This window comes from Melanotaenia boesemani, chromosome 21 (genome assembly GCF_017639745.1).
Source record: "Melanotaenia boesemani isolate fMelBoe1 chromosome 21, fMelBoe1.pri, whole genome shotgun sequence".
In the NCBI taxonomy this organism is placed as follows: Eukaryota; Metazoa; Chordata; class Actinopteri; order Atheriniformes; family Melanotaeniidae; genus Melanotaenia; species Melanotaenia boesemani.
Genome location: NC_055702.1, coordinates 26,953,187 through 27,025,275, shown reverse-complemented (window position 1 = coordinate 27,025,275; position 72,089 = coordinate 26,953,187). Strand labels below are relative to the sequence as shown.

At 41.6% G+C, this 72,089-nt stretch overlaps 1 long non-coding RNA gene and 1 other non-coding gene across 2 annotated transcripts; one reads left to right on the top strand and one right to left on the bottom strand.

The window, feature by feature from the left end:
- Positions 1-4,639: 4,639 nt before the first annotated feature.
- Positions 4,640-4,712, bottom strand: trnak-uuu. Its single transcript has one exon. It is a non-coding gene; the product is annotated as a tRNA-Lys (tRNA).
- Positions 4,713-21,471: 16,759 nt separating this feature from the next.
- On the top strand, positions 21,472-41,795 carry LOC121632668. Its single transcript, XR_006008948.1, has 3 exons — positions 21,472-21,481; positions 37,208-37,211; positions 41,710-41,795. It is a non-coding gene; the product is annotated as an uncharacterized LOC121632668 (long non-coding RNA).
- The last annotated feature ends 30,294 nt before the right edge of the window (positions 41,796-72,089 follow it).

Here is a 72,089-nt window from a genome sequence, read left to right as displayed (position 1 = left end):
GAAGGTGGTTCAAAAGGGAGTGTTGATTAAGGTATTAATTAAGAATTAAGACAATTCTGAAGGAAAAAGGGGTCCAATGTGGTATTAGCAAGAAGTAAGCAGTTTTAGGTTAACGTCATTGTGCATATTTAACCATGTTTTTGTCAATATTTAAGTCCATTATTTACATTAATTCAATAAAGGCTGATCAGTTATGTTACAAAGACCCTGAGCTACATAAAGCTGCCAATATGAAGATATCATAAGAAACCTTGTTTTATTTCTTACTTTGGTGGAGTGAAAATAAAAAAAAATAACTTCAACAGTACTGAGCAATTACTGCCCACAAGAACTGCGATTTTCAGGGCCTTACTGCTGTATTTGGCCCCTGCAGCCCACACAGCAAATTGTTCATGTATAAGTCAGTGGAGGCAGTGACAATCATGGCCATAGCTGCAGACGTCCTTGGCTGGGGGTTGTGCTTGATCTGTTGTCTTGTCAGGGGGAAACTTCTTTCTGTTCAATTGTTTTTTTGAAAAATGAGTCAATTACTGCATTTCTTTGAAAAAATTCTCATTTTTAGGTGCGTGGATGTTCATTTATCATCAAAGGGTTGGACGTGTGAGCTTGCTGACCCTGCAGAAAATAAGAAACATGAACGATTTAAAGTTTCAGCCCTTACTTTTCAAGCATTACTATGTGTCTCTGTCCATAAGTGTGTGTGTGTGTGTGTGTGTTTCTGGGAGAAAGATATATAGTTTCCAGGTAACATAGGGTCCAAAGGCAATTTGCCATGAGCTGAACCCTTCCTCTATCAACATATGAATACGTCCTGATAACTTACCAGTTTCATCAGTCAGACTGCCACTCTGCACTCCTGCTGTCCCCCCGCCTTAAAATATGCACTGTATTCATTTAAGAGAAAATATAGCAAAGTGCATTTAGTGTGTGATTTCACACTATTCATGTTGCAGCCTTATGTTAAAATTGTTGAAAAATTAATGCTTTGTTCATCAGTTTAAACTCAGAAACCCAACGTGACCTTAAAAGCTATTTTTTAAATATCTTTATCTTTATTTTTTCAAACTTCTTTAAAATGAAAACTGTAAATATGACACTGACATAACAAGCCAGATCCTGTACTTAGACTTAGTATTTAGCTTTGCTGCCCTCCAATTTCTCCTAATCCCTTTTCATCCATTTTCTGCCACTTATCCAGAGTCAGGTTGCAGGGTCAGCTGCTAAGCAGGGAAACCCAGACTTCCCTCTCACCAGCTCATCCAGGGGGATCCTGAAGCGTTTCCAGGCCAGCCAAGAGATGTAGTCCATCCAGCGTGTCCTGGGTCTTCCCCGGGGCCTCCTTCCGGTGGGACGTGCCCAGAACACCTCATGTCTATGTTTTGTGTAAATCATAATTTGTGTTATTTCTGTGAAGACAACAAGGGTTTTGGCATTTTCTGCTCTGGTCACGGTTACATAATAATTTTTGCATTCGGAATTAATTATTCAGAATTAAATAATTTGGAATTAAAGTATTCTCCTTCATGTTTACATGGAAATAGTAAGTCTGAAGTGAGGTTTAGATAGAAAACACATTTAATTCCTTTATTTAATTCCGCTTTAGATCTGGGGGTTGGAAGGGTTCTGATTGGACGGGAGGCGGACTAGTTACATCTACAGGAAGAAAACAAACTCCAGTTCCTGCTTCTTTTCATCTACATCATGGAAGACCACATAATAAGAACAATTTCCTCTGATGGTGATTCTAGTTTTGAAGCAGCAGCTCGACACCAGCATCCTGCTTCACTGGGGTCAGCTGAGGAGGAGGAGGGAGGTAGAGGACCGTATCGTCATGGCGACAGCACAGGGAACAGCATGCTCAGAACGACCCAAATTTATTTAAAGCGGAATGAACGTTTACATGATCGAGGAATTATTCAATTTGGATTTTAAATTAGAATAAACCAGCCAATGACTTTGGATTTAATTCAGAATGGCCATTTTTATTCAGAATTAGATGTTCACAAGGTCATTTTTTGTCATTTTAAAGAATATTTAATTTTTATTAAAAGGAATTAAAATTAAAGGGAAATTAAAACTGATGTAAACATGGCCTCTGTGAGGAATGTGAGTAGGGGTTCAAATTCAGGAGGTATATCTGTTTTTGTAATCTGCAGCTAACAGATCCAGGGAAGCCAGAACCAGTTAAAACCAGTGTTGGGTTCAGGCAGTATGTGAAGATGGGTATTTTCCACTCCGAAATCAGGGTGTATACAGTATATGGGGGTTGTTTTAAGTTAGTTCAACATGAAAAAAGATGGTGCGCTGCTCAGTGGCTGCTGCCTCAGTCTGCGTGATCCTGTTTATGTTTATATGTTGTTGTTGTCTACTCTTGGACTGGTTTTTACTGGAAAAAAGTTTGTTGCACCTGTTGCAATGACAATAAAGTTTCATTCATTCAGTTGTTATATGACTGTGTTTGAGCTTCTTGGAAGTAAAGCAACTGTGGCTTTAGTGTCTTTAGTTTCCATTCAGGTTGGTTTTTTCCCTATATAAAACAGGTTTCTAGAACCGTCTTCTTCCACCTACAAAATATTGCTAAAACTAGGAGTGATGCAGCTAAACTAATCCATGATTTTGTGACATCCCAAATTTGTCCTAAAAAGTCTCCAGCTGATCCAAAATGCTGCAGAGAGGGTTCTGATGAGAACTAGCAGGAGAGATCATAGTTCTCCAGTTTTAGCTTCTCTTCATTGGCTGTTAAATCTAGAACAGAATTTAAAAATCTCCTCACATATAAAGCTCTCCATGACCAGGCTCTATTGTTGTCAAAGATGTCATATATTCCAAACTGAGCTCCTCACTCTCAGACTCCAGATTGTCTTGTGGTCCCAGAGTCTCTAAGAGTCCAATAGGAGGTAGAGCCTTCGGCTATCAGGCCCCCTCTTACAGAACAAACTCCCAGTTTGGGTTCAGGAAGGAAACACCCTCTCTATCTTTAAGATTAGGCTTGAAACTTTTTTTTTCAATAAATCTTATAATAAGGATGGTCTATCCATCCCTTAGTTATGCAACTACTACGAGATCACTGGAATACATGAAGCTAGCAAGGCCTTTGTGCTGTTCAATCTTTTTGACTTTGAGAAAAATTGTAAAGACATCATTTAAACACTGCTCCCACTTTGCAAAATGAACATAACTTATATGATGATGAACGATAGACATTAGTTGTATGTGTGAAAACACTTCAGTAAAGTCCACTGCAGTGTCACGACCGTGCCAGGTGCGCTTGTGCCAAAACCTGGGATTGAACCACAGACCTTCAGTCTAACGCTCTCTCAGCTGAGCTATTTCAACTTTCACCAGCATTTCCAAAGTGAAAAATTATAATTGGCCAGAGGTTGTATTTATGTAAAGGTCGAACAGAGTGTTTGAAGCACAAATGAACTCTCATAAGCGTTTTACAGCTTTTAGTTGCACCTGTGAAATGAAGACTGCAAAGCCTATGTTGAAAACTGAAGAAAGAGACCAACAATCTACAACAGGAAGCACAAGAGTGCTCTGACTGTCCAGATCAGGGAAAATGGTCTTGTGTCATATTTCCATTGTATGACGGTAGGAAAAACTTTGTACACCTTGTACAAAAAGTCTTCCTACAAATGGACGAGGCTTTGTTGACTTAGAAGTGTTTGGACTGTGGATAGCATTTGCTTTAAAGGTCCCATATTATGCAAAATTCACTTTTTAATGGTTTTGGAACAGTCATACTGGTCCCCCCGCATGTGTAGGAGACCCGTAAGTGTGAAACTCTTTCAGGCGCTCTCTCTCCCCCCTGCTCCACCTCTAGGGAAGTAAGCGCTGAAATGAGCTTGTTTGAAAGCGTGTACGTTATGACGTCATAAGGGACAATAACCACTCCCCACAGAGCGATGGACCTGTCTACCGGCTCTCAAAGCCCGCCCTCTAAAAATCACCTAGCGCCCAGTGTTTTTCCCTCTTCGGCAACCCTCGTTAGCGGACATGGCTAAGCAACAGAAGCACTGTTCTATTTGTGGCTGCATAAATGAACACGAAAATGTTTTTTTACTTCCATCCACTGAACCCACGAGGACTGAGTGGATTAATTTTATTTTTGGAGGAAATGTACCCGGAAAACTTCCAAAGGTTTTGCATGTCTGTGGCCAGCATTTCAAAGAGGACTGTTTCCACAACATGGGGGCATGGAAAGCAGGCTTCGCCAACCGTTTGAAGCTGAAGCCAGGTTCAATACCAACTGTCCGTGACACAGCTGGAGAGGTAAGAGCTGGCAGTTATTTTATCGTTTCGGCCTTATTAGTCTGATAGCTTGAAAATATATTAACCTGTCAATCACCTCATGACGGGCGATGCGATGGGCGGAGCCAACAGCTGAGCTGCTCCACCAGGGTTCCGCCCACCATAAACGGCACATTTCTGAAGCTGCTAAAAAGAGGGAGGTGAAGAGAAGCCGCTGCACTCAAACTGAGGGTCGATTTGTCCATACCATGGCGGAAATATTTCATTTAGATATTAATGAATGGTCTCAGATTGGGAATAAAGTGTATAATATGGGACCTTTAAGAGCCAAGGACAGAGGGAATGTAGGAAAAGGTGATGCTGAGAAGCAAAGATCATTTCTGGACACCTGAGCAGGGACTTGAACCCTGGACCCTCAGATTAAAAGTCTGATGCTCTGCCAGCTGAGCTACCCAGGCCCTTGTGACAGTTTCAGCAAGGAACATTTTCTGCTCACCTCTACTTTTTATACCTTCATGTTTTTCTTTGTGGTCGAGCTGGAAAAGAGGGGTCCTTAACTTCTTTTACAAAGTTACACTTAATGTTCGAAAGATTCAGCTTTTCAGAAAAACCAATGTCGCAAAAGTTGTGATGGGGCTTGAACTAAGGTCGCACTGAAGTTGATCTAGACCCAAGAAAACGAGGAAGACACCAAGAGATGCTTTTCTATTGACCGTTGGCTCCAGTTTGCTGTCACTGCATCACTACGGTCATATTGTTAATAAACATATGACAGTAGTGCTATCATTAACGCATTCCTCCTCTCTCAGCAGGTCTTCCTGGCTAAACGTTGCAGTGTCTGTTGGTCTCTCTTTCCTGTCCTTTCCATCCCAACCGGTCAAGGCAGATGACCTGTTAAAATGGAGTTTTTTCTTTCCTCTGTCATCCTGTGCAGCTCAGGATGGGGGACTGAATCAAAGTCAACATTTGATGCAATCTGTTGGTTTTCCTTAACTATGCTATATTTTATTATAATCTGTCTGTAAAAGGCACTGAGATGACATTGTAGTGAATTAGCACTATGTAAATAGACCTGAACTGAACTGAATTGGATGGTCGTGCTTCAGCAGTAACAAGCTTTTTAGCTCTGACGGGTGCAGGAAGCAGCTTCTCCTTCCTTAAACAGTAATGTGGGAAGACATAGAAAATATGTTAATCTGTTTCAGAATGATGACATTATTGGCATGAAGCAGAGAAAACATCAAACAAGATGCTAAAACGTTTTAAACTGGGTTAAGAAATGTCCAAATCATCATTAGGCCATTGTTCCTGTGCTTGGTATAAGACAAATATGTAGTTTACTTAGCTTCCCTTGCAAGTACCTACACATGTTATACACCATTGAAACATTTGGATTCTTAAGATGTGAAAGGTGTACACCATTCCATGTTACAATCATAACTGTAGATTCAGTAACCACTTATTTCTGACCAGTCGCAATTCCAATTTTCTCTGAAGCCATTCTGTACCCTCCTGTTACATCAGCAAGGGTCCACAAAGTCTTTTATCCATAAAAACCTGTTGTAAGGGAAAATTGCAGGATGTTAAGGGGACGGATAGAGTATAAATATATATATATAGTATAGAGAGAGAGAGAGAGAGAGAGTATCAGGCCAAATAGCAGCCTGTTTTAATCTGAGTAATTTACTGCATTTAGAAAATTTTTGATTGCATAACAGGAGGATGTGTTCCTGCCAAAGACCCCAATCCTAATTGGGCATACCAAAGATAATTATAGTAACTGAACATGATTAGAAAGTGTGTAATATTCTTATCATGTTCATTTACCATAATCATCACCGGTGTGTGGGATTATGAGGTGCTAGAGCAGGATGACATGATGAGAGAGCTGTCTTTTATTCCTTCACTTTCCTGGCTTTTATGGCCTAATTAGAACAGTCCCAGAGGAAATTCCTTCCACACTGACACTCAGGAAAGAAAGGGAGGAGAGAGGTAAGGCATGCAGGTCAGAAGCAGCATTGAGGCGGGAGCTGCCACAGAGGAATAGAAAAACTGTTTGAATGCCAGAACATAAAGGTAATGAGAGAAATACTGGAGAAAATAGAGAAGAGACCAAAGATGATGATTTAGCCCCGCCTCTGAAGATCATAAACTGTTTTTCTCACTTCCACTTACAAACCAGTTGTTCAGCAACAACCAGTCATCACACAGACTATTAAAACCTGTTGTAATAGAGCTGAAGATGCTCTGAGAGGTGCCTTGAGGCCACAGACTGGAATGTCCTCTGTTAGATACTTTGGAAATCACTCATTTCTCCACTTGAAGAAGGAAAGAGCTGACTCCCGTCCAGGAGTGCCGAGTCTCTAGCCTCTCCCACGCAGATGGGGATGGGACTTCATATTGGCACCACATGCAGCAAATCCCATTTTATGAGAACAGTGACTGAAAACCAGTTTACCAACACACAAACATTATGAGTGCGAAACTATGCTCAAATAGAAGCTGTGAGGGAGCCGAATCTTTGGAAAGAGCCGGACCTCCGTCAATGGGATGAATTGGTAAATCACTACATTTCCCATGAACACTATTACATGACCTATCATCCACCCATTGGCTTTGTGCTTATCTTAGCATCGGTGGTGTTTTTACCAGCTGCTGCCTGAATGCAGCAGAAGAACAAGGCTGGTTTCTAACTTTCTTCCGGGCAAAAGAGAACATAGAGACAAAATTGTTGTGATTGTTGCTCAGTATTTTGTGTGTGATGCATTCACTTGCATTTTTAAACTGAATTATTTTTCCTGAAAAAGAATTTGGCTTGTGGGAATATTGATTGGCTGCTACTTTAAGGATTCTCTGTCTTGGAGATATAAAGGCCCATCACATTATTATCACCTTAACCCTCTCATGCCAGGTGTATCTGTAACAAACTGGGACAGGCTGTTCACACTTCATGACTGAAAGAGATTTTCATTCCTGCTTCTGGTTCTGATGGAGGTTTTTCTTTCCACTGTCTCTTCATGCATCTCAGGATGGAGGATTGAATCAAATAGAAGATCTGATCCAATCCGGTGGTTCTAGGTCATTATTTCATGAGCTGGTGAACAGTTATTATAGAGTGGACAAATGTGGATCATATAATAAATGTATACATATATATATATATATATATATATATATGTATGTATATATATATATATATATATATAATTGAATTATAATTGGACTACAATGAATAGGATTTAATTTAACTGTATCTGTAGAAGTGACATCTTGAGATGATTTTGTTGTGAACTGGTATACTTTATCTCTCAACCAATAGCAGCTGGGATAAGTTCCAGCCCCCCGTATTGGAAAAAGATGGTTTACAGCAGTAGTCACCAACTCAGGTCTTGCAGGCTTTAGTGTTCTCCTAGTCTAATGACCACACCTGATTCAAATGAAAGATTGTCCAACAGCTTGTGCACCAGCCTGTTAATGGAGCATTGATCAGACACTGACTCTCATGGATCCTCTCCACCAAAAGAAAAAAAATCTCACTTTGAATAAAAAAATAAAAAAAAAAAGATATTTTTATTTTCTTATTTGATGAAAACTAGTCATGCATGCTTTTCCTGATTATTGGTGGATCACCAGCCTCTCCATTCATTAAATATGGCCTCCTTTTAGGGCCTTCAGAGCCAAACCCCTCAGGGGTCTACATTGAGGATAGAAAAATTCTGATAGGATGCTATGCATAATGAACCAAAAACAAGTTCAAGAAAAAAGAACACATCCACTAATTTGCCATGTCTTCCCTCTTTACTACTCAGGCTGTTTAATTATTCATTGCACTCTGTTTAGCTGGTCCTCCCTTGATACCCATCATGTCAATCTTTAGTGAAAGCCTGCCGGTTGGATTTTGTTTCTGGAGCCAAATATCAGGAGAAAGGTTTATACTCCTTGTCTGTGTGGTTTTAGTGATCATGGGGAACCACTAGATTTGTGAGGTCCAGCAGGTTTTATACAGCCTAAATAGGAAGCTCTAAATAGGTGAAGAAAACTCCATTTTGGTTTGAAAGAGTATTAAGTACTTATTCCCTGACTTTCCTGTAAGAAATAAAAACCTGACTGTGTGTTTGTGTGCATGTGCTCAATGTATATTTAATGCAACGAACAGAGAAATGCAGGCTTACAGGATCAATACGTTTTATTATGTTCTGGGAAAACATTGATTCTTTCATTCCAAATTCTTGGACAACAAGTCTTTGCAGGCAATTAGGGTTCAAGAGGGATTTGAAAAGGTGAGATCAACAAAGGAGGTACCCCAAGGCTCTGGACGCTCTCTGAAAACATGTTGTGCAAAAGAAATCCAGTAAGCCAAGAGAAATATAATTATTTAATGAATGCAAAATATGATTTCCATATTCTCCACGTAAACAACATGAAATTTGTTTTCTCATTCAGTGTATTATGCAGTACAAAACAATTACAACAATTCATTTCGCTTTCTCAAGCATAGCAGGATTAGGTGGAAATATAAAATGCATGGATGGATTTTTACCTCATCATTAACTCTGCATCTCTAATGGAATATACTAGCATCACACTGTTTGCAAGTCCAGCCTTTCTTTATTTAGGTTTGTAGATCTCAAACAAATTGTAAAGTTTTAAGTTCACTACCAGTCAGAAGTTTGGACACACTTTTCCCATTAAATCTATAGGGTTAGGGTCCAAACTTGACTGGTTGTGTATCTGCAATAAAAATTAGATTAACTATGTTTTGTGTGGTTAAACAGCTAACAGAGTTCTTATAAATGTTCCTGTTGATGCTCCACAGCCAGTCACTGCAGGAGCAGATGGAAGCAGGCCACAGAATCACACAGGTGGCACAGCTTCCTGGTACACCAGGGTCTGTTTGACATATGTACTCTGACAAGCGTTTTTATAAGATGTCTTTATAAAAGGGAATAATTACTGTACTAAGTCCAAAACAGACCCTGATTACTGCAAAGCTCGTTCCTGTATAGACGTTTAAAGACTTGGAAATAACGCTGTTTATGCTTTAACATATCAGCAGCTTTTCTTCCTGCACTGGCTGAAGTGGCTTGTGTTGGTTTAGCTACAGATACTGTGATGGACTGCTCAAGGTTTCCTAATGAAGCCAGATGTTTTTTACTTTTAGTATTTTATACATACATTCCGAGACAGTTCAGAGACAGAAATTAGGGACTTATGTTTATGTGAATATGCAGGTGTGTGCGTGTGACTGTGTGTGTAAGAGTGTTTTTTTTAATTGCTGTCATCTAATTTGGTGTGTGAAGGCTTGTTTTATTTTAATATGTGTGAATTACTTCTTTTTATCATGTTAAGCTCTTTGTGTTGCCTTTGGCATGACAAGCACTTTATAAATAAAATTTGATTTAATACACATACAAGTTATCTTTGGACAAATACATTTAATACTGCATCTCTCCATACTTTCCACATGTTACATTTTCCAGTGTTTATTAAAGTAATATGTTTTAGGTCATTACTACTACTTTTGTTCTAAAATAAAGTTAACTGAATAAAACTGGGATTGACCCCGCTCACACAAGGAGGCAGATTCTGAACATCATACTGCAGCGTAGGTAGAGCAACACAGTGGATGTACAACCAGACAACCACTGCTTTGTCATACTTCATGGTGTCTGTCATGGTTCTTGTGTTTGGCTTCTGTCTGTTTTGGTTTGTTATATTTTGATCTTGGTTTATAGTTTGTGGTTTTCAGGTTTTAGTTCTGTGTAGATTTTAGTTCCGTTTTCCCTCATGTGCGGTGTTTTCTGTCCCTGGCTCATTAGCTCACCTGGGTTGATTTTGATTTGCTTCACTTGTTCTCAATTTGTTCCCCTGTGTACACATACCCCATGGTTTCAGTTCTTCCCTGTCAGATCCTTTTGGTTAACTCTGTGTCGTGTGTGGATTCCTCTTCCTGAGTTTTGGAAAATAAACTTTTCACCAGCACCGTTCTGCCTCATCTGCCTGCGTTTGGGTCCTCACCTCCACTGCCATTCATGACCTATATATATGTGTGTGTGTGTGTTCTTTTAAAAAACAAGATGAGTTTAATCAATTTCTGTACCTGCTTTATTCATTTAGGGATCATATGAATACTGGAACATACCAAAGGTAGTAGTCTGTTTCATGGTTATTAAAGGAAAGAACAAGACAATCACATTTACTCACACACACAAAATATCAGGGGGAGGCCAGTATACCAGTAGAAAACCCTCACAGGAAGAACATTCTCTGGAGGGGTCGAAAGCAGGAAACATCTCGCTGTGAAGCAACAGTGAAACCAACACAACCCTGTGCAGCCTTATCAGACAAGTTTTCACCTCCAGCCGGTTCAGGCACTGGTGAGAGGCACTGGTGAGAGGCACTGAGTTGTTGTAGGTATAGTCATTCAACCATGTCCCAGGTGAGGTGGGGGACACTAAGGGTTTGGTCCCACTTTTTATCAAGACTGTGCCTTTTTTCACACCTGTTACTGCACACTTTGGTTATGCTACATTTGGTTCCTGTCTTGTTCGTGTTAAATCTGATCCAAGAAGCTGCAGCCAGGATTCTGATGAGATTTATCAGAGACCATATTTCTCCAGTTTTATCTTTTCTTCACCGGGTCCCTGTTAATAGAATTTAAAATTCTTCTCACATATAAAGCTCTTTGTGATCAAGATCCATATCTCAGCTCCAGATTTTCCCATCAGACTTCGCTCTCAGACTGCAGGTTTACTGGTTCCTGGAGGTTCTAGAAGCAGAACGGGATGCAGAACCTTCAGTTATCAGAGCCTCTCTGTGGAACCAGCTCCCGTTTTAGCTTCAGGAAGCAGACGCCGTCTCTACATTTAATATTAGGCTGAAAACCTTCCTTTTTGATAAATTTTATAGTTAGGAACAAACATTCAAAATTGATTGTACTTACTTACATGAATGAGTACTATTACAGTCAGTTATGTACAATATACTTTTCTAGTCATGGTGACCACTCAAAGCGCTTTACACCACATCACATTTACCCACACACTCATACAGCCCTTCTACTGTTGCATACCAAGAGCTTTGCTCTATCATCCACATTCATATCCTGAGAGAAACATCAGGAGGCAACGTGGGGTTCAGTGTCTTGCCCAAAGACACTTCCCCATAGTCAGGGGAAGCCTGGAATCTATCCGACTTTCAGGTTGGCAGACTGCTCTTCCTCCTGAGCTACAGCCAACAGTGATAATATATAGTTTATAAATAATGATATTTATAAATCTTTAGTTATGGTTATTCAGCTCTTAGTCATGCCACCATAAGCTTAACTGCTTAAGGATGTCCCATGATGCACTGAGCACTTCCCTCCTTTCTCTCTGCTCTGCAGGTCTCCCTGGCTTAAAGTTGTGGAGCTTGTTGATGTCAGGACTGAGGGGTGGATGACAGGTGTGGACCCAAATGCAGGCTCACAAGGCAGGAGGCAAACGGAGGCAGAAAAATAGGTTTTAATAATAATAAAAAAAAAAAAACTAGACTATACAGACAAAACATGGCATGAGGACTACAAGGACTGAAGATTACATGGGCAGAATGAGACATGAACACTGCAATGGACTGGCAGGAAATAAATTAAACCAAGGAGTATTTACACGCCGGAGAACTAAATGGAAACAGGTGAAGTTAGCCAAGTCAAACCAGGTGCATGACACGACAAGACCGTAAAAACCAAAAGCTCAGATCATGATAGCTGATCTTAATTTCCTGATCTCTCACCCCCACCTGTTCCAGGTAGGTGACCGCCCTACCTGCTTCTGGTGGAGATTTTACTTCCTGTTAGAGGGAGATTTTTTCTTTTCCACTGCAGCCCGCCATCTCATGCATGTTCAGGTTCAGGATGGGAAGTTTTCATTGAGAGACAGTTCAATGCAAGTTGTTGGTTTTCTTTAGCCAGGCTGGTTTGTTTGTTTGTTTGTTTTTTAATTAAATGGCCAGCATGAAATGCATACTATAAATTGGACTAATATGAATTTGTTTTAATGGGATCACAATGAATTTGCTTGAATTATGTGACAGCCTGGCCAGTGTGAGTGGCTGGAAACAGAGACATGATGACCGCAGTATTAATACAAAAATATTTATTTACCAGACATAGATTTAGACAGGAACTCACTCCCTCCTGTTTCAGAGCAGTCAAGCCTCCACCAGCAGCCACCCCAAATGTGCAAACAAGCCCCATTTATCTCTCCTGCTGCTGATTGGACTAAACCACTCTCCCAACAGGTGTTTCTCCAATTATAAAAACAAACCTTTCCTGCTAAAATTATCCCATACAAAATACTAAAAAATACACCCAAAGTATTTATCTAACACCCCAAAAATAAAGTAAACCTCAAACCAATATACAAATAAAATCCTTCTACCTCCTCTGTCTCATGGTCTCTCCCAAACCATGAAAGAGTGCCCAGGCCACCTGAAGCATATTTGTCTGAATGCCGTGGAGAGAACATGAGGCAGGTGAGTCAACACCATTACACTAATAATTTACTTTTACACTTCACATATACACACAATGCTCCTGTTTGTCACCCTCAAAGACTACTAGTGACTCTTTCACACAGGTATCTGCCAGACAAAATCAGATATTCGTATTCTATTCTTCAATAAACAAACATTCTGTGTGGGACTGTGCTTCTTCTTAAGAGCCAAGCTGTGAATTAAAGTGCAAAAATGGCACAAACTAATTACAACAATTTAAACTACACAGTCCACGTAACGAACCTGTGCTTCATTACAAGTTAATTATGCCTGACTTTCTTGTGAGTTGCTACAAATAAAGCTGAACTGAATTTAACAGCAGTGTTTTGTTTCATATAATTTATTCTCATCCAGGGAAAATCAAGTCTGATAAATTACTGTTTAAAACATCCTAACAAAAGTGTGTTATCACACTTGCAGTAGGTGGAGTCTGTTGTGCGTTGGCCCCCCAACTACTGATTAATATAACTTATAATTAGGCTAACTACACTTCGTAGAGAGCTTGAGACTTCAAAGTGATGGTGGTTTGGTTAATCTGATGTGCACCAATGAACCACACCACTGAGGCCTTGCCCAAACATGGCATTATATCTCAAAACAAAGATTTGTTCTGTCATCCTCATGAAAGCGCATATTTCTGACATTAAAAAGGATTCTTTGCAGATATTCTGTTTACATATCTGCATGGGGACATAAATAACCAGCTTTAGGTTTCAAAACATCACAGTCTGCCACGAAAAATGTCGTTTAATGTGCGAACTGTGTTTACACTCAGAAACAACATGGATGCCCTCAGAGCTGTGTTGGAGATTTTGATTATCCAGGCACTTTTTGCTTAATTGTTTTCACAATGTGGTGGGATGCTAAGGCCATCAGAGGTTTTTATATATAAAATTGGTGACAACGCCAACTGGGGGAGTTAAACCCCCAGTAAACCTAAATCTAAAAGGTAGGTTCAAATTAATGCACCTTGACAGATTCCCATAAAAAAAGTAACTATTTTAGGAGAACACAGTTAAAAATATAAAACCTGACAATTCCCAAAAATAAACCTATGCAGGGGTTTAGATCATATAGGGGTTAATACATGCAAAACAAAACACTTCAAATAATCAGAATTAAAAATGGTAAAACCAAAAAAAAAAAAAAACATTCTCATCAAAAGTCTGGGCTGCATCCACCGTGAGATCAATCTGTAATTCATCGCTTGTGCTGGATGTAGTAAATTGTCAGTAACCAGTTTATTTGTCTACCAGCTGATGGACTGGAGGAGCAGACGGGAATCCAAGCCGAGACAAAACGGCAGCCTATCCACTCGCACGGTAGCGTAGGGCGCGCTAATTCCTGTCAGTACGTCCATTTCCATGGGGAGGCGGACAGAAGAAGGGGCCAGGAAGCAGTACACAGCAGAGGTTTCCACACGCCTGCGACAACCAGCAGACCGCGACGGATTACAGGGAGGAAAACGTTGACACTCGGGCATGCCACCCACACAAACGCTCAGCATACAGCGCATACTAAACACCTTCCCAGAAATGAAGGTGCTCCACTCCACCCAGCAATCAGTACCATATGCGCCACACCTTGCGGGTGCAATGTGGGAGCGAGGAGTAAGAAAAGACCACAGACACAAAACGACATTAAGAACGATTATTTCGTCAAAATGTCAACGCTGGTTTTGGGTCAGAGCAGGATGCACCAGCTAGTGGGGAACTTTGAGCAGGAAATGGTGTGATAATCTCTGCATGTCATGGTCCTCACTCCTGTCGTTCTTCCTCACAAAGGACAGTCTGCTGTCAGGCAATCACTGGTCAGTGTCATCTATTTAGCTGACGAGGGTAGATAACGAAAAAAGGCAAATGCATTTGATTATCAGGTTGTCTCAAAATTTGTTTGTCAGGCGTGTAAAGCTATAATGGTACACTTGGGTCCCCAATACATACAGCTGCAAACAACTGAAAGTGCGGTGCTTTCACTTGTGGAGACATTTGAACAGATGCATGGTTCACCCAGTGTCTAGGAGCTGTTGATGGCTCACATGTGGGGATAAAGCAACCATTGGCCAGTTCCACTGATCAACTGAACCCAAAGGGGAATTTTATCTTAAATATTCAGCCCACTTGTGACTAGAAATACTGCTTCATGGACATGGTGGTAAAATGGTGCCAGGAAGCAAACAAAACGCTTGTACTTTTGCCAGCTCAGTTACCAAGGACTTTTTTAAAAGTATAAATTACTGATAAACTGTTAACAAGGTAGCACCCATCCCAGTTTACATTTTGGAGGACCCCGCCTACCTCTTTCTACTGTATCTAGTTAAAGGGGTAGTGCACCCAGAAATGTGTTTTTTGAGCTGTGAACAGTTTTACTTAATTGTGATGAAAATCACATATACTGATGATAAAATTTGTATTTTCTTTATTTTTTGGGTAAAAAAAATGGCTCATAACGCCCTCTACAGAGTAAAACCAGGTTATGTTTTTTGTGACAGAAAGGTTATCTACATCAGAGAAAATTTTAAAACCTCCCAGCCCCGCTCTCCAGATGCAGGTAGGCAGGTCCTTTCTCTGCAGGCATAGAAAACTACGCCCACCAACTTATCTGTTGTAGATCTGCTAGTTTCAGACTTCTATTCTTTTACAGAGTTTCTGACACAATATTCCTGCAATGGGACGGATTTGTGCTTCTGAGGGGTGTAAAAGTAACAACAGACTTTGTTCTTTACCTGCTGATCTTCATCTGGCGACAGGCAGCTAACGGTGCTAACAGCTCAGACTGATGCGTTCAGGACCACCTGGTTCATGTGTAGCTGAGGAGATTCAGGAGGGGAAAGTCTTCCACCTCAAAGACGCTCTGTGGCGTAGCTGCTTTGTGAATCTCAATTTGCATCTTGCCAGTGAGCTGTTGTCTGTCAATCATTTCTGCCTGTGCAACCCGCCCGGCCCACTCTCTGCCCCCTTATCAAACCCTTGCAGTTTCAGCCATTTTTCAAATTCGGCAGTGGGTAGAGTTATGCAGAAAATAGGGGGTGGAGTTACACTTTAAAGAATGTGCTAACGGAGGAAGCGCTCAGAGGCCTGCACTATGATTAACATACCCCGAATTTCTTTCCGTTTCCTGGGTTGACTTACCCAGACATTCAGGATCTGGATAAGTTTACTATGAAGCTGGTTATCAACTTCAACAGGGTTTTCCAATTAAGATTAGGAAGATGACTTCCTGCTTTGCTGCCGTGCGGACGCCTCCTGCTTTGCTCTCCTTTCTGCTTTGCTCTCCTTTCTGCTTGCATTTTTCTTCTTTTTTTCTTCTTTTTTCTTATCTTTACCGGCAAGAAATTTAGGAACAAGGACTCCTGGTCACTTATAAATCACTGGAACGAATATATTTTTTGATAAATTTAGTTGATTGCCATCGGAGAACTAGTGGAATGATGTCTCCTAACCCTGCAGTATCAGTGAGCTGCACTGAGTGTGAGCAACTTTCTTTGAGGATAACACAGTTGGAGAGGAGGATTGAAACACTGCAAGACATTCGTGTGAATGAAGAATTTATTGACTCTGTAGTAGCTTCTGTACATGCTACTGAGTTGTCAAATGGATTGAGTCAAATCTTCATACACGAAGGCATGTCGAATGTGGAGCCTCCCGCTACAGACCTGGCTGATACACTTCCCTGGATGTGTTCAAATGACATTGGAATAGCTGAGGAAAATCCCAAACCGGACCATCAGACTGATCTCTCCTTCTGGAACACTGTTGGTGCCAGACCAAAGTCATCAACCCCAGCAAGAACCTGGTCTGGTGTTGTTCGTCGCAGAGGTAAATCCAGCAGGAAATTTAAAGCTCCAGCACTCACTCCACCACCTGAAGTCTCACTGCATAATAAATATGATGTGTTGAGTCATATTAAAATGAATGATGATGAATGTAATGCAAGGATATATCAAAATTCAAGAAATAGCCCTAAAACTCAGCCCAGGGCTAACCAGACCAGGAGGAGAGGCCAAAATTCCACAAACAGGAGGACTAGAGAAGCTATCGGCGCTTCCACACAAAAACAAATAGACACAATTCTGATTGGAGACTCTATAACAGCATGTGAGGATGGCAAAGACGGAAAATTTAACACTTTTTGATACATCAGTCAGGGAACTGACAGAGATGTTGCCGACCATTCTGTCTTCACATCCAGATGGTATGAAGATTATTGTCCACACAGGGTCTTTTGATATTCTGAGAAGGAAAATTGGCTCTGAGATCCTGAAAAAAGACTTTTCTCTGCTGTTGGAGAGACTGTGTCAATTGGGAGCACCATGTTTACATTTCAGGACCCCTTCCTACAGCGGGTAAAGGGATTGAACTTTTCAGTAGACTTCTTGGCCTGAACACATGGTTATCAAACGCATGTATCACCCATGGGATAAAGTTCATTGATAACTTCAATATCTTTTGGAACTGTAAGGAGCGACTCAGACCTGATGGTGTGCATCCAAATCTAACTGGATGCAGATTACTTGGTGCACACTTGCGCCATGCTGTTGGGACGGCAAACCCAAACATGATGTACAGATAAGAACGAAGGACACAGCAGAGAGGAGATCAACTCCCAGCTCTCCCCCCTCACCAGACCCTCTTCTCCACATCACCCAAGGTCTTAAAAGGATGTCTCTATCCAGGTCTGAACCCCAGCGACCACCATCTACCAAGAAATACAGGGCTCCCCCCCCTCCCCCTCCTCATCCTCCTCTTAGATCATCTGTCCTGGCAGAGCAGGGCATGGGTGGAGGTTCCCAGAGCAGCAGAATTCACAACAAAGATAACATGCCATGATGCGTTCAGGGTCCTTGCTGTAGTTTTGCTACTACTGACAGCTGTTCTGAGATCAAGCCTGGACCCAGTAGGATTCCTGTGTTAGTTAGTAAAATAAGGAATCAAACACGGTCAGTTTGTGGGGTGAATCGATCTAATCTGTTAACTGTACCTTGTATAACTCAGAATACAACAGAGACTAGTGTAAACTTCATAAAACTAGCTGTACTAAATGTTAGATCTCTGTCCAACAAGTCACTGTTAGTTAATGACTTCATCATTTCTCACAGTTTAGATTTTCTTTTTCTGACAGAAACATGGTTAACAGAAGACACAAGTGCTACAGTTCTTAATGAAACAGCACCCCCTCATTTTAGTTTTATGAATAAATGTCGAAACGGGAGGAAAGGGGGAGGAGAAGCTGCCTTATTTAAAGATTCATTCCAGTGTAAAGAGATTTCATTTGCTGATTTTACTTCTTTTGAATATCTTAGTTTTATTTTAAGGGGCATTCCTAAAATCTTATTTCTAATCATCTACAGACGTCCAGGACACTGTGTAAATTTTATTGATGAATTTTCTGAATTATTGTCGGTTATCTCTACTGATTTTAACCATTTCATCTTAACTGGGGATTTTAACATTCACATAGATAACATGACGGATGGTAATGTCAAGGAATTTTGTTCCATATTGGACATGTTTGGTTTGTGTCAACATGTAAAAGAACCGACCCACATTCGAGGTCACATTCTGGACCTGGTTATTTCAAAGGGTGTGGAAATTTTTTCTGTAGCTGTCACTGACTTGGCCTTGTCTGACCATTTTTGTATTTTGTTTGATTTACTGATCACTCAGAATGTTCAACCAACCTGCTCCTCGGTTAGGAAGAGGTACATTAATGAAAGAACAAGTGCTAAGTTTGTGGAGGCCATAGCTATGTTACCAACAACCAGTGCAGAGTCAGTTGATGGACTCCTGGATCATTTCAATCTGAAAATCTTGAATGTAATGGATGCTGTTGCACCGATAAGAATCAAGAGCAACTTGAGCAGACAGAAAACACCATGGAGAAACACCACTGTGGTTACCAGCCTAAAAAGAGAATGTAGAAAAAATGCGCGGAAATGGCGGAAAAATAAACTTCAAATTCACTATGAGCTGTACAAACAAAGCCTGCGTAACTATAACAATGAGCTGTGCAAGGCCAGAGAGCTGCATTTATCTGAAATGATTAACAGGAATGTCAACAATTCTCGCACTCTGTTTGCTATGATTGAAAAACTTACTAATCCTCCTAAACAGATAAGCCCAGAGCTCCTTTCCACTAAGAAATGCAACCAATTTGCAAACTTTTTTAGCCAAAAATTAAAACAATTAGGCAAAATATTAATTCCACACAGTCAAACAAGAAAATTAGTCTGTGCCTAAAACCTGGAAACAATTCTGCTGTCATGACGCAATTTAAAATGGTGAATTTAAAAGTCCTACAAGAAACAGTTTGGCATTTGAAATCAACAACATGCACTCTGGACATGATACCATCCGACTTTTTAAAAACAGTTTTTACCTCAGTAGAAAGTGATCTCCTACTGATAGTTAACAGCTCACTGGCATCAGGCATTTTTCCCAAGTCACTAAAGATCGCTGCTATTAAGCCTCCTAAAGAAAAGGACTCTAGACGCCTCTATAATGAACAACTATAGACCTGTCTCTAACCTCTCTTTTATTTCCAAGATTATTGAAAAAGTTGTATTTCACCAGCTTCATGACTTTTTAAATGAAAGTGGAAATCTTGATAAATTTCAGTCCGGCTTCCGACCTCTGGTCAAAGTGTTAAATGACATTAGGTTGAATACCGATTCTGGTCAAGTATCAGTCCTGGTTCTGCTGGATCTCAGTGCTGCGTTTGATACTGTAGATCACAGAATCCTGTTGCATAGGCTGGAAAACTGGGTTGGACTTTCTGGAGCGGTCCTTAACTGGTTCAGGTCCTATTTAGAAGGCCGGAGTTATTTTGTTACGATCGGCAGCTATGAATCCGAGCGAGTGGCCATGACTTGTGGAGTCCCCCAGGGGTCAGTCCTTGGACCTCTTCTGTTCAACTTGTATATGCTCCCTTTGGGTCAAATATTACAGAACTATAGCATTAGTTATCAAAGTTATGCAGATGATACACAACTTTATGTGTCTCTGTCACCAGATGACTGCAGTCCAATAGACTTAATGTGTCAGTGTCTGGAGCAAATAAACACCTGGATGAGGGAGAATTTTCTACAATTAAATGAAGACAAAACTGAGATTATTCTGTTTGGTAGCAAAGAGAAGAGGGTCAGCATTGGTAAACACCTGGAGACTCGGGCTTTTAAAATCACCAACCAAGTTCGTTACCTTGGAGTGTTGATAGACTCAGATCTGACTTTCAGCAGCCACATCAAAGCTGTCACTAAGACAGCTTTTTACCAGCTCAGAAACATCAACAGAATTAAAAGTTTAGTTTCCCAGAAAGACCAAGAGAAACTCATCCATGCATTCATCTCCAGTAGACTGGATTACTGTAATGGTCTTTTAACAGGACTTCCTAAAAAGAGCATTAAACATCTGCAGCTCATCCAGAACGCTGCTGCTAGAGTTTTAACCAGGACTAAGAGATCTGAACACATCACACCAGTTTTGAAATCTTTACACTGGCTTCCAGTCAGTCACAGAATAGATTTTAAAACCCTTCTGCTTGTTTACAAATCCCAGAATGGTTTAGGCCCAGAATACATCTGTGATATGTTCAGAGAATATAAACCTAGCAGAGCTCTTAGGTCCAAAGACTCTGGTCAACTAGTCCAGGCCAGAGTCCAGACTAAACATGGAGAAGCAGCATTTAGCTGTTATGCTGCAAACAAATGGAACAAACTGCCAGTGGAGATTAAACTTTCCCCAAATGTAGACATTTTTAAATCCAGGTTAAAAACATTTCTTTTTTCATGTGCCTATGCATGAAATCTGCACGGTAACTTTTTTTTTTTTTTTTTTTTTTAATCATTTTAATGTAATTTATTATTTTATTGTGATTATGTGTTGATTATGTGTTGATGCCTTTTACTATTCTAAATATCTGTAATATCTTTGTTTTATGTAAAGCACTTTGAATTGTCCTGTACATGAAATGTGCTATACAAATAAACTGCCTTGCCTTGCCTTGCCTTGCCTAGTTCACGTTCACATAAAAGGGGTGGTGTTTGGAGGTTCTGACCAAGCACAAACATAGAAAAATGCTGCAGAGCAGTGTATTTTACCATGGAGGAGCTGACTTATTCTTCAAAAATACAAAGAATTTAAAAATATAATGCAGGCTAAAAGCAACGCTGTTGCTGCAGCACAAGCCAGGAATGAATGCTGGCAGAAAATTGCCAACTCCATTAATATTAATTAATGGCACAATATAAACTGACAGCACTCAGGTCACTGTTTTACAGCAGAAACATTTCTCGGAATGCTGTATCATATTTCCCAGTTCTTTTAAGGATCCGCTCCCATGTGAGCGCTGTTGGAGAAAACCTTAAAAATGCACAAGTAATAAAGAACACATTAAAATAGGCAGGTACTAATTTCCCACTTTCCTAATTAATCAGGTACTGTTCCACACAGTTTCTTTATACTTTTCTCTTTAGGGTCTTCTCCTGCGTGTTCTTTGATGGATCAAAATATGACAGACTACTTCTCTCAGTTAACTAATTTATTAATTACAATTGATATGAGAAATGTGCAAATACAGATTTCTGGATTCGTATTATCTGTTGCCTGGACTAATACAATACGGAGTCTGCTGCTGTTACAGTCAGAACTCCCTCTAACTGATCCTTGAATCCTTTGTATGGGTCTGGCTATACACAGTTTTTGCTGACTAATGCTGCAGTTGCAGAAGTCTGGTTGGCTGCAGTCACAGGTCGACCACATGCAGATCTCTACAGCCGTCCTTGTAACCTCCATCCGCTTGTGTCCTAAAAAACAGGAATAAGAAGACAATACACAGACCAGCAGGAGATTTCCTCTGGACTCTGGTTAACTTAGACATTTCCTTTAACATTCCACATGTTGTTTTACCAGCAGACACAATTAATCAGCCTCCACATGTTCTTCTCACTCACCCCATATGAAGAGTCTCATGGTTGCTTAAGCACACTGTTAGTAAGTATATGAGCTTAAAGATAAGAGATATTTAATATGATTAACAGAGTAAGAATATAAATGAAATAGTAGCACACTTAAGTAATTCCTTGATGAGTATCCCAATAAATTTATTTACAGCGTGTTATATGTTGGAATATCAATTCCTCCACTATGAATGCACGGATAGTTGTACGTTCCATAACTCAGTGGTTCTGTACTTATGTCATGTGTGAAAAAGAATTATCACTATTATTAACCTCCATTTCAGAAGTAACCCCCGTGGAGCTAAAAGGACTTGGGAGCAAGTAAAGAACAAATATAAAAACATAATTCAGAGCGGTCAGTGACAAGGCTTTATTACTGTATCTGTTGTTTGGATGAAAGGAGCACAGTTCATCTGATATTCAGCTGACATGTATCTCTGCCCATTTGTTGAAAATCTGTACCTTTGGTACAGTACGCCATCAGGAAAGTCCAACGGGTTGGATCTGACCCTAAACACTCTCTCTCTCCTAAGCGCTCCTCTCACTGTCCGTGCACCAACGTCAACGGGATTTTCTAAAGATGGGCAAGCCATTTTTCATGAGATCTGATTGGTCTGGAGGTGGTGCTTTTCTTATCCAGAACATAACCTGTGTAATGTGTCTCCCTGAGGACCCGGAAATTCAGCCACACACTCACAGTGATTGAGATTACAAAACAATGTAATTTATTGAGACCGGGTAATGGAGGAGATGAGCAAGGTGTGGTCCGATAGGAAGTGGTGGAGACTTCCTCAGGTAATGCAGGGTACAGGATCCTGAAAAGACTCCAGAAACAATCAGAAGGGTCCACAACCCAAAGGAGCAGAGAATTAAGAAGCCAAGAGTCATAAACAGGGGCAAGAGGCAGACTACTTAGCGGGGGCAGGTGAATATCCGTGGTCGTTCCAAAACAGGTCAAAATCCAGGAGAGCACTAGGCAGGAGCAGTCCGACAGGGGATGAAGCAAGAGAAGTCCAAGGGCTGTAACAGGGTCAAACACCGGAATCTGGGAACAAGAGTAAACGCTGGACATCAACAAGGGAAAACAATGCTGACCATCTGGCAGGGAAGCAAGGACTGGAGTGAGCGTAAGTAGGGAGGGGAGCAGGTGAAGAGAGTGAGCAATCAGGATTGCCACAGGTGGAGCAGATGAGCATGATGAGGGACTCCAGCAGCAGCAACCATGACAACCTGCTCTGGAGCAGGTTAGCCGTTCACCGTCTGTTGCTGCGGTGATACAGCTTGGTAAGGAGTGAACCAGCGTTGTAGCACAGAAAACACAGAGTTAACCCTGAAGTTACCCCGATAAGAGGAAACCCAGCTTCGTAGTACAGGCCTCAGGACCGCTGTGTTGGACTGTTCAGAGCGTACAGAGTGTGCATTTGGAAGGCTTGAGGGCTGTTTTGGAGCTTTGAGGAGAGCCATAGACATCAGTCTACAGGAGTCCTCCCCCAGTACCTGGATCCATAAAACAGTCGATGTTGTAAGGAGAGGAAGGAAGGAAAACTGATGTGGGACTTTGACAAATATACCAAAGTTACACAAAAAAGTGGCATCATTTTATAAATTACATCACATCAGTCACATGTTATCATACATTTCATAGTTACTGCACACATTTCTCACAAATACTGTGCTTGTCATTGAAAATTTGAAGGCAAACGTGCAAAAAGTTCTTCAAGTTTATATAAATAAAAAAATTACTACTATAATTATAGGCTCCAGTCCGCCTGCCTTTGTGGACAACGTACTGGAGGAAAACCAGAGACTGGAGAGGAAGTCGCTCATCTACAGCAGCAGCTGGAGCAAAGACCCTCTCACGTTTTGGGATACAGAGATTTCTTGGTTCCGACATGGACATCCGTTTTTCACCAGGTATGTGCATTTGCTTGTTATTTTATACATTTAAACCAGGTAATGTATCTAGTGAAATAAGTAGGGCTGGACAATCGCGCATTAGAGCAACGATTAATTAACGTCGTCTGATGTTATCAGGAGAGAGCGGGTTTATAAAAATGAAGAGACGTTTTCAGTCTGGAACTTAAGAAAGAAGAAGAACCGACGTTTCTCATTGTCTAAACCCACACAGATGGCAGAACATCGTGATTCTTGGGCGGGAAACTGCTCCCAAAAGACAATGAGAAACTTTTTATTTATTTAATTTTTTTTAATAAATGCGGTTTTAAATCCTGCTTTCTGTCTGTTCACCTGATGCTGATATTCATCACATATTGTTCCTTCTGTGTTTAGAAGGAAGCAGCTTCACAGCTTTAAATTCATCCTGCTGACTTTTTACCTTTTAGTTAGTAAATCCTGAATATTTAATCTTTCTTTCTCATAAATATTTGATTTTATATGAAGAAATATTTTAACTGTTGTTGTTTAAAGAGAAAACTGCTGCAAAAGCTGTTTATGTGTTTAGTGCAGGGGTCTGCAGCCTTTCCAATCCAAAGAGCCATTTTTCCCTCAGCCAGCTACATAAAACTCCTTTAGAGACGCAAATGTTACCAGACTTTTCAAAAAGGAAACTTAATATATATTTTTAATGAAGAGCCACCATAGAATATTTGTTATTTTTGAAGAACCACATTTTTATTTCCATTCTTAGGTTTTAAAATAAATAAAAACATAAACCCTTTATTTTAAAAAAAAGAGGATAGACAGACTTTCTTTTGATGGATGTTGATATTTGTGGAAAATGATGTGAAGTAAAAACAAAAAGGTCTCTGGTCTCCAACCCAATGACAAGAAAGATAGATTTAAAAAAATATTTTATCCAAGTATTTAGAGGCATTGTGGAAGGTCCAGAGAGACACTTGCAGCTCCGGAGTCGCACGTTGGAGACCCCTGATGTCGTGTTTGTAAACCAAAATTTACTGCATTTTCTTTATAAAGCCGTAAGCTTTCTTTCAAAGGAAAGAGACATTTTACGTGTAACAATGCGATTAATCACGATTAAAAAATTTTAATCGTTGCCCAGCACTAGAAATAAGATCTAAATCTAGTGAAATATATGATAATGTATATGAATTATAATATATATGAATTATAACATCCCATCCTGTTTGATATCTTGCTTGTGTTGTTCTTACTCTGAGATGTAAGTCGCTTTGGATAAAAGTGTCTGCTAAATGACTGTAGAATAGAAGGGAACTAGCAGGATGTTGATGCTAAACAACAGAAGCCTGTTTCAATTAGACAGTTTGCATGTTGTATGTATGTTGCATATTGTTTGCATTTATTTCATGATATAACTTGTCAGTATAACTGAAGTTTGCTGGAGCTTCAGCTGTAGAATCTGCTGGTCATAAAACAGCCAGATGGATCAGGTTCAGATATCTGCTGACAGTGAAACATCAAAAGGAAACAAAGGGGTGTCGTCTTATAATCTTTAGAAAGGCCGGTTCACTTTTTAGAGACCATGAATGTGGAAATTACTAACATTCTAAAGTAGAAAAATATAGGACCCCTGTCTCACAGGCAGTTGACAGGCGGCAGGAAGGTTTTATACTTCAGATATTCAGGTGCGAGTCTAGTTCATCACAAGCACCATACAAACGATAGATTTTTACAGCATGAGGAGGCATCTGTGAGAAATCGCTGAATATCTGACAATAATATAGTATGGTGAATATTTTTCCTGCTTATCTTAATTTAAAATAAAAAAAAAAAAAAAAACTTGAATTTCTCTCTGGTTAAATAAAGTATCTATTTCCAGGTTTGCATCTTATGACCACCTGATGCGGTTTTGGCGGGTCATTTAGCCGTCGCTGAAGTACATGGTCCGAGTGACCAGGTCAACTACTGATGACGCTGCACGACAGAGATATTTGCAATTATGTGATTTCCTAGATAGAGTACATTGGAGAAGTACAGCCAACCATTTAACTAATCTTTTTGTTTCACAGGGACAGGTTCTACATCCAATAGAAATGTTCCTGTTCCTTAATGACCTTGCCCTTGGACTGAAGCAGAGGGACTTGGCTGATCCTATCAGATCCACCAGTCTACTGTGAGCAGAATAATTCTCACATGGAGCAATTTTTTGCTTTCTGTCCTTGATGCACAGAGAATCTGGATGACACCAGAGCAGATAAAGAGTACCTACCTTTGGAGTTCAGAGACTATGCTGACACCGCTGTGATCCTGGACTGCACTGAGCTGAGGTTGCCAAACCCCTTCTTCTCCTCTACTACAGAGTGAGGTCTACTCAAACTACAAGTCCCACTGTTCCCTGAAAGGAATGATTGGCATAGCCCCCCATGGTCCAGTGACCTTTGTTTCCCCCCTTTATGCTGGTTCAATCAGTGACAAGCAGCTGTTTGTGGAATCAGGACTTTCCAGGCTTCTCCGTCCAGACTCTGCGATCATGGTGGACAGGCTTTCCTGATTGACAACTGTGTGCCCTGCAAGGTGTATAGACCTGCATTTCTGTCAGGAAGACTTCAAATACCTGAAAACGAGGTTAAGGAAACACAGGCAATCGCACACCTCAGAGTGCATGTGGAGCATGTAATTCGAAGACTGAAAGAACACAAGTTATTTGATTCAGTCATCCCTTTGAATATGTTTGGTAATATCAGTCAGCTGTACATTGTTGCATGTCTCCTCCTGAATTATGAAAATGGCCCCCTGGCTAAAGCTTGGGCAAAGTAGAACAATCAAATCTAATACAAGGAATACAATTATTGTAGTATAATTACAGTCATTGATGTGCTATTGTTGTTGTTGATGCAGTAAAATAAAGGTGATCTCTCAGCCTTCGTTTGGGACACAAAAACACAGAATTTTAATTGTTTTGTGTTTTTTCAAAAGCAGTACAAGTGTGATAGAATTTTCATGCCAAAAGCATCGGCAGATAAATGTAAAAATAGAAGTAATCAGCCTTTTCATTGATTGCTCATAGAACGCCATCATCCCTATAAATTCTCTGAATGAACTGGTCATCCTCAGTGTAGATTACAAAGTCGCACCATTCAAATCCACTTAATAAAAGTTGCCCCTGCACCTGCCAGTAGTAGGCATGTGATTTTTTTAACTGGAGCATGTCATCGGAGACCCGGAAGGAGGTACATGCAGTCAACATAGCCTCTGACATTAGGACACTTCACCTCCACCAGTCCTAATGCAGGTTCAGCTCTCGGGTCATAGATCAGACCATCTGGTGAAGCCCCGAGCCATGGTGCATCAGGAGGAACGATGAATCTACATGGGTAGTGGTTGAATACTCCTCTATGGCCTTGAGTTCCAGCTCAAGACCTTGTTTCATTTCAGCAGTTTGGTAGCCTGACCGAGAGATCCTGACCGCCAAGCTTTCTGCAGATGACTGTCCTCTCACATGGCAAACTTCTCCGAAGCACATCACACATGGATAAACAATATATGATTATGTACACTTTCACTTAAAGTTTGGAATCACTTTTGTTGTTGTCAATAGAAATAAAAACTAGTAGCCTCATGCTTCCTCCACTGTGCTTGACAGCATTGATCTGGCCTCTGAGATAGAATAGGAGATTTGTCAAGCATTGTGGAGGCAGTGTGACAGTCAGGCTAGCTATCTAGTTAGAAGTAGAATAAAATCACAACCAAAATGCCCCAGGTCTGTCAGGCTGCAGTTGCTGCAAAATATGTTGTCTATAAGAGCAAAGTTTAAGTACAAAGTCAGAACATTATTTCTTACTCCAACAAGATCATCATGGCCTGTTTATAACTATTCAAGCCAATCTCCACTGAAAACAGGAAAATTGAAAGTGATCCCAAACTTTTGAGTGGTAGTGTACATGACATCATGTCAGTGTATAAAAACTGCACATACCTAAATCTGGAGGATGTTACATGCGGCTTCATTAAGAGATGCCATTCCTGCACTGAGCTCTGCTGCCTTGTGCTCTCCTCAAGTTGGTGGGCCATGTCATGGGATGTTTCCAGAGACATCATGTGGAGTTGCTGATGGTGGCTCATCATTTAAACAACTAAAGACAGCCGTTCATTTGAATTCAAGCAATTGACAGCTGAAAAGACTTTATACTCCAAAACTACATTTAAGAGCAATTCTGCCTCCTTATCAGTCCACACGAACGAACCTAGGGCCATGTTTCATGTTTTGCGGAACTGACGCTGAGAGATGGAAGGCTGTTCTGATTGGATAGAATTTGGGGAACTAGTGCCACCTAAAGGTTTGGCATGCTTATGAATATGCTTAACAACACACTTATGAGGTTAGATGTGGATGGATTATAACGAGGTGGTGTGGACTCTTCTAAACGGAGGGGGAAGATATTTGATTTTACCAAAACGTGGCTATGTAAGTACATAGTCTAAGTTGATAGCCATCCTTATCTGGGATTCTAACAACAGCCTTCCTGGCTTCCTGGAGAACCACTGTTCAAAAACTGGATAAATATGACATAAAACCCAAGGCATTGGCCTGATTCCCTCATATGTCCATCACTAAAATAAGTTTAATCCACTTAGTTTTCACCCCACTACCCACAACACCCTAAAGATCCAAAACCCCTATTTCTAGACCTGACAAGATATTCCCAGAAGCTACAAGTCTATGCCACAATGGATCTGTGCTGGTTTCCCCATACAAGGAGAATGTACAACACATCAAAACAGTGATTTTAATGCTCTGGCTGTAAACACTCAGCTAAACTTGAAGAGCATAGCAAGAGTGGCCTCCAATTTATACATTCTGTCCTCATTTGGGAATGATTTAGATGTCATGGAAGTGTATTTGTACTTCCAACATGCAAAATTCAGCCCAAATGTTAGAGAACTGGGTCACCTACTTCCATAACTCCACAGAACTGTTAGAGAGCATCACATCTTTCCAAAGCAAAGCTTATTTCTCACATATGTGTCAGGTGGAGAATGAAGGTAAGTGGATGGTGGGTGGGATGCAGTAGGCTCAACACAAACCTTAAATATGACCCCTTTCCATTTATAGAAACTGAAAATTCAATCATTATTAGAAAATGTCTTTTGATAATGAGTAAATACCATGGTTAAGATTCTTTGTAAATATAAAACATGTAGATGATGTTTTAGAATACCGTCAAAAGAATCAAGAATTATTTGGTGGAATAACTAACTCGTGGATATGAGACCAAAACACCCAAAACTAATACATTTATATTAAAATAAATCTTAATTTGAAGGTTCTGGGTGGCTCAGCTGGTTGAATTTGAGGTCCTTTGTTGATGAAGTTAATCAGGGTTAGCTGCCGCCTGCCCTCTTTACCCACTTTCCTGGTAAACACATGTTAATGACTACAAAACGTAATACACTTGCTTAAGGTTTTTCAGCCTGATGCCATGCATTATGGGTCATAAAAACAACTTTGTGAGCTGTGTTGTGCCTTGTAAAGATTAAAAGATTGTTTGTCCATCTGAGACAAACAAGAAAACAGTGTCTTCCCTTATACAGTAAACTTTACAGAGGGTAAAGAAATTTACAAAAAGAGTTTGTTTGTTTTCAGTTTCCTGAGCTGATTTCCTTTTCAGTTCCGGTTGGAAAAATACTTCCTTCATGGAATTACAGCCACTAGCAGTGTAACCCATAATGACACCTTCTGGCAAAAACAGCTTGTTGGATTCAAACCAGTAAACAGGAACTCTCACATTCCTTTTTTCTGTGTGTTGCCCCACCCACTCCAAATCAGTTTAAGTATTAATCAGGCTAACTAGACTTCGTAGAGAGCTTGAGACTTCAAAGTGATGTTGGGTGAGGTAATGAGACCTGCACCAGTACACTGTTGTATCCAGGCATTTTTTATGGGGTGGCAAGGATAAGAAGTTTGTGTTTGTGGCCAATCAATAACATTTCAGTTCAATGTCAGCTTTGGTCAGAATAACTGTGTGAAATACAGGGACAGAGGAAAGAAAAGCTTTAAATATTACTCACGATGCAGTGCAAACAGAAAAAACAACGATCAACCAATCAGCATGCATCCACCCAAGTGTTAGCTCTGCTTTTTAGGTGGAAGCATATTTTTGGGCCATGAGGTGCAGGTGAGGCTAGATAAGCTAGAAAACAAGTTGTCTCCTGTTGCTGTAACAGCAGATCAGAATTTTTCCTTATCTCTGTAAAGCAGCTGCTGCATCATCACAGGTGCAACTACACGTGTCTGCATCATGTTATATGTTAACATCACATCATGTTACACTGAGACACAGTTCGGCTGTCACCACATAAAAGTTACAAATCTGGAGAATGTATTGTGATTTTTGTTCTCTCATTGGCACATTTGTAAGGATTAACCTCCGGAAACCAGGTTCCCCTCAGCTCTCTTTATCCCTCAGTTGTTTACATCTGGATGAAATCTGATAGCAGACCTGTTTTTCAATTAAACTCTCTGGTCTCTTCTGCTCACTGTGATCATTTTACCACGTTAACAATCACTAAACAAACACATTCCCACCAGACCTCTGGGATTCTGCACATCTTTTTCTCTAGTCTTTTCCACACTGGGGCTGCAGATTACTGAGGCCACCTCAGCTGCCAAACTCTTTTAGGGATTTAAATTAGATGATTATTGCAGGTCTTCACAGCCAAACACATGATCCTCCAATTGCACATGCATGACCTCACCAGAGATTAGACAGTTCCACATTTTCTTTGATTAGTTCACAACAATTAACAACACAGGTGAACTTGAACTTCTCATGCTGAAAACAGCTGGTGAGGATGGAGAATTACGGAGGCTTGCAATAATTTGATGAGATGGAAATTTGGATTTTGATGTGCAAAGTCCCAAAATTAATTATCCCCAAGCTACAGCGTGTCAATTAAAGGACTGAAACACAGGGTTTAAACACGCAGACCAATGGACACTGAAAGGTAAACAGCCTGGTACACACACGCACACGCCTGGTATTATTTGATTAAAATCATTAGCATTTTATTTAGTAGCACATCAGATTAAAATAAAAAAGGACAGTCTTGGTTCTACTAGGCAGAGAATGCAGAGAAACTTTGGTTTGCTTTCACACTTTTCTCATGCAGTCATGTAGTTAGAACAGCGGCTCACTATTGGGCGAAATCCCCCTAAACGATCCATGACCAAGAAGAAAAAAAGCAGGAAAAAGAATAAAAACCCATCTCATTGATTGGCTAGTCCCAAAAAAGATTCATTTACTGCAAGTAAATAATGGAGCAACATCACGATTCTGTAGTCTGGTTTCTGTTTTTTCCTAATGCAGTTTCACAAAAATCTGCCAGTATGAGCATCAGGAGAGGTAACCAGATATCCAGGATGTTGCTCTACAATGCGCTCTGCATTAATTCCTCTCTTTGGTTCACCAGATTGTCCATTTACTTTCACACTGAGTGCACGGCAGCAAGTGAGCTGAGACTCTGGTTTTCAGGTGGACCAGAATTTGTTTCTTTGGTCTGCACCAGGGTGAGAATGAGTGTTCAGACTGCTCCAAATGGACCAGACTATCTATGGAAGTGGACCAGAGTTTGTTTAAAGCAGACCAAACAGCCCCTCCAGTGTGTCCTGGGTCTTCCCTGTGGTCCCTGTGGTTCCCTGGTGCCTGGAGGACTTCACCAGGGAAGTATCCAGGAGGCATCCTAACAAGATGCCACCTTATCTGCAAATGATGGAAACTTCCTGATATTTTCAAAGTCTCCACCAGCAGCATTGGCAGTGGCAGCAGGTGACTTCACCATTTAATAAATAAGTGATGCAGGTGAGATTGTTGGTATGTTACAAACTGCAAACGTTCATCTGGACATACCTTGACAATCACTAGCTGATATTCTCCATGTTTGTGTGCCTGTAATATGACCTGGTACTACCTGTTGTAAAAAACTTGCTTCTGTTGCAAATATTTCTGTAGTCTGTTGCAGTTCTGTTAGCTAGTCTATCTCCCATCAGTCCAAAAAGAAAAGATACTGAATATTCCAGCCTTGGATATACAGGAGCTCTAATATGGAGTTTTCTGGTATAACCTGGATAAAATATTAATCTGGTAGACTGACAGATGGAATGCTGTATTAGTTTGTACAGATGAGCACAAGTTTTCTCATCCAACTCAGAAATAGGATCACTTTATTATCAGGTTAGATGCAGATGAGGGAACTGTTTTATTTTGTAAATGATGAGACTGCAGCTTTTTAAGTACTTGCTGGTTAAATGTTGAAGTAAATGGGCTGTACTTTATACAGCACTTTTCTAGTCATGTGTTGACCACCCAAAGCTACACTACATGCCGCATTCCCTCATCACACACAGCACTTCTGCTGTTATATACTAAATGCAGTCATACCCCAACAGACACATCGTGAGGCAATGATGGGTTTAGGGTCTTGCTCACGAACAACTGTAGTCAGGGGAAGCTTAGAGTCCAGGCTCTACCAACTTTCCGGTGGGCAGACGACGAGTTACAGCCGATGTCTGAATTTTTAACTCATAGCTCCTTATTGAGTGTGTGTTTGTCATATTTTACATAACATTTATTATTTTACTGGGAAAGTGTCATAAAAGATAACTGGAGCTTTCTGGATTTCTGGATTTCTTATCCATTGTTTAATGATCAGTCATTTCCGGTTTAGCATTTCAAAGATCCAAAAAACAGAACAAAACAATCCAATCTGATTTGGAGTCAGGGCAAAATAGAGAATCTGGGGTGCAGAGCAGTGTGTTGAGGGCAGATTATACAGTAGGGGTCAGTAGGGGACCGAGCCTGCAGCCCATCATTAGGAAGCTTTCTTGTTTTCTCTTCAACTTCTTACAAACAGAATAATATTTGAAGCAAAGGTGCAACACTCTGCTACTGAGAAACAGCCGTTGGAGTCATGTGCTCACCTGCCAGAGATGATATTTGTGTTAATGGGCAGGTTTCATTAATACCGGCACAAAGTCATCACTGGAAAAGATTAAAGACCCAAGAAAAGGATAAATAAAGCCATGATGAATAAAGGAGTGAGTGAATAATTCAGCTGTAGGAAAAGAAGGTAAATAAGAGGAAATTTATTATAGACAGCAGGTTTGCTCACCAGTAAGGTATGAAAACTGCAGCTGATGTTTTTCTCAAATATATTTACCATCCTGAAACTACAATGATGTTAAGCCATTACATTTGGTGGTGCACTGGGATGGCATTAATTACTGGGCTTTAAACAAAAGTATATAAGTGTCTGGTGGATTATTTTTTCATTGTAACGAAGCTTCCTGGTAATAAATCTGATACTGTTGGAAAGTCTGTTTATTTCCCGTTTAAATGGAACCACATTTGTAAGAAAAATGCATTTAGAGCAGCAGAGTAGAATATGTGGGGTGTAGCTATAGGGATATCACGATTACTTAATTTCGCAAGTAATCTCAGTATTAAACACCATGACTAATTAATCCTAAAAATTCCTCACTATAATCACTTTCCATAAACGAACAGAAAAAAGTTATTTCATAAATCAAATGGATGCAGCCATCCTCCAATTTTTAAATGTATTCCAGCTTCAACACACCTGACTCAACTTAAATGGATCCAACAGCCAGTCAAGTTCTGCATAGCGACTCAGTGATTTGTCAGGTGTGAGTCACGTGTGTTGGAGCAGGGAAACATGTAAAAAACCTGCTGGACTGCAGCCCTCGTAGGACAGAATCTAGTAGCCCTGCTCTAAATATAAACTGTCAAAATCTTCATGAAATGTTTTTTTGTGGATCATGTTCGTTGATGTCACAAGGCTCTAAACAGCCTAAAATCAGCTTCTCTCACAGGGACAGGCCAAATTCAGATTTTTTTTATATGGAATGAGTAAAAACTTTATTGTAATAAAAGAGAGAAAAGCAGAATGTGCTAATCCAACAGATTAATCTCTTATTATTACCGTGTTAATGTTGACAGCTCTAACACATATAGAGTGGTGTTGATGTGATTTTACACATTTGGGAAATTAATGCAGAAAAATTATGATAATTGTAAAATTGTGATTATTTCTTTGACTATAATCATACTAAGAAAATCTGTTTTTGTGACATCCCGAGTTGTGCCAATGAAAAAGTTTCCAAATCTCTGACAAAGAGCTGATTCTGGATTCCCCAGATCATGGCAATCAGGTGTCTGGTCCTGGACCTGCAGTCATGTCATGTCTGCTCCAACCATCCCATGTTTGACTGATCTGCTGCAGCATTATGTGGAGTGAGCCCTGTTCGTCTAGACAAGGCAAGGCAAGGCAAATTTATTTGTATAGCACATTTCATGTTCAAGACTATTTAAAGTGCTTTACATAAAACATAAAAACATTACAGCAAGGTGCAGGGGAAGAAAAAAAAATACAAGTGCATTAGAAAAACAAAGATTAAAAAAGATAAAATTGATTACATTAAAAAAAAAGCAAGAAAAAGCTCGGATAAAGAAATAAAGTTACGATTTCAGCGTAAAAGAACCAGATGCAGATCTGGACTCTAAATAAAAACTAGTTCCATGCAGCAGAGAACAGGTGGGTCTTTAACCTGGATCTAAATAAACTGAATGTTTCAGCTGATCTGAGGCTTTCTGGGAGTTTGTTCCAGACATGTGGAGCATAGAAGCTGAATGCAGCTTCTCCATGTCTGCTTCTGACTCTGGGGACTGATAAGAAACTGGATCCAGATGACCTGAGGGTTCTGGTAGGTTCATACTGGGTCAAGAGGTCACTGATGTATTTTGGTCCTAAACCATTCAGAGCTTTATTGACCAGCAGCAGAACTTTAAAGTCTATCCTCTGACGGACCGGCAGCCAGTGTAAAGACCTCAGAGCTGGACTGATGTGGTCACTTTCTTGGTTTTTAGAACGGGGTGGGGTCAGAGACGTGCCGCAAAGTGGCCGTCCCTAGAAGACAAACCCACAAGAAGACTGTTGCCTCGCCCTGTCAGCACTCAGGAACTAGGCAGTCCTTATTCACTCCAATTCACAACAAAAGCCATTTCAAGGTACTTTTAAACATAAAGTCTAATTCAGTTGAATTGTATTTCCATTCAGTCCAGTTCACTGTAACCAAATTATAATCCAATTAAATTAAATTTATGAATTCATATTTGTTGGTTTATATGAACATTGTAATCTGTTCATATACACCAACTAACAAAATACTGACCTAGCTAAGGAAACAGAACCAGAGCCATGGAAGGAAAACCTCCATCAGAACCAGAACCAGGAATATCTGCCTGGACTGGATGTGGATGGAGAGGACAGGAAAGAAGATTCCATAACACAGGGAAAACCGGGGGATATTTAATTAAAGTTGCTCAAGAAAGGGAGACTCATTTGAAAAAGCCAGACTCAAACCAACTCCATCTCCTTCAGGATCGCAGCTCAGCCAGACTAATGCAGACTGACAGAAGACAGACCTGCGTGGTCTGGCTTAAGGCTGGTACACTCATAAGGATTTTTTTTAAATCTGATGAGATAAAAAATAAGGTATTTAAGAATTTGATCATACTGTGTGTGGTGGCTCCGATAATCAGCACAGAACAACACACACACATTAACAATGCTGTCCCGCATGTCCCGATCTAGAATCTAGTCCTCCGAGCCAGAAATTTACATGACCAACCATGATCTAACAAAAATGAAGAAGAAGAACCATGGCAACAAACAGAAAACACAACACCCAGTATGGCAGAGGACATACTTGATAAAGTAATGATGGTGATCTTGGGACTAATATTAACAGAAAAATCCTGAATTGAAAAAACAATAAATAATAATGATAATAACAGACTGGAGACAGCATGAACACGGACTTTATACCCTTCCTTGCTCCCCAGTCAGCTCTGTTACACATAGACTCCAGGGAGACAAGGGCGCGTTAACAAGGTTTTATTTACAGACTAGTACTCGGAAGATAAACATACTGGTACCGGTACTGGAGGAAGTAGTAGGGTTGAGGAATCCGGGAATGGAGAGGGAGTGAGTCCATAAGGTGTGAGGTTTAAGGTCCGACAAGGAGTAACTGAGATGGTGGAGTATATAAGGGCTGGAGAGTCAATGGGGAACAGGTGTGACAGGTTGGGTTAATGCTGATGAGTGGATGAGGAACTGGTGTGGAAGATCAGGGAAGTGAGGAGTAAATGGAGGAGTGGTCATGGAAGGAGGATGACCCGGAGGGCGAGCAGACCAGGGCCGGGTCATGGAAGGAGGATGACCCGGAGGGCAAGCAGGGCCGGGTCATGGAAGGAGGACGACCCGAAGGGCGAGCATACCAGGGCCGGGTCATGGAAGGAGGACGACCCGGAGGACGAGCAGACCAGGGCCGGGTCATGGAAGGAGGACGACCCGGAGGTCGAGCAGACCAGGGCCGGGTCATGGAAGGAGGATGACCCGGAGGGCGAGCAGGGCCGGGTCATGGAAGGAGGACGACCCGGAGAGCGAGCAGAGCAGGGCCGGGTCATGGAAGGAGGACGACCCGGAGAGCGAGCAGACCAGGGCCGGGTCATGGAAGGAGGATGACCCGGAGGGCGAGCAGGGCCGGGTCATGGAAGGAGGACGACCCGGAGGACGAGCAGACCAGGGCCGGGTCAAGTCAATAACCAGCTCCTTAGTCTTTGAGGCGTTAAGCTGGAGATGGTTCATCTGACTCCAGGTGACAAAGTCACTGATCAGATTCCTGTACTCATCCTCTCCATCATCCCTGATACACCCCACGATGACTGTGTCATCTGCAAACTTCTGGGTGTGACACAGCTCTGAGTTGTAACAGAAGTCTGAGGTGTAGAGTGTGAAGAGGAGGGGGACCAGCACCGTCCCCTGGGGTGCTCCTGTGCTGCTAATAACAGTGTCAGATGTGGTGTCCTTTAGCCTGATGTACTGCGGTCTCTCTGTGAGGTAGTTACCAATCCAGGACACCTAGCAGGGGTCCACCTGCACCTCCCTCAGTTTGTCCAGAAGCATCAGGGGCTGGATTGTGTTGAAGGCACTTGAGAAATCCAAGAAGAGGATCCTCACTGTGCCCCTCCCCTTATCCAGATGTACTTGGACATGGTGTAGGAGGTAGAGAATAGCATCCTCCACACCCACACCTGCACGATAGGCAAACTGTAGGGGGTCCTGGGCCTGTTGCACTTGGGGCTTGAGTAGATTGAGGATGAGCTGCTCCATTGTCTTCATCAGCTAGGATGTAAGTGCCACCGGTCTGTAATCATTCAGCTCACCAGGGCGGTTTTTCTTTGGAACTGGAACAATACAGGATGTTTTCCACAGGGTAGGCACTTTCCCCAGCTGTAGACTGTGGTTGAAGACATGCTGGAGTGGTTCCCCCAGTTCAGCAGTGCAGGTCCTAAGCAGACGAGGAGGCACTCTGTCAGGGCCTGCTGCTTTCCACGGGTGAAGCTTCCTCAATTCTCCCCTCACCTGGTTTGCTGTTATGTGTGGAGGGTGTTGAGATGGGGGGAGGGGTAAAGGTTGGCAGGGGGGCTGCACAGGGGATGAAGTCAGGGAGGTTGTGTACTGCAGTGGGGGAGGGGGGACCGTGGGCTGGTCAAAGCGGTTAAAGAAGATGTTCAGCCTGTTTGCTTCTTCCACTGTCCCCCCCGCTGTTATGGCCTTTGATCTGAAGCCTGTGATGGTGTTGACACCATTCCAGACCTCCTTCATACGGCTCTCACTCAGTTTATCCTCCACCTTCCTTCTGTAGGTGTCCCTCGCCTCCTTCAGGCATTGTTTCACCTCCCACTGTGCTGATTGCATTGCCTCCCTGTCATGGTTCATGAAAGCCACCTTCTTCCTGTTGAGGGCAGCTTTGACATCTTGTGTTATCCAAGGTTTGTTATTTGGATAACAACGGACAGTCTTATTGGGAGAGACTACGTCCAGCGAGAAGTTGATGTAGTCCGTCAGACAGTGAGTCTGCTCCTCTATGTCCTCACCATGTTGTCTCAGCAGTACATCCCAGTCAGATGTCAGCGCAGTCTCTCAGAGCATCCTCTGCCTCAGGTGACCACTTCCTGATTGAGCGTGTGGTTTTAGACATCCTTTTGACCGGGGGGGTGTACTGTGGCTGTAGGTGAACCAGGTTGTGGTCAGACTTTCCTAGTGGGGGAAGGGGGGTGGCTCTGTAGGCATCCTTCACATTGGAGTACAGCAGGTCTATTGTTCTGTTGTTCCTTGTGGGACAGTCTACAGCCTGGTAGAAGGAGGCCAAGGTAGAGTCCAGGGAAGCATGATTAAAATCCCCAGATATGACCATAAACGCCTCGGGTGCTTTGTCTGCAGCCTTGCTGTTACTGTGTGTATCTTCTCACAGGCAGCTGATGCTTCCGCCCTCGGCGGGATGTAAACACAAAGCACGATCACGTGACTAAGCTCCCTCGGCAAGTAATATGGCCGCAGACTAACGGCTAACAGTTCCAAGTCCTGGCAACACAGTTCCTTTTTCACTGAGACATCCTGGGCAACACCAACGTTTGTTCACATATATGATGAGCCCCCCACCTCTGCTCTTACCGCAGGCGTTCGTGTCTCTGTCAGCTCTCACAGCAGTGAAACCCGGTAGATCCACGTTAGCATCCGGTATCACATCAGTGAGCCATGTCTCTGTGAAGATGTATAAGCTGCACTCACGATAACTCCGTTGATTGTTCAGTGCCAACAGCTCGTCCATCTTGTTAGGTAGTGAGTTGACGTTCCCCATTAGTACAGAGAGGATCACTGGCTTAAAACGTCGTCGAGCAGCCTTTAGCTTAGTTTCTGACTTACAGCCTCTGTACTTCCTCCTCAGCTCTGTCGGTACGTTGTGCTGCATTCCGACATTAGGCTTCAATGTCTTCTAGGGACGGCCACTTTGCGGCACGTCTCTGACCCCACCTCGTTCTAAAAACCAAGAAAGTGACCACATCAGTCCAGCTCTGAGGTCTTTACACTGGCTGCCGGTCCGTCAGAGGATAGACTTTAAAGTTCTGCTGCTGGTCTATAAAGCTCTGAATGGTTTAGGACCGAAATACATCAGTGACCTCTTGACCCAGTATGAACCTACCAGAACCCTCAGGTCATCTGGATCCAGTTTCTTATCAGTCCCCAGAGTCAGAAGCAGACATGGAGAAGCCACATTCAGCGTCTATGCTCCACATGTCTGGAACAAACTCCCAGAAAGCCTCAGATCAGCTGAAACATTCAGTTTATTTAGATCCAGGTTAAAGACCCACTTGTTTTCTGCTGCATGGAACTAGTTTTTATTTAGAGTCCAGAGGCCTTATTTATAAAACTGTGCGTAGCAAAGCAAACTACAGGTGGCGTCTGCTGCGAAGAAAAAGAAATGCTGTGCACTTCTACATTCAGATTTATAGAATATAGAATAGAATAGAACAGAAATACTTTATTAATCCCTTCAGAGAGCCCTCAGGAAAATCTGGGTACCAGAAGCAATACAACACCAACAGTAAAGCAGGACAAGCACAAGACACAATATATACAGGTACAAAGCAAAATAGAGGTAAATAGAATGCAATAAATATAACAATTATAACAATAAGATAAGTTAATAAAACAATATAAACAAGCATTGCACACAGTAGAGGTGGAACAGATTCCCAGTTCACTATTGCACGTATAAGTTATTGCAACTGTTTGTATGGGTTATTGTGCATGTGTTCTATCAGGCGGACTGCACAGCTCCCTCTCCCCCCTCCTTCTCCCCCTCCTGCCTAATGCAGAGTTGTACAGTTTGATGGCTCGGGGGACAAAGGAGTCTCTGAGCCGGTTGGTCCTACTCTTGGGGAGGAGCAGCCTGTTACTGGTCAGGCTTCTCTGTGCACTGATGACAGTGTGCAGAGGGTGACTGGCATCATTCACAATAGCCAGTAGTATTTTTTAGTGATCTCCTCTCTGCCACTGTCACCAGGGAGTCCAGCTTCATGCCAACCACAGAGCCCGCCCGCCTGATGAGTTTTTCCAGCCTGTTAGCACATCTTTTTGTCATGTTACCCCCCCCCCCAGCAGACAACAGCATAAAAAAGCGTACTAGCTACCACAGACTGATAGAACATCCACAGGAGTTCCCTGCAGATGTTAAAAGATCTCAGTCTTTGCAGGAAGTACAGACGGCCTTGGCCCTTCTTGTACAGGTGATTTGTACAGCATGTCCAGTCCAGTACCTACCTACACCTGTTTCCGTTTATAACTCAGAATTAACTCTAAAGCAGGCGCACGTGAAGGAATGCCTTCCCAAGCCCACATGGTGGCTATAAATGGTCGGGTGGACGCCTATGATACATATAAATATATTTGCCTTGCCTTGGTCTGGAGCAGACTCCTTCCCAGCACTGGTTACCATGGTAACTCTGCTGGGACTCATTTAAGCCTCAATGATGGAACAGAACTCTTACTTTAATGAGCCAGACTTATGGAAATAAGCAAGACTTTCCCTTAATCCAGCTACACCCCTCAGAACTGCCAAAATCTAAAATAAATACAGAAATATGAAAATTGCAAATGAATCAACCAATAAATTGTACAGAAAAATATTCAAAAACTCTATTTCCATTATGTAATTTGTAAAATGTGACAAAAATTGTGTATATAATGAGGCAGAAATGGATACAGAAATAATGTAGAAGTAATTATTAAGTGTAAATAAATTAATTAATAAAAAATTGTCATGATCATGGGCTGTGTGGGGGTTATGTTTGTCTTTTTCTGGTTGTAGTTATGAGTTGGGATTCTGGTTTTTGTCATTTGTTTCTGTTTTGAGATCATGGTTTGGGTTTTTGGTTTTTGTTAGTTTTTTCCTTGTGTGATCTGTGGTTTCTGTTTCTGCCTCGTTAGAACACCTGGTCTGATTACTCATCCATTTCACCTGTTCCCCATTACTTCTTCCGTGTATAAATGTCCCTGGTTTTCAGTCATTCCTTGTCAGATCCTCATTTGGTCATGTGTGGTTTTTGTTATCTGGATTTTCCCTGTCTTGTGTGGTTCCTTGTCTCAAGTCTTGGAAAATAAACCTTCATCTGCACCGATTCTGCCTCCTGCTCTGACTGCCTGCACTTGGGTCCTCACCCCCACCGCAAACCGTGACAGTTAGGGATGGTGAAAGCGAGGCCTCATGAATCATCGAGCCAACTTTGACCCAAATGCTTGAAAATGGCTTGGTGTTCTGAATCATTTGACCAAACCAAAGAGCTCCATCTGCTGGCTGTGGGAGTCTGATGTATCAGAAGGACAGCATTGACACCTCACATCTTTTATTTAAAAACGTATTTTCTGTTAGGTTTCAGTCTGCTCCTCTTCTGGCACACTACCTCTCCAGCTTTGGAGAGGTTGCACCTGAAAGAAACACAAGAACAAAATTGTAATTAACCAAGTTTAAAATCATTAAATTCTCTGCTGATGGTGATCAGAAACCAGCTCGGTTGTCTAAGGTCCTGCAGGTGGTGGTTTTTCCTCTGCAGATGTAGACTGAGATGTTTCCTCTGATGCTTCTGGTTGAAGTTTATGATTAACTTTAGAGTCTGCTCTTTGCAAGGCTATTTAAAAAAAACATCTATATAAAGAAAGGGGAATTAGGCTTACCTGTGATGTTGAAGGCACCGCCTGCTCCGTCCTTCTCTCATACTCCGAGCTCCTTCAGCAGTTACTCTGGCAACGGCGTCTTGCGCAGACGTTTGTTTCCCCAAATCTCTAAAAGCTAAATGTGATTCAATATAAGCTCATGCTGATTTGGTGCTTTTCCTAAATTTGTTTTTAAAATGCAATGTCGCACAATCGCTACAGAATCTCCTCTCAAAAACCCGCGATCTCCTCAGCGTTTGGAATCTGAGAGATTGACAAGCCCGGTCCCTTCAAAGATCCTTCTTGCTGCTCGATACGCGCTGATGACGTGACGAGGCCTCGCTTGGTCTATCACGTGACTTTTGGCATGCTGAATCAATGCTCAGAGACAATGCTCACAACACTTCCGTGTCACATGCTCGACACATGATCGAGCATAACAACCCTAGTGACAGTAGGATCTGACCAGACATGGACCCAGCAGACAGTTGGGACTGGCCACATGTGGACTCAGACGGCAATCCCTTTATCACGTCATCAGAGTTGGTAAGTTGTTGAGCCACTCTGACGGATATCGATCCCAAGGGTTCACCATTCTGGGGCTCCAGACTGGCGATCTGGACACCGCCAGGAAGACTCACACCACACAGGTCTGCACGAACTGCGACGGGAGGTAGAAGGAGGCGAGGCTGTAGAAGACCTCACTGCACACCGTCGCCACCAGCTCCCAGGCCTACGTCTCCAGTATCGCCTCTAGCTCCAGTGCCTCAGTTTGTCATGCCGGCTCCCAGGTCTGCTCCAGTGCTTCATAGCCCCACCCTGGCGCCTAGGTCTGCTCCAGTGCTTCATAGCCCCAAACCGGCTCCTAGGTCTACTCCAGTTCTTCAGCGTCCGACGCCAGCTCCGAGGTCCTGCCCAGCTCTTCGGCGTCCCACGCCGGCACCCAGGTCCTGCCCATCTCTTCTGGTTCCTGTCCCTGAGGGTGTCTCTGGTTGTGACGCCTCTCTTCTGGTTCCTGTCCCTGAGGGGGTCTATGGTTGTGACGCCTCTCTTCTGGTCCCAGTTCCTGAGGGGGTTAACGGTTGTGACGCCTCTCTTCTGGTTCCTGTCCCTGAGGGGGTCCCCAGTTGTGACGCCTCTCTTCTGGTTCCTGTCCCTGAGGGGGTCTCCGGTTGCGACGCCTCTCTTCTGGTTCCTGTCCCTGAGGGGGTCAAACGGTTGTGACACCTCTCTTCTGGTTCCTGTCCCTGAGGGGGTCCTCGGTTGTGACGCCTCTCTTCTGGTCCCTGTTCCTGAGGAGGTCCCTGGTCAAAACGCTCCTCTCCCTCTTCTGGTCCCTGGCGCCGAGGAGATTGCTCGTACCTCGCTGCCTGAGGTTGACAATTTGACAATTCTCTGGTTCCAAGGCTCGTCGTGTTATGGTGCCTGTTGAGCCCTCCGGAAAGTCAGTCCCAGTCAGTCCGCCTTCCGGAGATCCAGCCAGAGATCCAGCCCGCTCAGCCTCCAGAGATCCAGCCTGCCCGTCCGCCAGAAACCCTGTTGTCTGCGCGTCCTCCGGGTCGTCCTCCAGAGGTCCGGCCCAAGTCTTCTCGACCTCCAGGTCGACCACCGGAGATTCTGCCCCGGTCTGTCCGGCACACAGCCCGGCCTCCTGAACTGACCCTGCTGTCTGCTCGGCTACTGGGTCGCCCTCCTGAACGGACCCTCTTGTCTGCTCGGCCTCTGGGTCGCCCTCCTGTATGGACCCTCTTGTCTGCTCGGCCTCTGGGTCGCCCTCCTGAACGGACCCTCTTGTCTGCTCGGCCTCTGGGTCGCCCTCCTGTATGGACCCTCTTGTCTGCTCGGCCTCTGGGTCGCCCTCCTGTATGGACCCTCTTGTCTGCTCGGCCTCCGGGTCACTCCCCTGAACTTTGTCGAGACTTGTTTTGGTCTGGTCTGGTCCCTCCTCCGGACCCCCTCCTGACTGCCTGCACTTGGGTCCTCACCCTCACCGCAAACCGTGACAAAAATGCAAAAGCAAAATAAGACAAACATAAATACAGGGATAAAAAGAAGGAAAGACGTTTTAAAAGCACCGATTAAATAAATAAAGAAAACAGACAAATCAGAAAGTAAAGTAATCAGGGTAACAATACAGAGTTAAAACAGCTGAAAATACAATAGATTTATGTTACATTTTATCAATTATTATACAAATTTTTTATGAAAAATCATTATTATATATGTTTTTGTATAACTTATCGACATATCAGTTAGTTTACTGAGCCGCTTCATATTTCTGTATTTAATTTGCTGTTTCGGTCCTCCATATATTATGGGGAAAAAAAAGAGAAATAACATCATCCTGCAGTACATTGACCATTTTACGAAAGCATAAGAGAATCTGCCAAACGAGGAGAAAATATGCAGCCAAGCTGCAACAGCTTGAGCAAAGAATTCACAACATTTAGTCATTTTTGATGTTTGAACACAAGAATTCTGTTCCAGACGAGAAAGCAGAAGGCTGCACTCGGAGCCATCCCTGCTCCTCGTGTGGGTCTTTATTCTCTACTCTCACCTGCAGAGATCATCAATATAAATTTCACTGTGAAAAATTTCTAAACACAGATCTGTCCTAGTTAACACAATAACTAGTTTTAGTTACAGCTAATCACTGTCAGATTTATAACTGTTAGAAGGAGCTGAACTGCAAGACTATTTACTTATTAATGTGACATAGTACATGTTGTTCTCCTGGAGAGAACACATCATGAACTCGTATGATTAGTAGTCAGCCACACACAAAAGCAGGAGTGTGTGTGTGTGTGTGTGTGTGTGTGTGTGTGTGTGTGTGTGTGTGTGTGTGTGTGTGTGTGTGTGTGTGTGTGTGTGTGTGTGTGTGTGTGTGTGTATGTGTGTGTGTGGGAACAAAGCCATGTTGTACCTGACAGGTGTCACTTTAACTGCATATTCATGATCATCCCCGGGGAACAATCCCACATATCAAACAGACAAATATGAAACAAGATGATGCTGAAGAGGGCACTGTGGACACTACCATGAGACTTCTCTGTCAGAAACTGTTTGGATTTAGGGATTTGGATGTGCATCGGCATGCAGAGGCACGTCCGCAGACTTCTCAAGTTGTCTCAGATCTGCACGTTCTCCCACATACTCGTATTTAGAAGGCAGCAGTGGTCAGACCCTCACAGCTGGCATCAAAGCCTTAGCCCACAGCCCCCTGAAAGTATGCTCAGGGCTATGATGGCTGCAGAAATTCCTGCTCACACTCAACAGAAAAAAAATCCCTTTAGACTCTGGTGAAGCGGGCCTGGACTGAGATGCGTCTCTTGTGTTTTATGCCACTTACCTGTTAATGAGAGGAAAGTAAAACAGAATCTGGCCAGTAGAAATGGAAAAGTCGCACCTCGCGTCAAGCTGAATGATCCAATGCACAATTATAAGAAAGAGATCAGTTATTTGGTAAATTAACCCTTAAAGCTCCAAGCAATCTTCTGATAGTTTTGGGTTTTTTATTTATATTTTCTATTTTTATTTTTATGTGAAATGAAATGGAGTAACTGGAGCTTTAAACCCCAGTATAAACCAGTCAGCATCACACATGATGTGTCTCAGCTGTCAGTTTATGAGGCTAAAATGATGTAAAATGAATGTATGAATAGATATAGCAGCATAAAGGTCGACCAGAAGAAGAAAGCAGAATTTATTACTAACAGAACTTTGTAGAAATAACACACAGACCAACAGTGACCAAGCCTTTTCTCATCTCATCGTTCTCTCAAGTCTTGGATTTCAGGAGAAAAAATATTGGCATTGAAACAAACTCACAACAGAAACTATTTCCATGTTTCCACTTTTTCCTCATTTCCAGTTATTCCTGCTACTATTTACCTGCTATCCTCACTAAACCAACTCCAGCTCAGCTGCTTTGTGGCGCCACCGTGCATCAGAAACGTCTTCTTGGCTTTATTCCAGCCATAGAGGAGCATTATTTTTCTTCTTTTCACACACACATAGAACTTTCTGCTCACTGGTTGATCTTTGGCTGCTCCTGATTGGACGTTACCGTCAATCTAAGCTCTCTGATTGGTGGAAAGTCTGACAGGAAGTGGCTTCATCATCATGTCCAGGTCTAAATAGAGGTCTCTTAGCAACATAGTAGTGATGGTGATGTTTTTATGATGAAATGTGATAAATAATGCTGTTATCATGGATCATTGTGGATTTACCAGATAGAGTCTCTGAATAAAACCACATTTAGTGGCTGGATTGCAAACCTCCTGGTCAGGATAGAAATGCCTGGAAAACCTCCGTAGATCAGCTAAAGGGTAGCTATCTGTTGTAGGTTGTGTGACCAGAGTGGCAGAAAGATGGCAGTAGGCAGAGGTCTTCCAAAAATGGCAAGAATTTATTCTCCAAGGTGCATGTTTCAACAAAATATATACGGAAAAAGCGAAGAAACATAATGTAACTTAACCAACATAACTGAAATCTAATAAACCAAACTTAAAGTAGATATAAACCCTGCTGCATCATCATGGTCCCCCCAACACAGACTAAAGGCCATCCTTATATAGGCTTGAGTTTTATCCACAAAATGGCTTCCCTGGGTTCCTCTCACTTACCAGGTGAGTCTATTCATTCAACCTAAATACAACATACAATTTAAATTACTAAATCCCATTCAACTTAAATAAACAAACAATTGGTAATGAATTAATCCTGGTACCACCCACAGAACTAGGTAATAGAAAAATCAAACAATTCCTGTAACAAAACATAATCAATAATCAATCCCCCCCATACTTAAACCCTTCCAGTGACATAATCAAATCAGGGCAAACCCTATAAATACAGGAAGTGATGTGCTTTTCCCTCCTTTTGCTCCTGGAACACATCGTAAGTATGGTGAGTAACATTCAAATGACATTTAACAAACAAAACTGTTTTAACCAAATAAACAGAACTAAAGATATTAAACAGTGATCTGACTCTTGCTTTAACAGATGAAACAGTGGCAAATGATGGGTACTCACCCACTTTGTCACACTATCCATCACAGTTTACCCCACAGAGCTACACACTACCGGTCCTGAGAAACTGAAAACACTCGGGGGTACTGGAGATCTAGTGGAGTTTTAAGGGTTAAAGTAGGTAAACAGACTACATTTGGACCCAGTGACCAATAACATGAATGAATAGGATTTAAAATGATCATAATAAATATAACAACTGCATTTTTATAAGAAAACTTTAGTTAACTGTAAAACAGTGGATGTAAGTGGGAACTCCTGTATGAAAAAGGGCTGTGCGATACTTAAAATGAAGGTATCGATCCGATACCAAGTAAACCCAGGGCAAGTATTGCCGATGCTGATATCGATACTGATACTTTTTGCTTAAAATTTCACAATCATTTAATGAATTTGCCTTTAATCATCAGTCATTATTATTATCATAATCAACCACAGTATAAAGATAATTATAAAATAAAACATCTTTTATGAATGGCAGAACCAAAATTAATCAGATTGAAGCTTTTTGTATATGTAAACAATATGAAAAAACATCAGCAGTGCAACAAAATAATAAAATAATTCTGTTATTCCCTTTGATCACACACAATGTTTTGGGAAAATTAAGTCAACAGTGCAAATTGTCTAAGCAAACCTACTATTGGTTGGCTCTAATTTATATTGATTGGCTTTTTGCCCTCAAATCACTTCGCAAGAAAAATATCCTTCTCATCACACTGGTACCGACCGATACCAATACTAGCCTTGGTATCAATAATATAGATACTTGGATTGATCTGCCCAGCCCTAGTAGGGAAGCATGATTGGGTTAAATTTTTACAATGCAGTGGTTGAAAGGTCACACTTGTATGTAGATGACTTGCATGACTTCAACTGTGCTTGAATATTGTGCATGAGCTCAAACTCACATGCTTCTGATATGAATATATATGATATGATAACTCATCCATCATGGCTGACATGCTGTAAAGAAAACACATTTATACTCAGCTGTCTGAAGCCAGGAGGAGATCCGGTACCTGTGAACGACTGCAGCAGAGGTGAGGACATGGAGATTACTCACACCAGCATTGTCAATTTTGCCATAAAACGTCAGAGAATGCTGTTCTCATAAATAATCCATTACAGCGGGAGGAAACATGGGTAGGTTTTCAGAAAAGTTGTCTCCACATGCAAACTGCTGTAAACGCCAACCCGTTGTTACTGAAATGTCTCAGTAGAAAAGTTGTTTTAATGCGTGTCCTCTCATCTAGTCAACAGGCCGATGCAGAGTCCACATCATTGCAGACGCTGCACCGATCTGCCTTTCCGTCTCCCACTCCATCCTTCCTTCGTTTGTGAACAAGACCCGGGGTACTTGAATGCTTCCACCGTGGGCAAGACCTCATTCCCCACCTGAAGAGGACCATGGTCTCGAATTTTGATGTTCTGAAAACTGCAACACAGTGGACCTGTAATAATTTTCTTAACTACTTTGTTAACAAAACAGGCGTTATCAGCCAGAACACCGTCTGTACATACAGCGCTCTTCAGTTATGTGTCCTCCAGTGGCCTCTGCTGTCTTCCATCAGTTTGAGCCAGTGTCGCTACGGCAACCTTCTGAGGTGATTCAGCAGCTGAGACCCACCAGCTTTCGTCTGGACCTTATTCCCTCCAAGATACTCAAACAGTCCCTTGACACCATTGGTCCATGTCTTCTGACTGTCATTAATAGCTGCTGAAGTTCAGGCCCTGACCCATCTGTTTTCAAACATGCGGTGGTCCAGCTTCGTCTTAAAAACCTGGTTTAGATCCAGTAGTTTTCTCTCATTTTAGGCCAGTTTCTCATTTGCCATTTCTGTCCAAAGTTCTAGAGAAGATTGCTTTTATCCAGTTACAGAGAGTACAGAATGATATTCTCAGGTCCCTGGATGCCAAATATATATGATTTTGGGCAAGAAGGTGCCTTGTCACAATGGGGAACCAATAGAAACCACTTTATCCTTATTTACAAAGATTCTGACAGGTTTCCAGCCTTACATTTAGATGATCCTGCAAGATGATCCATTGACACAATTAATCACTAAGTCATTGCATGGATGGGGGGTCGCAAACGCCAGTGCATCCTATTTTGGAGGTCGTGGCTCAAAAAGTTTGAAAACCACTGCTGTAGAGCATCCCGCCCTCATCACTGGTCTGGCTCAGTTGGTTGGTCTTCAGGGAACAGTGCTGGAGTGGTTTAAATCCTATTTAACAGGTCTTTCTCTGTCCTGACAGGTGACTTGTCCTCCTCTTCAACTCTATTGACCTCTGGTGTGCCGCAGGGATCTATTCTGGGGCCTGTGGTCTTCTAATTATACATGTTGCCTTTAAGCCGATTGTTAAACACCATAATCTGTCTTTTCTTCTGTATGCAGATGACCTGCTAATCTATTTGCCAGTCACTCCCAATTCTCCACTTGGTTTAAACTCTGTTAATGGCTGCTTAAATGACGTTAAATACTGGCTCTCTCAAAACGTCCTCCACCTAAATAATGACTAAACAAAACGGATTTTGTTTGATGCCTCCAATAAGCCAGATGCTGCTGTTCCCAGTCTTTCGGCCCCCTTTCGGCCCCCTACTTCAGTCAGGTGGTCAAAATCTGGGGGTAAAACTGGACTGTAGCTTGAAACTGGACAATCAGGTTGATACTGTTGTGAAAACAAGTTTCTTTCAGCTTCGCCTGTTGTCCAAAGTAAAGCCTTTCCTCAGCTGCAGCGGTCGGAGGAGGCCATCCATGCTCCAGACCTGACTACTGCAGCACTTTCTAGGTTGGTATCAATCATTCCTGCATCTCTCGTTTACAGCTTGTACAAAACTATTTGGAAGCACAAACATATCACTCCTGGCTGCCGGTTCAGTTCAGGATCCAGTGGATATTGTTGCTGCTTGTTTTAAAAGCACTGAATGGCATCACACCTCCTGACTTATCAGAACTGATGAAAATCCACCAGCCCAGCAGGGCTTTACGTTCTGCTGGTCAGCATCTGTTAGAGGCGCCTCGGTCCAGCTGCAAGCTGTGGGGGATCTGTCCTTTCCAGTGGCAGGTCCAACATTTTGGAATATTCTTCCCCACGAGCCACGTACCCACACTGATCGGCCTTTGTTCAAGGGCAAAGTTAAGACCTGTTTATTTAACAAGGCCTTTGGCTTATAGTAATTTGTTTTTATCTGTTTTGTGCTTTTACCACTTTCTATTATATTTCCTTTATTTTAATGTGTATTTGTATTTACTGGTTTTCATGATGTTAAGCACCTTGGTCGGATTGAGTGTTGTTGTGAGGTGCTATAGAAATAAGATTTGATTGACTGATTTAATTGATTGATTCTGTCCTCTTTCCTTAGAGGAAAAAGAAAGGGTCAGAATACATGTGGATTGACTTTTCACAACTTAGTTGACAAAAGGGTGAATTAGTGAATGTCTGAATGTCTCCTGAATGTCAGTCACTGAATTAAGCTTGGATGACCAACAACAGGCACGGCTCACCCTGCTTTCCTGCAGCAAATTAACAATATGCCTCATTTATTTCACTCTAAAAACTGTGTGTCATGGTTTATGGGTTTTTAGTTCTGTTATTCTTAGTTTCTAATCTTGTCATTTTATTCCCTTTTATTCTTTCTGTTTTACTTTCTGCTTCTAGGTCAGTCTGCCACACCTGCCTCTAGTTTGTAATTAGTTCCTTCAGTATTTAAACTCCCGGTTTTCCTTTGTCCTCTCTTACTTCCTTGTCTGTGTGTGCTTGTTCTAAGTCTGGTCTGGTCCAGATCGGACCTTAGTTGCCATGTTAGTTGTGTGATCCTGTGTCATCTTTACTTGGACGCTTGTTAGTTAAATAGTCTTTACATCCTTCCTTCCTCCACTGGTGTCTCTGAGTCCTGTACTTGCGTCTGGCCACCTCATCGCCATGACAGTGTAACTGTCTCGTCAAACTTTGTACTGAAAACTTGCTGAAGAGAAAAAGATTAAAGCTAAGAAACCTTGTGCCCTCTGTTGAGGTCAGACTTTGGTTCCCAATCACACCAAAACAAATAAGGACTTGTGTAAAAATCCTGCATTTGTTAAAACTCATTTGAGTTAGTTTCTTGTTTTCTTGTTTTCTTCTCTTCTCCCTTCAGGACTTAAAGAACATTTTAATGGCTTTATGTCTTCTCTGCACAAAGCTGAAGAAAATAGGAACTTGTAAAAGAAACCATTTCTAATTGTGATAACTTGACTTTGTGTCCATTTTCAGCCCAGATCCATCATCCATGTCTCTGTTCTGCGTTCCTTCCAGCTCTGACTGAGACAGACTTAAATTAGCTTTAACCCATAATTATCACACCTAGCTAGCAAACAATGTTTTTCAATTCATGTCTTAAGGCTCCATCAAAAACACTTTGCCTTACAATAGTCCAACTATTTTCTATACCTGTTTATTCCAATGCAGGGTGATGGGGGGGCTGGAGGCTGTCCCAGCAGCTATCAGGTGACAGGTACATCCTGTACAGGTTACCAGTCCACTGCAGGACCAACACTGAGACAAACAACCACTCACACTTAGTTCTAGGGAGCATTTAGAACCAGTTAACCTAACATGCCTAACATGCATGCCTTTGGACTGTGGGAGAAAGCCGGAAAGCCCGGAGAGACCCCCTGCAGTTTTCACATGTGAAAATGCAAAATAATGCTTCCCGACCTGCACTTGTTGGTGGAAATGGGGCAATATCAGTCCTAACAGAGCCTTGGAAACAGAGCAAATTACACACGTAAAAGGCAAAAGGCTCTGCATCCATCTTTAACATTAAACATCAGGGTGTTTCCTAATCATTCCTTAAGAAAGCACATTTGGTACAATTTTCCTTTTACACAGTCAGGTGTCTACCCCTGAAATAATAATATAACTATCTATGTTTATTCTAAGCCAACAGCTAAAACCGAAGTCCTTATTTAGACTTTGTTTTCATTTAGTGTTTTTATTCATACCAGCCTGTGTTTACATCCCACCACAAATGTAAGCAGGCATCACCTTACCTGGCTGAAGCTAAATGAAGGTAAGTCAATTTTAAGTTTTATCATGTTTTTGTAAATACATTTTATCAAGGGTAAGTATAAAGACACAATCTGACAAGCAATTTTATCAGTGATATACTTGATGCTGGCTAGAAGGAGCTTCTCAAAGGGCTTCATAAAGAAAACTTATCCAGTGAAGGGATTTGTTTTCCACAAGCTGCCCCATAGGATTGATAATGCAGTATGGGCAAAGTATAGCTATATTACAGCACATACAGGATACTTACATAATGACTCCAATCTAAACCTGTTTGTGTAGAACATCATAAAGATAACTGTATATGTCCTTCTGGAAGGCAGAAGCAGGGTCACGATTTAATCTTTTATAAATCCAGCACTGAATAATTTATAAAGAATGTACTGTCTATACTCCACAGCAGAAGGACACAGGTACCATCACCCCAATGATTTTATAACAATATACTTTTCTTTATTATTCATTACTTCAGGCGAAAGAATTTTTTCATTCTTAGTAAGATTTTGTTAACTTCTGTATAATGCCCATCTCTATAATATCAAAATATATTAATAAGAGTACTGTTTGTATTTTGGCTAAAAGAGCTTTTGTGCTTAAATGTGTGGATGTGATCGACATGACCAGGATTTTCCACCAAAAACATTTAGTCCACCGTGTTAGACAGTCCTGAGAGGAAAAAGCTGTTCAGAGGGGTTCCTTAGAAAAAATATAGATTACAATTTTTTTATTTCTGGGGCTCCATGATCAGCATCAACTACTTGAAGGTACATCCCCCACATCTGGATTTCTTTATCCTCTTCCAGTGGTGCACCATCCTGAGCTGAGTGGAGAGGAAAACCTCCACCAGAACCAGGAAGGAAAACCAGGAATTCCTGCTGGGAAAGAAGAAGAAATTCAAATGAATGAAAACAATGTCAGATATTTCTACATGGACAGTAAAGACAGCAGAGGGTTATAGCTGACAGCTGGAGGTTTTGCTGCCTGCAGCCAAAGTAGGAGCTGGATCAGACTGAAGTGGAGTCATGCTTTGAGAGAACCAAACAGCATATCAGCGCCAACACCCCATACTGACTGTCAAACATGGTAGTGGAGGGATGATGGTCTGGGCTAGTTCAGCACTTCTCAGTAATCTATTCAACTTTAGAGCCATTTGTCCTCCAGCTAAAGCCTTCCTAAATTTGAGTTGTGAAAGAGGACAGTAATCCCCAACACTTCATTAAATCTTCAACAGAATGGTCGCAAAAGAAAAGAAGGAAAGTCCAGACGTCAGCCCTGGTACACTGACTTGAGACCTTAGCATAAATAAATGAGCACCTAAAACAGAGGCAGGCTGTCGGGACAAGTAGAAAATATTTCTTTATGTGAATGATAACCTTTAAAAAAGAAGGATTCCCTGTAGTTACTGAACCCTGGTATTTTTAAAACATGACCAACATTAGAACTGAAAGATAAATGATCTTTTTACTTTTTTTTTTGTTTACATAAAAATGCATCTAAATTCACAAGAGCACTTTGTAAGAAAGTATTTGACATCTTTCCTTCCACTCTGCTCGTCCTCAGCTGTTACGTAACATGACAGAAAAACCATATTTCCCAGCAGGAACTGGGAACCAAAGTGAACTTTTAGGTAAACTATTAATTTTCCCAGTAAATAAATGTAGTATCTTAGATGCTGAAGCTGCTGGGAGACCTCCAGGATAAAGGCTCTGTACTTTTACAGTCCCGTTAGCCTGTTTTCTACAAACAAACGTGCTTCTCATTCACCACACACTCCTCACATCTGACTGAGCTGGTCTGCTTTTATAAACTGGTGTAATATAAAGACAATTCTAAACTGAGTTAGATTTAATTACACTGTAATGAATTGGACAGAAATAAATCAGAACTGACCTTAATCCAATTACATTCTAATACAATCCAGTTGAGTGTTTTTAATTGAATTTGTATTTAACATATTTCTGTACCCTGAGATAAAAATAAAATGGTGACAAATTAATCAACTGAGTTGTATTAAATTACTTGAACAGAATTTTGTCAGACCTTTAAACACAGATTGCTTTTACCTCAATTAATGTTAGCACAGCGTTTTTTTCATAATTATTTTACTTAACCAGGAGGTTTACAATCCAGCCACTAAATGTAGTTTTATTCAGAGACTCTATCTGGTAAATCCACAATGATCCATGATAACAGCATTATTTATCACATTTCACCATAAAAACATCACCATCACTACTATGTTGCTAAGAGACCTCTATTTAGACCAAAGGGGTATTGCACGAAACCAAGATAAGGGATTAAGCCGGGATATGTTGGTTATCCTGGCTGAATTTAGCCCTAAATTGGTTGCATGAAAGCAGCTCAAACTAATCCCGGCCAAGTTACTGTGGTGATTTATCCGCTGCAGCTAGCCTGCTCCAGACCAGGCTAACTGCTCAGGCTAAGATTAATCCTAGCGAGTCACCTGCATGTCCAACGTCAATTCTGTGAGGAATTAATGTGTTTTACAGCATGTCCATGGTCTTCCTAAGTATGGCGCGTCATTTTAATCATCCAGTATTAAAATATTACATATACAGTCACTGTACATTTAATCCAAATCTGTTCGTAATCGCAACAGCCTTTTTATATGGATTCGAGTTGCAGTTTTATTACTCAGGCCAAGTGTTATATTGCTATGCTAATGAAGACTGCTCGTCAAATTGCTGTCAGAGGTTTTATAAATATGTGTTTTATTGCATTAATTGAGATTACAAAACACAGCGGATGAGGATACAAAGGTGTATTCAAAGAAATCCGTGACGAGGGCAAAGTAGAATATATAGGTCCAACTCCCCTTCACCTGTTCCCTCTTCATAATGGCTTGCCCTTTTTCGGAGGATGTGCTGGACGAGGAAGCCCGCATCCTCAGAAGAGCATTCAGACGTGAACGAGTCTTCAGGGACAGCTCACATCCCCTGGCCTTTGGAGATGACTATGAGTGTGTCTCAAACCGCGCACTTACATGAGTGCACTGGAAGGTAGTGTGTAGTGCGCACTAAGCACTACCTTCTGTAGTGACACTATCGTGGGTAAGTCCTGATCCAAATTGAGCACTAACGTTTTGCACTTACCGGTAGTGACGTACCAGCTTAGCAGCGCCGCTCGGTTAATATACCTTTTTTTTTCTTCCAAAATCCAAAATCATGTCAACATACGTGTTTGCATGTCATACTTTTATGCTAAAACAGTTTTTAAATAAGCAAAGATATCTTAACTGAATTAAAGTACGTTACATTATACATTTGTTTTCATTGGTGTTTACACTGATACGTTCACGTCTGCAACAGGAAACCGATTATACTAGAAATCATCATTTAAAATATGAAAAGCAGTAATGAAGACGCTAAAACAGGGATGCAGAAAACATTTTATTTAAACTTTTAATTAAATCATTTCTCTCTTGCCGCCTCCCCTTCTCCACAGCAGCGTCCAAGCCCGCAGGTGGTAAATGCCTCAGTGCCACTGCTGGCTCGGTAGTTTGATGCCACAGTGACCTACGGTGAACACAGAATGGAAGTTTATATAAAAGCAAACATTATTTTGTACTTTATGGGTACTTTGTACATCACTTTAGATAAGCGTCTGCAATCAGCTACGGCTTCGTCAGCGGTACCATGGAAACGGGCCGGTTCTCTAAACCAGCAGTGTTTCCTAATCAGTTTTCAGATTAAGGACCATTTCGTTTACGCCAGAGACCCCGCAGTGCTTAATCTGGAGGTTCAGCAATCATGAATAAACATACGGAACCTAAAGCATTAATCATTTTTAACACTTTTAGCCCATCTACATCCGCGAAATCTGCTATAAAACTGCTAACATTTACGTTGCTGACTCTACTGCAGCCTCCAACAAATGATCAGATCCGTAACTGTCATCAGGGATAGAAGAGATAAGAAGCATGCTGCAGTTTATATTAGAATTATGATCAAATATCTTCATACTTACAACAGTTGAAAATACCCTCCGCCTGCATCGGTACCGCTGAGTCGGTGGCTGCAAGCTCTGAAAAACTGGTTGAAAGTCCCTCCCCTTCCGCTACGTCAGCAAGATGGCGTCCGTTTAGTGCGTGTAGTGTCCATCGTTTCGCACTACATTTTTGGCCGAGTTTAGGGCAGCATCCGGGTACTTTCAGTGCACTGAGTTTTTACTGAAATTTCTGTGTCAGCGCACTAAGCACTTAAATGTAGTGTTCGAAGTATAGAAGTGCGCGGTTTGGGACACACCCTATGTCATTGAGAGATACAGATTTTCGGTTACTGGATTTCCAGGTCCAGTTTTCTGAGTGTCCGGCGTTTAATCTCAAGATCCAGCTCCATTCCTTGGAGCTTGCTCTTTTTGAGTCAGCTTTTAACATCTGCCAGCTCTCTCTGTCTCTCCAGGTGCCCTGAATAAAGCGTTCTGACAGTTTGTGAAGTCTGTAAAGGAAATGTCAGTTAGCACAGCAGGATTTGTACATAACGTAGATTTACTTTAGCCAATACTCACAATGTTACCAGGCTGCTTAGGAGACTGTGCAGCATCCAGGTCCTGCTACACATTTTCTATTAGCACCACATCACTGACTTCATATCCTTCATGGAATAAATAAGCAGGCCAATCCCATAAAACTGACATGCCTCAAACCTTCTGGAGTCCACTGACACAGTCTCCTCATCTGCAGACGTGCATTCTGCAGCTGCAGATGTGCCTTCCTCCTGCCGTATACATGCAGCGAGAGGACTCGGATTAAGATTTCACAGAACATACCAAGCCTGTGATTTCGAGACACTATACTAACCGGATCATCTTCTGGTGGCTCCAAAAGTGTAATTGTGTTCCCAGACACTGCAAGGTTATCCAAAGTCAGACACTATATTATATTTGATTGTGTTCCATGTGCAGTAGAATTGCAGTACTTTGTGTACCTTGTATGAAGCGGACAGTTTCTGTGGCTGGGACAGAGTCAGTTATTGTCCCTCCCTGGATCCCCTCCATCACTGGCCTCCCTTTATTTAAATGGAGGCCAGTTCCTCTGCTGGAGTCACATCCTGGCTTGGTGGGCCGCCCCCTGTGCCAGTTCTATAGGCCTTTTTTTAACTGCTACAATCATACAGACATTGAACATGTCAGCAGACACCTCATCTATTCATCTCATTTGTTCACGGTTATCTACTTTGGAGTCACTTACCAGCCTGCAAAATGTTCTTATATTTAATTTTCTTGCTGCAGGTCCTTTTATGGCCAGACAGGTTTGTCCTTTATGAAGGACAGAAAGATAAAATAGATAAAAACGAAGCATGAGGAAAATAGATTAAATGACACATTGTGGATAATTGTTTGCACCTAATCATACTCTACATTTCCTGAGTAACATGCACCTGCTTGTCACTCTTAAAGTATACAACAGTTAGTGGATTTGAAAAGTAACTCCTTTAATTGTAGCCTAATTATGACAGTTCCTGTGGAGCACTGTTTATTAATTGTACAGTTTTTGACTACTTACGCATTGAGCCGGTCGGCTATTGTCTGCCAGGCTCTCTCGCGTTCTTTACTTATAGCATTGGTATTGCCTTCTTTCCTTATAATATCCTTAACTTCGTCAGAGAACTCCGTCAGGAGCTGTTGTTCAGCGGCCGTGAAGTAGGACGTGCGACTTTTATCCATTTCCCCATCTGTGATTCTGTGAGCGATCGCGAGGTCTGCTTCAGTATGCCGTGCACACGCACTTATCCCAACTATCTTCAACTGGCTTAACCTAGCCGCACCTTCTCATCCTGGCTCAGCAAACGTGCAACCAATTAAGCCAGGATAGGCCGCGCAAGCTAGGTCAAGCTGGGCTTGTTTAATTATCCTGGATTTCTTTATTCTGGTTTCATGCAATACCCCTCTGGACATGATGATGAAGACACTTCCTGTCAGACTTTCCACCAATCAGAGAGCTTAGATTGACGGTAACGTCCAATCAGGAGCAGCCAAAGATCAACCAATGAGCAGAAAGTTCTATGTGTGTGTGAAAAGAAGAAAAATAATGCTCCTCTATGGCTGGAATAAAGCCAAGAAGACGTTTCTGATGCACGGTGGCGCCACAAAGCAGCTGAGCTGGAGTTGGTTTAGTGAGGATAGCAGGTAAATAGTAGCAGGAATAACTGGAAATGAGGAAAAAGTGGAAACATGGAAATAGTTTCTGTTGTGTGTTTGTTTCAATAACAATATTTTTTCTCCTTAAAGCCAAGACTTGAGAGAACGATGAGATGAGAAAAGGTTTGGTCACTGTTGGTCTGTGTGTTATTTCTACAAAGTTCTGTTAGTAATAAATTCTGCTTTCTTCTTCTGGTCGACCTTTATGCTGCTACATCTATTCATACATTCATTTTACATCATTTTACCTCCCAGTCTGACAGCTGCTACACACTGGTTTGTACTGGGATTAAAAGCTGTTACAGACTGGTTTAAACTGGGATTAAAAGCTGCTACACACTGGTTTATACTGGGATTAAAAGCTGCTACAGACTGGTTTATACTGGGATTAAAAGCTGCTACAGACTGGTTTATACTGGGATTAAAAGCTGCTACACACTGGTTTACACTGGGATTAAAAGCTGCTACAGACTGGTTTATACTGGGATTAAAAGCTGCTACACACTGGTTTATACTGGGATTAAAAGCTGCTACACACTGGTTTATACTGGGATTAAAAGCTGCTACACACTGGTTTATACTGGGATTAAAAACTGCTACACACTGGTTTATACTGGGATTAAAAGCTGCTACAGACTGGTTTATACTGGGATTAAAAGCTGCTACAGACTGGTTTATACTGGGATTAAAAGCTGCTACACACTGGTTTATACTGGGATTAAAAGCTGCTACAGACTGGTTTATACTGGGATTAAAAGCTGCTACAGACTGGTTTATACTGGGATTAAAAGCTGCTACAGACTGGTTTATACTGGGATTAAAAGCTGCTACACACTGGTTTATACTGGGATTAAAAGCTGCTACAGACTGGTTTATACTGGGATTAAAAGCTGCTACACACTGGTTTATACTGGGATTAAAAGCTGCTACAGACTGGTTTATACTGGGATTAAAAGCTACTACACACTGGTTTATACTGGGATTAAAAGCTGCTACAGACTGGTTTATACTGGGATTAAAAGCTGCTAAACACTGGTTTATACTGGGATTAAAAGCTGCTACACACTGGTTTACACTGGGATTAAAAGCTGCTACAGACTGGTTTATACTGGGATTAAAAGCTGCTACAGACTGGTTTATACTGGGATTAAAAGCTACTACACACTGGTTTATACTGGGATTAAAAGCTGCTACAGACTGGTTTATACTGGGATTAAAAGCTACTACACACTGGTTTATACTGGGATTAAAAGCTGCTACAGACTGGTTTATACTGGGATTAAAAGCTGCTACAGACTGGTTTATACTGGGATTAAAAGCTCCAGCTTCTGTGTGTTTTTATATAGAAGAAAAAGAGAGAAGGGGTTTTAACTCTGGCCTAATGGCATCATGTTCATCACTTAGATCCTGGTAAACTGAGTGCAATGGAACTACTCAGCCCTGCGAGAAATTTAAATTCTGTTTGGCCTGCAGAGCGGCAGAGTACAAATACCTTCTGTACAGTCTGACTTGATTTCTGTGTGAGTCTGCTTTGACTTATGGATAACTTTCTGATTCGGTCCCACCACCCTATTCAAAAACTGTTGTCAACTGGTGATCCACAGCTGGATGTAGAGGGAGCTATCTCAGCTGATCACAGGGGTGTTTACAGGTCTCCGAAGCAACGTGAGCTGGACAGTTAGCAGGTTTTTAGCACTTCTCTGTAACTATTAATGATCTGCTGTGCAGACTGTGGTGTGTTTTCAGATGATTGATCAGAACTTCATCTGCAGCTTCCCTGTCCTGCTCTCCCTCTGACACAGAGAAGTATGTCACACACAGAGGAGAAGTTTTTCTGTTTCCCCAGTTTGAGGCATCAAGTGAAATACACACCAGCTCACCTGCAGATAGGGACAAAATATCACAGTCTTTTGTCCTAAAACATCATAAAGTGCATCTCAGTCATGAAACAAAGCAACATACATGTACTGTATGATGCTTCACTTCCCACAATTTAGTCACTGTCTGTAGTCGATGGAGGGGATATGCACTGATGCTGCTACACCTTCAGCTTGAGTGGCCTTCTTATGCATTGCCATGACGGGTTAAACCTACATCTTCTTCTTCTGGTTAATCTTATTTGTGCAAATACAAATATTCTTTTGAAGAAGGAACTGGTGTCTTTACAGCTTAATCTTTTGAAACCTGAGTTCTGCTAATTTGGGGAGTACAGATGGTGTCAAAATGTCAGTTTTGGAGACGTCTCCTGAACTGTCAAACATCTAATTTTATTCTGCTTCTTTCTATCAGAAATAATGCTCAGGTATGTGATGTGATAAAGGTTTAGAGCTGCAGCTGCAAAGAGATATTCATATTTATTCTTTGAAAAACTTTTTTATTTGTGCTCCATCTTCATCTATTTTTTACTGATATTTACGCATCTTAAAACCAAATCTCACAAGGGTCCCTCCAGGACTCCAGAAGTACTCAAACAGACGTTGTGGTTACAGAGATACCCTCACTTCATTGTGAGGATGCCATCTGCAGAGGTCGGTCTAAATAATAGGCACAGAGCTCCAAGCATATAAGTGTAAACAGTAATTGGAACTGGATGAGCCCTATTGGACCACTTCTGCAGTTTAATCAGATCCAGGATCTGTGAGAGTGTCACCTGGTGTTCAAAGAGTGGAGGTGCAGATCAATATTCCGACAATGAAGGCAATGAATTGGACCAGTTTAGCCCATTATTTGGGAAATGGATAGCGTAATACAGGAAACCCCCCCCATGCCATGGAGACAGATGTGGACTCTGATGGTCCTCTTTTCATGGCTTTTCTGACTCAGATGGACTCTTGTTGGCTTCTTTGTGGCACCAGAAGTCCCCAGTTTATAATTCACAATCTCTGATCAACACTTTGATCACACATCCTTGTTGTAGTACTATCTGTATCTAGTAGTACTATCAATTTTAGGAGGTAGTTCTGCAGGGTAATCTCTTTGTACAGTTTCATGCTCATTGAGATTTTCAAAGGAAAGATGTGTGGGGTCATGCACATTCCCAGTTTACACTGTTGAGCTACGGACTTTTCAAACTTGGGGACTTTCTGCTTTGTCCAATGTTTAATACACGAGTCCTCTAAATAAGATGCCTAAAAATTCAGTTCAGTTCAATTGAAATCCTTTATTGTCCCCAGAGGGAAATTGATTTTGCAGCCAGAACACACACATAGGACAGACATCACATCAAAAACATCAAAAAACAAAATCAGAACCCATGCCATATGTCAAAAAGAGATTCACTAAATCCGTTTGATCCCTGCAATGACAGATAATTATCCAGATCACAACTCTACAAGTTTCATTTTGACTGTAAATAGCTCACAACTACTAAATCTTCACTTTGATCAGCATGGAACAAAACTGAACTTTGCTTCCATCCAAAGTGAAAACGTTTCAGTCTTTGTGTCTTTAACCCGGTCTGAAGCAATGCATCTCCAAATCCAATAACCATTTCATAGCCAGAGGATTGCTCAAAGCTAACTCTAAACTGTGACAACATCAACATGCCTTGTGGTGGATTAAAATGTTTATGAGGCCGGCTCATCATGGCCCCCTCTGTGAAGAAGCTTGAGCATTTATATGTAAATACCCTGCACTCTGCTCCCTCTCCCTGACAATAAACTTGATTAAAGTTTTGTACCATGCCTCAGCTGAAGGATTACCGCCGTTTGATGCAATTTTACATGGCAGCAGATGAACGATCTCACTCACCGCTGTAGTAACACAGCTCTGGCAAATTCATCATCCCAGCTGAATATAGGCATCCATACCAGAAAGAGGGAGATGCAAGGTTATAGTTGCCGGCACACTCAATCATATTGTGGGAAAAGACCCCTGTCTCCATATTTCTTCTTCACTCAAATGCAAATAAAATACATCCATCAACGTGCTGCAGCCCTACACAGATGGCGAGCTACTGGTGTAATCTTTACCTCGTATAGCCCACAATGATTGTGGTCTTTTGAACTTCCTGTTGGTTGGTCAGCAGATTAATTTGGATATGAAGCAAGGTAAGGATTACTTTTACCAAAGCATGCTAAATTTTTACTAAAGTCTGGTTTCCAGAGCTCCACACCAACTTCCACTGAAACTGTCATCAGTAAGTCACTTGTCAGCTGTGTTAGAATATCACATAACAATATAAACCTTTACATACCGTTCATATGAGATGGTAAAATGATATAAGTACGAGATGCATCTCTAATAGTCTTGACATCCAAGACCGTAAGGACAGAAGCAACACTATATGTACCAACATACCCAGGAATACCAGAATCCAGCTGTCTGAGGAGCAGGTTGGCAACTGCCTCGCTCAGATTCAGCTCCACAACATACCTGGAACTGAAGGTTTAGGCTCCAGTTAAAGGCTGTTTTAACAATAGAACAGAAATTTATTGCCATTTGTACAAGTTAAAAACGGGCATGTTGGAATTCTTGTGTGTGTCCCAGAGTCAAGTAGCAAACAGAAAAACAGAGCATTCAAGACAAAAAGGTGCATTACATTATAAGTAAACTACACATTATAAATAAAACAATAAAACAGCACTAATGAATTAAAAACCGACAGCAGCAGGACAGCCAGATGGTCACGTTTCCCAAAATGTGGCTTGGAAACTGCAGTATATGCATTCCTGATGTTGCCGTAGCATTTATCCAGAATGTTGTTTCCCTGGTGGGAAGTTGACAAATTGGTGGAATTTGGGGATGCTTTTTCGAAGTTCACAATGGTTGATATCTCCCAGAATAACGAGTAGCATCGGGTATGAGTTCTCATGCCTGCTGATCATGTTGTGCAGCTCACTGAATGCAGTGTTAGCTGAGTGAACACATACACTGCTCACAATGATGCCCTGCAGTTCTCTGGGCCGGTAAAAAAAAACCTACACATCTTTCATCCGGCCCTGAATACCTGTGGAACATGTGGCTATAGAGACCTAATGAAGAGGCTGTCACCTTTGCCCAGACACACATTTGATCCATCTGGCCCATCCTGGATCTTTGATGTCCTCAGGAGGCCAAGAATTCCAACATCATTCTTCATGCTGACTTTTGGTGCTTTGAGCTTTGCTTTTCATGTCTTTTACGCTCAGATTAGCATAATTGTTGGTATTTGCTGATAGCTTTACCACATGCTAGATATTATCTCCATGGTGTGATATTTCCCAGTTTCAACTCAAGCCTGTAGAATCCTGGACAGAATGAGAGTGAAGCCGGGCTCTGCCAGCATTGTTAGTAAAGAGAATGCACACCGACATCACCAATACACAGAATTGTGGGATTAATCGCCATTTTGGGTGAACCCACGGTCTATCTGCATGGATTCAGCAGTGGCTCTCGTCCTTTCGATCTTCTTTTTTTTCTGAATTTCTGACCAGTATTTCATCCTGTCATGTTTTTTTTCAAGTTGTGTCCGTAGCTGCAGGAGCAGCTCCGTGATCAGAAAGGAAATTAACCAGCAGATTTTCATCCTCTTTTTCGGTCTTGAAGCAGTGCAGTCAATACATCCCAGAGAACAGTGGCCTTTTGCAGAAACATTTCCAGCTGATGAGTTTCTGGCTGAGCGTGGGATGGATATAAAGGACAGTTTATGTGAGCAGAAATAAAGATGGCTGCATTGCCAAGGTGTCAGCTAGATGAACGGATGATGAGAGAAAAGGTGAGGTGGTAGCTTTTTTCAGTGTTTCAGGATACTATCAATGTACCACAGTATACAGCTGATAAGCAGACCTGAGGAACTGGAAGGAGTTCAGCGGTAGAGAAGCTCAGACAAAGAGGTGGAGCACGACCATTTAAACCTCTGTAGCGTTTAGCGTCATTAAACATTAAAGATGTTTAATTAAACTATTAATTTTAATAAGTTCATAAAATTATTAAATTGATTACCTCAAGGCACCACCACACAGATAGCTTTATTCTAATCTAATGGCTGTGTGGACACCATTAGGGAACTAAATTAATTAATTTGATAAGTTAATTAATTCAAGCTAGTCAAATCAATCAGTTATCAATCAATCAGTCTCAGGACGCTACTAACGTGAATTCTTACGTCGAAGGGACCCATAACATGGTTCAAAGGAGGAGTTCACAATAACCAGACCAGTTTAGGATAAATATGAAATATTTATTACTAAACTAATCATGCATAAACGAAAAGGAAATATTTACAAAGGACTTCGCATGGAAAAATGAATCAAACATTGTAAAAAGCAAAATATGGAGTTCAAACCAGAATCTTATTTCAATGTGTCAGAATGAATGAAATGTATGCAAGAAATGATCAAAAGTTAATTAACCTGCGGTGTTAATTAAACTAAGGTTCAGGACTGGAAAAAATCTCTAAATCCTAAAAGGAAAGAGGGAAAGACTGAATCTCATCTGTTTAAAGCTGGAAGTTTAACTAAGATGTAGAACTGCTAGGTCACTGTCAGACACCAACCATTTCTTAGATCAGATAGGCAGAGAATTGATCCTAGCAGGACTCGCCCGGTTCTGTTTGGATCGAGCCGACTTACGACCGTGGTAGTGACTCTCCTGGGCAAATGAGGAAGTTGGCACAGGTGGTTTGGACCCCAGGCCGACTTCCAGAAGGCCAGAAGATGCGTCACTTGGTGGTCCGAAGGTTTGGATCAGGCAGTTCTGTGATGCGGACCCTCCCGAGGCTCGGCTGGTGGTATGATGATGGACAGTGGATGACTTGCGGTGATATGGCAAAAGATGAAAAATGTCCAGCTTTAGGTCAGTCCAAAAAGAAACTTTGTAGCACTGGTTCTGAAGCTTTGGTCAGCCTGCGTTAACCAGTTATCAAAGTAAAGATCAAAATTTAGGATCAATATTAAAAGTCCAAAAGATAAAAACACAACTAAAGAAAAGCAAAGTATTAGCTGGAAAAAGAAATGAACTACAGAGTTAATCAGTCCAAAAAGGAACAAAAACCATCAATCTTGCATCTTGAATGCAGGCACAAACTTTTGTATCTGTAGTGATGTTCTTCACATCACTGCAAACTTAATTCTCCGGCAGCATCTCTCTCTTTCTCTCTGGCGCTCAGTCCAAGTGTCCTAACTCTTGAAGAGAGCCATGTCTGGAGAGGAGTTGAAGAGAACTTGGAGAGAGCCTCCAAGAGTAGACAACTTGAAGTCAACTTGAAGCAGCGAGGACCAAAAGAGGAAGAGCCAACCAAAAGAGGAAGAAGCCAACTAAAATCTTTGTTGTGAGTTCAAAAAGTGTTAGTTTGAAGACCCGCCCCATGAAAGGATGTGGGACCATTATCTTGACCAATAACAGTCTTGTGGGCTGGTCTGATCATTTTGTAAAGAGTTATCAAATTAAACATTTTGTGAATATATCTACATTTCCAAGTTATTAAAGCCTTAAATGAGACATCATTAAAACCCTCAGTAAATCATTGCAAAGACGATAATAATAGGAAAAGGTTATATCTCACACAAAATAATAATAATAATGGATTAGATTTATATAGCGCTTTTCAAGGCACCCAAAGCGCTTTACATTGTGTGAATCCATTATTCATCCACTCCTCACTCATACCTGGTGATGGTAAGCTACGTGTGTAGCCACAGCTGCCCTGGGGCAAGCTGACGGAAACGTGGCTGCCAGTCTGCGCCTACGGCCTCTCCGAACATCACCGAACATTCATCCACACATTCATACACCAGCGATGCCAACACTGGAGGCAAGGAGGGTTAAGTGTCTTGCCCAAGGACACAACGACAGATGACTGCGGGAGCGGGAATCTAACCGCCGACCTTCCGATCATTGGACGACCTGCTAAACACAGTAATAAAGTTTCAGGTCACCAATTAATCAAGCTTGTTGATTAAACCTTGTACAAAATGAAAATGATTATATGCATGGGCATGGTACCAAGATAAAACACATATGTATATATGTATCTATTTAAATCAGGGGGGCTCAGACTTTTTCAGCATGGGAGCTACTTATGAAATGACCAAGTCAAAATGATCTACCCATTATATTTATTGAGAAATATATTGAGGATTCTTACAACTTATGTTGATGTAAGTTGCATAACCACATATGTTGCACAACACAACATAATTATGTACATTTTTTTTTTTGGCATTACCCAAGTTCACTCTGATGACTTGCACTGAATTGAATCAGCCAGGGATGCATAGTCCGGACAGTAGCTGCTGACAGCCAGCCTCAAGTACATTTCCAAATGCTCATCAGTCATAGTGGAGCGGTACTTGGACTTAATTATCTTCATGTGGGAAAAGGCTGACTCACATAAATAAGTGGAGCCGAAAAATGCAGTCAAGGAGGTGGCACATTTCCTCATGTTGGGGTACTTTCCCTCTGCTAGCAAGTTCCAGAATTGTCCATGAGCTCTGGACTTCAGCTCAATGTCGATTTGTAGTGTGAATATCTCATCTTCCACTCCAGAAGAGTTCAGGTGAAATAGTGTTACAATTTTTGATGAGAGTGAATCAACCTCCACATCTTCCCGAAAAGGAAAACACATGAATGTAGCAACTGGCTCGAGCAAAGAAAAGTCTTGAAAGCGTTTGTCAAACTCTGACAGACAGTTGTCAATCTGCTCTGTGTAGCGTCCACTGTCAAGTTGCACACAGGCCTTTCCTTGCATCTCCAGCTCTGAGGCCAGGTTCTGGAAGTTTGCCAAATCATGGCGCTGCAGCTTTGAGGACAGATGTTGCAGTTTGTGTTTGAAAGCATTAACTGAGCTGATCATATTGATCACTGTTTTGTCTTTTCCAGCTCTAGATTGAGGACGTTCAACATGTTTGTCAGATCAGTTAAAAATGCCAAGTCTAACAGCCACTCACCGTCATTTAGTTGCTTGTATTCTGCATACCCATTTGCACAGAAAAACTCCTTAATCTCCGGGCAGAGCTCTCGAAATCTTTGCAGGAATTTCCCTCGGCTAAGCCACCTCACGTCAGTGTGTAGCAACAAGTCGGAGTGGTCGCAGTCAGCCTGCTCCAGATGTGCACGGAATAACCGTCTTTGAAGAGATCGGGCTCGAATAGCACAGGCTATTTTTTATTCAAAACAATTCAACTTTATTTCTATAGCGTCAATTCATGACAATGTCACCTCAGGGCGCTTAACAGACAAGCCAAATACTTAACAGCCTAGCTAAGGAAACAAACAGACTGGATCGAATCCATTTGTCATGCGATCTACCAATAGTACCTTGGAGATCGACTGGTAGATCGCGATCGACGTATTGAGCACCCCTGATTTAAATGAACATTTTAGACTAGTAAAGTATAATCTTTTACTCTTCATCAAAAGTCTTCGCCTTCTCTGTGCTGGGACACAGAGAAACATTAAGACACTTTATTACCCTCTGGAATGTTAAGATAAACGTTTCTCGGTGTGTCCAGGTGTTCTGTTTCCAGTTAAGACTGCCTGGAAAAGGGGGTTTTCGTTTATCAGTGAAAGAAAAACACCAGTTAATAAAGAGACAGTTTCGAAAGTGGACATTTTGGATGAAGAGTTGCATCTGGGACCCTTTGGTTGTTACCTAAAAAGCAAATTTATGTTGCAGAAGAATAAAGTTCAGAAATTTCCCAGATCTCGTAAATAACTTAATGATGTCCTCCCCAGTCCATGTTGGAGAGAGTCGACCTTTGTTGACCTGTGGAGCTGGAAACCAAGTCATAAATTTGAGTCAGACCCCCACTTTGGGAGTGAGACCGTTAGTCTGTAAGGAGAGAAAATCCTCCTTGTTTAATTCATTCACGATTAAACAAAAGTTCCAATCTTTATTTTGAAGATGCTGGAATCCGCTACACCTCAAAAGCAAACAAGGATTTAACTCGACCTCTAAATGCAGGTAGCCAGTGGAGTAAAGCAAGGACAGCTGATGTGCTCTGTTTTTCAGGCTCCTGTTAAAAGTCGTGCGGCAGCGTTCTGAACCAGCTGCAGACATGCAAGTAAGGACTGACTTACTCCAGGAAAGATGGGATTACAGTAACCCAGCCGTGATGATATAAAAGAGATTACGTTTCCAACTGCTGCTTAGAAAGAAAAGGTTTGACCTTTACCAGTTTCCTTAAATGGTACAAGCTCAATTTAACTATGACATTCCTTTGACTGTCCAGTTTAAAACCAAGGTTTACAGCTTGGAGCTTAACATTCATGGCTAGGGCCCCAGGTCAGCAGGAGGGGTCCAAGCACAATTACCTCTGTCTTCTTTTTATTTAAGTTTGAAAAGTTTAAGCTTTAATATCCTGAAGACATGCTAAAAGAGGTTTACTGACAAGGTATCTCATTGCCTTAATGGTACATAGAATTCTGTAACGATGCAGACGACTAGCATTGTGTCATTGGGAAACATGGAGTTAACTTTCACAGTTATGCTGATGACACACAACTTTATATCTCCATGTCTCCTGATGACACCTGACCAATGGATACCCTTTTTAACTGCATTTTAGAGATCAAATCCCGGATGGCAGAGAACTTTCTACAAAACAAAACTGAAATCTTAGTCATCGGCCCTGAAGCCCTGAGAGACAAACATGTTTCTAAACTACAGGCATCAGCCCTGATGCCATCTTTGCAAGTGAAAAACCTTGGCGCCATTTTTGACTCCAACCTTAGTTTTATCCCACGTATTAAGAATTCCACAAAAATGGTTTTGTATCATATCAAAAATGTAGCTAGAGTCAGCTAGGGCTGGGCAATTAATCGAATTTTAATCGCAATTAAGATCTGGGTTTTCAACGATCATAAAAATGAAATGGTCCGATTATTTTTTGTCCTTCGATTTGTGCTGTTTTCAAATCGAACGCAGCTGTCATTGCAGCGCTTTGCTGCAGACTCCTCCCACTGCTGCAGACTCCTCCCACAGCCCCGACAGCTTTAGTTTTATTCAGAACGAGTTGCAGACACCTGGACACACGGCGGGCAGCGTCGCTTCTTCTCCAGCATTTTCTAAGTAAACTTGCGCGAGGAAGCGAAAATCACTGCCCTCCTCCAGCCAAGCGACAGGCGACAGTCGTGCATGTAAAATGTTGCATTCCTGCACACAGACGTGCACACGGGGGCTTGCGACGCAACACAAAAAAATAGAAAAATGTTAAATTTTTGTGAGTCGCAACTAAATAATCCACCAGCTCCCAGAGTCACAGAGAGACAAACGTTATAAACAAACAGGACTTTTTTCTCAATTAACACAGTGAACAATCCGGGATTTAAGAAACTCATCAACACTTTGGACAAACGGTATCACCGCCATCTCAACACCATGTTAGTGGACTGTCTCTTTCTGCCCTGTATGATGAGTGTAGTGAGGGTGTTGTGAAAGACGTGGCACCAGAGCTGTATAGAAATGTCGCGCTACATTTTGTTGACGAGGATTTCAACGTGAAAACGAAATGTCTCCAGACTATTTTTTTCCAGATCACACCAGACGGAACATAGCTGCTGGTCTGAGACAAACAATGGCTATGGGCCTCCTGGTGGAAAGAATCTAGTCGGCATTACCACAGTAAACACTTCTCTCATCTATAATTGTGTTAAATAATCGAGATCTCAATTTCAATCAAAATAATCGTGATTATCATTTTTCCCATAATCGAGCAGTCCTAGAGTCAGCCCTATTCTCTCTAAGGGCAACACGGAGAAGCTAATGCATGCTCTTATCACAAGTCGCATAGACTACTGTAATGCCCTGCTCTCTGGTCTTCCCAAAAAGAGTATCTGCAAATACTACAAAATTCAGCAGCACGTGTCCTGACAAAGACCAGGAGGTGGGCACACATTTCACCCGTTTTAAGTTTACTGCATTGGCTTCCCGCGTGTTTCAGGATCGATTTTAAGGTTCTTTTACTAGTTTACAAATGCCTCAATGGTTTTGGGCCTTCTTACCTTTCTGACCTGCTTTTACCTTACAAACCCTCACAGAACCTGAGATCCTCTTGCACTGGTCTTCTAATCCTTCCTAAAGTCAGGACACGTACCCACAGGGAGGCATCTTTTCAATATTATGGCCCCCGCCTCTGGAACAACCTGCTGGAGGACCTCAGGGCTGCAGAGAGTGTTCATGTTTTTAAGAATAGGCTCAAAAAAAAAAAAAAAAAAAAAAGAATAGGCTCAAAATTCACCTTTTTAATTTGGCTTTTATTTAGCTTTTATTGTTTAAGTGTGGATATTTTTATTTTTTTATTTATTTATTAATTTATTTTTTATTATTTTATTCTATTATTAATTCTAACATTAAATCTTTCTAGTTTTTACTGTTTTTATATATATTTTATATTTTACATATATATATATATATATATATTTTTTTTTTTTTTTTCCAGTGTTTCTCAGAGTGAGCCCTCTGCACTGGGGGCTGGGTTGGCTATGTGTACCAGGGCGCCTTCCGTGGTATTGGTCTCTTGTCTGGTGCCCTGGCTGCTGTGGTCCGGCCAGCTCCTTGTGCAGACGGCTCCTGGGATAGTGTTTTGGCTCCTCTGTGCTCAGCCACATATTAATCTGACTGTGTGCGTGTGAATATATATATATGTGGTGATGGAGATGGGGGGCAGGGAGCATGATGGGAAGGGGGTTGGTGGGCTAATCTTTTTTATTCTTTTAAAACCTGTAAAGCACTTTGTGCTACATTTCATTGTATGAAAAGTGCTTTATAAATAAAGTTTGATTTGATTTGATTATTTTTCCCAAATGTGAGCATGGTTTTGTAAAAGCCAAAAGGCTGGACAGGTTGAATTTGAGGCAGCTAACAAGCAAGCCAGGTTTCTGCAAGATGTGCACCACTTCAAGGTGAAGTAGTGCATCAGATGGTGGCCAGGTACAGCCCTGTTGTCTCTCAGTGTTTACTCAGCCATGTCTTATTGTTTCTATTTTAGACATGTGAGGATCTTCTTCTGTAGCACAGCAGGCAGCTGGACCATTTTCTGCATCCTCACTGAAAGAGAAACACGTGTAGTGGTTAAATAAGCATGGTGAGACACGCAGACCTGGACCTGAACCCTGCTAAATGAATGAAAATAGTAAATGAAACGTACAAGCATGCAGCTGAGAAGTTTGTATCACTCTGAAGGCATTATGTCTGGTACAGAAATCTGAATATGTTTCTCAGCCAGTCTATTATCGGTTGGGGGTCAGAGTAGATGGGATTCTGCAGCTGGTTTTGCAAAATTAGATTTATCTATTTGAAACAGACAGAAGGCTGTTTTTTATCTTCCATGTGTTGCATTTAGCAAGAACGTGAATTAACTGACATGATGTTTTAGGACAGACAGGAAAGGAGTGAAAAGAAATGCACACCAGGGAAATTACGTCCTCCTAATTATAGGTTGGACAATTTGATCCTGTCATAAAAAAGCGGCCCAGAGAGTCAGCGTAGACAGAGAACATTTTTATTGACTAAAGCTATTTGATATCGGAGTAAATTAAAGTGGACAAACACACAAACGGCTGTCGGCAGCTTACTGGTGATTGCTTCATACAGACAGATTGAGCTGGAATAATTGTGGATGCAGGCCTGTGGGCGCTGCTGTCTAAAGTAGGAGACAGATTGGGGTTGAAGGTAAACTCTGAGTCATTACTGGCAACATCAGCAGAACAAATCTGAAATATTTTAATAACGATCTGTCAGCAGCTCAGATTTATGCTAATATTTACTCATCATTTCACACACTCACCTGTTGGGTTCCATGTGATCTCTATTTAGTCTCTGAAATGGCTGCTTTCGAGCCTAAAGGGCGCATCCGGGGTGTCTGCAGGGTGAAGCAGCCATCTGGGAGGGTTTGTGTGGTGATGTGCTTTTTGGTTACTAATGGGCTGTTTAGGTGGCAGTGCCAGAGCAAAGGCTCACAGCCACTTAGCAGATGGTTGCTCTATGAAGTGAATAATTTAGTAATTTATACTACACCCATCCTCAGGCAGGAAGGACAAAAGTCCATATAAAAGCAAATATAATGTAGTTTTTATTATGTTGCTTTGATGGCAGCATAAAGCCCAGACCCGACGCTATGGGCGGGTCCTAGAGGGCAAGGCCTGCCGTTCACAAGTCCGACTCTTAAATCCAGCCTTTTGATTTTAATTTACTGTAAATATCATTTTCATTTATGATGATTCAACAGTTATTTTTATGCCAAGTCATCATAAGTAGAATCCATTCCTTTATGCGCTTTTTTTGCATTAACGAAACTTATCTCTTGAGATATTTGCAAGTTGTGTGTGTTTATATATTTAATGTATGTGTGTCTTTAATCACCAAATCTGACTATTCTAGAACTAGAACACAGTGCGTTCTTTCATTTATCGTGATATTTGGTGCAAAGTCATTCACTAGCTTCAAAGTCTGATGCCTTTGGACGGTGGACATCAGAAAACGGTTCAATGATAAGATCAGTTTGGCTTAGCCAGTGCTGGTTGGAGATAATGTGGAGTCTTAGGTGAACCTCAGCTGGGACGGCCCAAAAACAAAATCTGTATAAATTGCACATATGGTCTTTTTTTTTTTAACCTGAAATTCCAGCAACAACTGAGGACTCAGTGTTTGATTCTTCATCAGGTTTGAAAGATAG